This window comes from Schistocerca gregaria, chromosome 2, assembly GCF_023897955.1.
Source record: "Schistocerca gregaria isolate iqSchGreg1 chromosome 2, iqSchGreg1.2, whole genome shotgun sequence".
Lineage (NCBI taxonomy): Eukaryota > Metazoa > Arthropoda > Insecta > Orthoptera > Acrididae > Schistocerca > Schistocerca gregaria.
Window position 1 is genome coordinate 409163493 of NC_064921.1, and position 60948 is coordinate 409224440.

Genomic DNA, 60948 nt, shown 5'->3' on the forward strand with positions numbered 1-60948 from the left:
GGTACAGAAAATGTTCGATTGCTGCCTTGGCCAGCACATTCTTCAGATCTCTCACCAGCTGAAAACGTTTGGCCAATGGTGGCCGAGCAACTGGCTCGCCACAATACGCCAGTCACTACTCTTGATGAACTGTGATATCGTGTTGAAGCTGCATGGGCAGCAGTACCTGTACAAGCCATCCAAGCTCCGTTTGACTCAATGCCCAGGTGCATCAAGGCTGTTATTACGGCCAGAGGTGGTTGTTCTGGGTACTGATTCTCAGGATCTGTGCAACCAAATTGTTTGAAAATATAATCACATGTCAGTTCTAGTGTAACATATTTGTCAAATGAATACCCGTTTATCATCTACATTTCTTCTTGGTGTAGCAATTTTAATGGCCAGTTGTGTAGCTTACTAAAGGATGTTTCTCCCAGTAAGACAAACACTGCATGGTTTCAATGGGCAAAACAAAACAGAAACTTGGAAATGTGTGAACGCAAAATGGGGTGCAGCTCTCATATTTGCACTTAAGCTGATCAGACAGAACATTATGACCACCTACCTACTAGCCAGTATGTCCACCTATAGCAAGGATTACAGTGGCTATGTGTCATGGCATGGAAAAAATGAGGTCTCAATATGTCGCTGGAGGGAGTTGGCACCACATTTGCACTCACAAGCTGCGTAACTCCCGTAAATTCCGGGGATAGGGCGATGAGCTCTGACGCCATGTTCAATCACATCCCAGATGTGTTAGATCAGGCTCAAATCTTGAGAGTTGGGGTAGGGGGTTCTTATCAATTGGAATTCGCCACTGTGTTCTTCCAACCACTCCATCACACTGCTGGCCTTTTGACGACTCATTATATTGTTGAAAATTGCCACTACTTTCGGGAAACATTATCACCATAAAGGGGTGTACGTGGCTTGCAACCAGTTACTATACTCCTTGGCCATCATGATGTCTTGCACGAGTTTCTCTGGACCCATGGATGCCCATGTGAGTCTTCCACAGAGCATAATGGAGCCGCCGCCAGCTTGTCTCTGCCCCGCAGTACAGGCTTCAAGGAGTTGTTCTCTTGGAAGACGACGGATTCGCGCCCTACTATCGGCATGATGAAGAAGGTATCGAGATTCATCTGACTATGCAAAACTCTGCCACTGCGCCCATGTCCAGTGCCGTGATCTCGTTTCAATTGCAGCTGCCGATGTAGTGGTCTTAACACTTGCACATGCATGGGTCGTTGGCTTCGGAGGCCCATAATAATGAGTGTTTGGTGCACAGTGTGTTCACACACACTTGTACTCTGCCCATCATTAAAGTCTGATGTTAGTTCTGTCACAGTTCGTCGCCTCGCCCAGCCTAAAAAGTCTGACATCTGTAATGGGTAGAGGCATCTGTTTTTCGCAAAGCGCGAAATCGCGAAATATTCACGAAATTTTACACATTTTGCTGAAAATGCGAAACTATTTACTTTTAAGCCAAATCACGAAATAATTGACGAAACTTTGCAAAATCTCGTCATTTGAACTTATCTGTGGAAATTCGATTGGACTTAATGGTAATACAATCTGTATATCGATTATACATCATTTCGATATATATAATATATCGAGTATTCCGAGGACATTCTACAATGTTCTGGCGGTGTATTCCGTACTGCGTGTTGGAAATCGTTGTGGATCACCAGTGCTCTGAGTGTGGTATTTTGTGTTTTGTTTTCGTGGCACAGATGCTTAATATGGAAGGGAAAGTTTTCAACCGAGAAAAGGAATTTTCGTCAAAAGGATTTTTTCTTTTGGACAAATGTAGGAAGATGTTGTTGTTGTTGTGATCTTCAGTCCTGAGACTGGTTTGATGCAGCTCTCCATGCTAATCTATCCCGTGCAAGCTCCTTCATCTCCCAGCACCTACTGCAACCAACATCCTTCTGAATCTGTTTAGCTTATTCATCTCTTGGTCTCCCTCTACGATTTTTACCCTCCACGCTCCCCTCCAGTGCTAAATTTGTGATCTCTTGATGCCTCAGGACATGTCCTACCAACCGATCCCTTCTTCTAGTCAAGTTGTGCCAGAAACTTCTCTTCTCCCCAGTTCTATTCAATACCTCCTCATTAGTTACGTGATCTACTCACCTAATCTTCAACATTCTTCTGTAGCACCACATTTCGAAAGCTTCTATTCTCTTCTTGTCCAAACTATTTATTGTCCATGTTTCACTACCATACATGGCTACCCTCCATACAAATACTTTCAGAAACGACTTCCTCACACTTAAATCTATACTCTATGTTAACAAATTTCTCTTCTTCAGAAACGCTTTCCTTGCTATTGCCAGTCTACATTTTATATCCTCTCTACTTCGACCATCATCAGTTATTTTGCTCCCCAAATAGCAAAACTCCTTTACTACTTTAAGTGTCTCATTTCCTAATGTAATTCCCTCAGTATCACCCGACTTAATTCGACTACATTCCATTATCCTTGTTTTGCTTTTGTTGATGTTCATCTTATATCCTCCTTTCAAGACACTGTCCATTCCATTCAACTGCTCTTCCAAGTCCTTTGCTGTCTCTGACAGAATTACAATGTCATCGGCGAACCTCAAAGTTTTTATTTCTTCTCCCTAGATTTTAATACCTACTCCAAATTTATCTTTTGTTTCCTTTACTGCTTGCTCAATATACAGATTGAATAACATCGGGGAGAGACTACAACCCTGTCTCACTCCCTTCCCAACCACTGCTTCCCTTTCATACCCCTCGACTCTTATAAATGCCATCTGGTTTCTGTACAAATGGTAAATAGCCTTTCGCTCCCTATATTTTACCCCTGCCACCTTCAGAATTTGAAAGAGAGTATTCCAGTCAACATTGTCAAAAGCTTTCTCTAAGTCTACAAATGCTAGAAACGTAGGTTTGTTCTTTCTTAATCTTTCTTCTAAGATAAGTCGTAAGGTCTTCCCCGAGGTCGGCTTCTACTAGTTTTTCCATTCGTCTGTAAATAATTCGTGTTAGTATTTTGCAGCTGTGACTTATTAAACTGATACTTCGGTAATTTTCACATCTGTCAACACCTGCTTTCTTTGGGATTGGAATTATTATATTCTTCTTGAAGTCTGAGGGTATTTCGCCTGTCTCATACATCTTGCTCACCAGATGGTAGAGTTTTGTCAGGACTGGCTCTCCCAAGGCTGTCAGTAGTTCTAATGGAATGTTGTCTACTCCCGGGGTCTTGTTTCGACTCAGGTCTTTCAGTGCTCTGTCAAACTCTTCACCCAGTATCGTATGTCCCATTTCATCTTCATCTACATCCTCTTCCATTTCCATAATATTGTCTTCAAATACATCGCCCTTGTATAGACACTCTATATACTCCTTCCATCTTTGTGATTTCCCCTCTTTGCTTTGAACGGGGTTTCCATCCGAGCTCTTGATATTCATACAAGTGGTTCTCTTTTCTCCAAAGGTCTCTTTAATTTTCCTGTAGGCTGTATCTATCTTACCCCTAGTGAGATAAGCCCCTACATCCTTACATTTGTCCTCTAGCCATGCCTGCTTAACCATTTTGCACTTCCTGTTGATCTCATTTTTGGGACGGTCGTATTCCCTTTTGCCTGCTTCATTTACTGCATTTTTATATTTTCTCCTTTCATCAATTAAATTCAATATTTCTTCTGTTACCCAAGAATTTCTACTAGCCCTCGTCTTTTGACCTACTTGATCCTCTGTTGCCTTCACTACTTCGTCCCTCAGAGCTACCCATTCGTCTTCTACTGTATTGTTTCCCCAATTCCTGTCAATTGTTCCCTTATGCTCTCCCTGAAACTCTGTTCAACCTCTGGTTTAGTCAGTTTATCCAGGTCCCATCTCCTTAAATTCCCACCTTTTTGCAATTTCTTCAGTTTTAATCTACAGTTCATAACCAATAGATTGTGGTCAGAGTCCACATCTGCCCCTGGAAATGTCCTACAATTTAAAACCTGGTTCCTAAATCTCTGTCTTACCATTATATAATCTATCTGATACCTTTTAGTATCTCCAGGTTTCTTCCATGTATACAACCTTCTTTTATGTTTCTTGAACCAAGTGTTAGCTATGATTAAGTTATCCTCTGTGCAAAATTCTACCAGACGGCTTCCTCTTTCATTTCTTAGCCCCTATCCATATTCACCTACTACGTTTCCTTCTCTCCCTTTTCCTACTGTCGAATTCCAGTCACCCATGACTATTAAATTTTCGTCTCCCTTCACTACCTGAATAATTCCTTTTATCTCATCATACATTTCTTCAATTTCTTCCTCATCTGCAGAGCTAGTTGGCATATAAACTTGTACTACTGTAGTGGGCATGGGCTTCGTGTCTATTTTGGCCACTATAATGCGTTCTCTATGCTAGAGTAGTAACTTACCCGCACTCCTATCTTTTATTCATTATTAAACCTACTCCTGCATTACCCCTATTTGATTTTGTATTTATAACCCTGTATTCACCTGACCAGAAGTCTTGTTCCTCCTGGCACCGAACTTCACTAATTCCCACTATATCTAACTTTAACCTAGCCATTTCCATTTTTAAATTTTCTTACCTACCTGCCCGATTAAGGGATCTGACATTCCACGCTCCGATCCGTAGAACTCCAGTTTTCTTTCTCCTGATAACGACAACCTCTTGAGTAGTCCCCGCCCGGAGATCCGAATGGGGGAATATTTTACCTTCGGAATATTTTACCCAAGAGGACGCCATCATCATTTAATCATACAGTAAAGCTGCATGCCCTCTGGAATAATTACGGCCGTAGTTTCCCCTTGCTTTCAGTCGTTCGCAGAACCAGCACAGCAAGGCCGTTTTGGTTAGTGTTACAAGGCCAGATCAGTCAATCATCCAGACTGTTGCCCCTGCAACTACTGAAAAGGCTGCTGCCCCTCTTCAGAACCACACGTTTGTCTGGTCTCTCAACAGATACCCCTCCGTTGTGGTTGCACCTACGGTACGGCTATCTGTATCGTTGAGGCACGCAAGCCTCCCCACCAACGGCAAGGTCCATGGTTCATGGGGGGTGTAGGAAGATACTTATGTGCAAATACTGCGATGTGCGTATTGAGTGGCAGAGGAAGGACACGTGCCTGAAACACATTAATAACAGTTCTTCCCATAAGAAGAACAAGGAGAAGGCGCTAACAACTACTGGTATAAAAAGTCAAGCTACGCTCACGGAAGTTACTGCAGCGGGAAAACGAGCAAAAAATGATAAGAAGAATTCCATTGAGGCTAATGTTCCGATGGAAAAAGTTGGTCATCCGAAGCTGAGAGAATGGATGAACAAATATATAGCAGGTTTGTGTAATAATTAATTTACCGTCTGCTAATCGCAGCAAAGATTAGGTAATCTCGATAGCCAGTAAATTTTGTTGGTCAGAATAGGCCTATATTAAAAATAGTTTTTCCTCGAGCACTCTCTTAAAAAAGTTTTATAATTGGGTAATGTGGTAATTTAATTCGTTACTTAGTACTGTAATAGCAGTTCTATTGACATTTTAAGGTGCTGGAGACCTACCATCAGCTGGAAGACTACGATAAGGTTACATGCCTCGAATCATCAAAGAAGAAGAGGAAAGATTAAAAGGAGTCGTGAAAGACGAAAGAGTTTCAATTCTTTGTGATGAAACGACAGACAGAAAAGGGCAGTGTGTTTTCGTGGTTCCGATAAAAGTACTTAGTTGTGGCGATGGTGCAGTTCAGAAATTATTTGTCAGGAGAGTGAAAGTTATTGAAAATGCAAATGCTACAGAATGTGCGCTAGCAATTATGAGTGTAGTACAGAAACTTGAAATTCAGTACAGAAGTATAGTTTCTACAATTTAAGATTCAGCCCGTTATATGGGCAAGTGTATAAAAGCAGTTAGGGTTTTAGTTTCCGAAGGGTTAGTACACACAAAATGCTGGGCTCATAAATTAAATTTGGTTGTCAATGTGTGGGCTGTGGAACGTTGTGATTTGAACCTTTACGTTTTGCAGACAAAACACATCTTCCTTAATATTCGAAAGAGAAAGCATGCATACATTCAGTTCTTAGCTCATAAATGTGTAGGTGTACCCACAAAAGCTAAACTTTTCCCCATTCCTGTCATAACCAGCTGGAACTCGTGGTTTGAAAGTGTCGAGTACCATGGTGAATATCTCTGTGATATAGTAGAATTTATTGAATCTGTTGAAGATGAGAGTGTAGCTGTCAATTATTTTATAGCTTTGACTTCTGCTGAAGCAAAAAAATTCAATGCCTAGCTAATTTTCTTTCTGAGCACTGGCCAAAATGTTGCAATTTGCTGCTGACATTAGAGGGCTCCAAGATAACTTTAATTCATCTTCTGCAATCTAAGCTTGGTGACCTTGCAAAGAGCTTTAAGTTACTAGAGGATGCATTTTTTCCAAGACAACCTCATAAAAACTTCTTAAACTGCCAGAGCATATGCAAGTACATTTAACATCACTCTTCCAGCCTGTAGGTAGAGCAAGTCTTATAAAACTGAACCACTTGATGGAGTGTGATACAGAAAAAATTGTCATTTCTTCTACAGGTAAATTGTTTGATCCGAGAAACATAATAAAAGGCAATATAGACAGTGCTGAAATCCCTCAGCTGACAAAGAAAATTCCCATTCTACAAGAACTTCCGACGTCAGAATTTCTTGTACCATACACATTGTTTAGGAATTTAGCAGCTAGTTCTTGTAGAGAAGGTAAAGATGTTGATGTGATTGGTATTCTTCTTTCCCTGAAAGCAGAGTATGGTCTTTTTTTTTGGAAGTTGCAGTGAAGGCTTTGTGGATCCCAGTCAGTAATGTTGATAGTGAGAGATCATTTTCTAGATATTGCAATATAATGTCTGACAGGAGAACAGCTGCGACTCCCAGTAATATGGAAGTCATGGTGTCCTTGTCTTTCTCGGACTGACTTGTGTGTTGTGTACATAAACTAGGACAGGATAAATGTTTTCCAAACTTTCATGGTTTGGTATTTATGTTTTAATAAGATTTATAGTTTTTATGCTTTTTCAGTTTACGTAAAATAAAAGATTTTTCACTGCAAACGTGCCACAAATGTATTTCCTGTAACTTTTATTGCTGAAAAGAGGAAATAAAGTTTAGCGAAATTATTGACGAAATGAAAAAAAAACTAGCGAAAAATATACCGAAATAACTTTTTTTAAATGACGAAATCGGGCAAAAATTTTCTAGTAATGGGAGGTGACCTCGCAACACCACGACATGGTGGATGTGGTTTCACCTTGGTTTCGCCACATGTTGAAGACACTCACCACAATACCCCTCGAACACCTGGCGAGTCATGTAGTTCTCGAAATGCTCGACCGGAGCCTCTGGGCCATCACCATCTGCCCTTGGCCAAACTCAGATAGACTGCGCACTTTCCTCATTCTACACATGGGCAGCGTGCTCACTGATACAACATCCTCCATGTATTTGTCTGACTAGCCGTCATTCCTCACCCGGTGATGATGCTATCGCTGGACGGGTTTATATCTTTAGCAGGTCGGTGGTCATAATGTTCTGACCAGTCAGTGTATGTAATTTAATTATGTGTTTTTCTGACTACAAATATTTATAAATTGCTTCTTGGAGAAATACTTTATACTAATATGTTTAGACTTTTTAGAATGGCCAATGAGAGAAACGAATGAGGAAAAATAAAGGAAATCCCAAGGTCAGGCCATGACGACCATAGACAGTCGACTGACCGTTGGGTCATGCTCAGCCATTCATTACAGGATATGGTATGGAGGAGCATGGAGTCAGTACAAGACACACGCTGCCATTGCCAACGCTCTGACGTCGCAGCCAGTGCCTCTCAGTTGGGTAGCTCCTCAGCATCAGAAGGCTGCATGCACCCTGGTCCAGTGCTCTCATCAAGTAGCGGGAATTGAACCCGGATCCCCAACATAAGAATCTATCGCACTGACCTCTCAGCTGGGGAGAGGACAACAAGCAAGGAAATAAATAAAACGTGACCCATAAAAATCAAATACAGAACCTGGACAGTAACTCACTAGAGCTGAGTAGTTTGGTGTAATGGAAGACGTCAAGTGCATCAGCAACTCAATGCTGCATATAATTTTAGTGTATGAAGTTTATAGTTCAAGCCAGATGAGACTGTATAATGTTTTGGGTTTTTTTTGTACCATGACATGATTGAACAGGATGTTTATTTCAACATTCCCCTTGACCGAGTGTTGCCATTTCTCCCACAACTACACAATGAATATGCTGCGGACATTCACATCTTCCAAGTCGACAACAGCAGAGTTAACGGAGCTGAGTGCATGCATTCTGGGTCTGATAATCGATCTCGAATTCAATCGCGTCTTTATTGGATCTCAGAGTCATCCAATCTTAAGACCATGGAAAATAGCTGTACTTACGTGGAACAGCGGATGAAACGTAGCAGTCAACATCCATACAATCTGATAGCTCTATGGAATCCAATCAGCAATGAGTAAACTAACTACATGTGTGCCAGCACTCTTGCCACTTTGGTAACACCGACTCCTGCCCGATCACCAAAGTTAAGCAACACTAGGCCTGGTTCATACTTGGATGGGTCGGTATCTGGGCAGAAATCAGTTGCTGTTGACTTAAGTGGCGTCCAACTGAAAGACTTGCACCAGACGGTGGTGTCACACGGCGTCATCATCTTCAACTGCTTATTGGTGGCGTATCTGAAGTAACCTGTTTGCCATCTTCCTCGCAGAACTGAGGCCTTTATTAGGTCTAGAGATGATGGTACCTGGTATTAATTTGATATCTCCTGCCAGTGACTAATATTTTATCCTGTGTGTTATCGTCATCACTGAGACAATCTGAGCAGCCATCTTAAGTTGCTTGCAGATGACGCTGTCGTTTATCGACTAATAAAGTCATTAGAAGATAAAACAAATTGAAAGACGATTCAGAAAAGATATCTGTATCGTGCGGAAACTGGCAGTTGACCCTAAATAACGAAAAGTGTGAAGTCATCCACATGATTGCTAAAAGGAATTCGTAAAACTTCGCTTACATGATAAATCAGTCAAATCTAAAGACCGTAAATTCAACTAAATACGTAGGTATTATAATTACGAACAACTTAAATTGGAAGGAACGCATAGAAAATGTTGTGGGGAAGACTGATCAAAGACTGCGTTTTATTTGCAGGACACTTGAAAAATGTAACAGATCTACTAAGGAGACTGCCTATACTTCGCTTGTCCGTCCTCTTTTAGGATACTGTTGCACGATGTGGGATCCTTACCAGATAAGACTGACAGAGTACATTGAAAAAGTTCAAAGAAGGGCAGCACGTATGTATTATCGCGAAATAGGGGAGAGAGTGTCACTGAAATGATACAGGATTTGGGTTGGACATAATTAAAACAAAGGCGTTTTTCGTTGCGGCAGGATCTTCTCACTGAATTCCGATCACCATCTTTCTCCTCCGAATGCGAACATATTTTGTTGACACCAATCTACAAAGGAAGAAACGATCACCATGATAAAATAAGGGAATTCAGAGCTCGTACTGAAAGATATAGGCGTTCTTTCTTTCCGCGCTCTATAGGAGATTGGAATAATAGAGAATTGTGAAGGTGGTTCGATGAACCCTTTGCCAGGCACTTAAATGTGATTTGCAGAGTATCCATGTAGATGTAGATGTAGATCGCTTCCAGTCCGACACCTTACGTTCAACTGCTACGAAGATGCCATAATTTGTTCTTGGTTACACACTTAGCAGAATTTGACTAAATGCTGTTCTGTACATGAAGATTTTGTGTTGTGGTACTGGGACTGGGTTGAACATGGTTTTGGATGTCGATATTTCTCATTAACAAATAAGTGTCTTTACTTTTTTGTCAAGATTGTTACTTGCGTATCAGAGTTTTGTGCCGTTTTGAAAAATGAAAAAAAAACATTGAATAATATAGACAGAGAAACTTAGACTTTTATAAATCTGACATCGTCAGATTTTCAAGGACATAAAAATTACCAGAATCTTACTAGCATTGAAGTCAGAATTTCTGTAACACATTTTTATTTGTTTAAATATGAGTCTCCAGCACGCTGTCATCAGGATTTGTTAATCAACACATGTAAATACATCTCACCTAATGATACAGCAGGCATATAAGCTTGCACCAAATAAAGGAAATATTTTAGACTCAGAAAGATGTTTAACAATAGAATGTTGTGGACAGACACCAAAAGAGACCTTTTGGAAACAAGTGGACGTTTAAGTTTAGTATGAACGCATTCATGACTTATATTAATTTTTTTACAGTTTCCTTCTGGAACACTTGAAGATTTATATTTGAAACTTGACATGAAAAGGTAAGCATGAATTTGAGTCATAGATGAGGTAAGTGCCTCGGCTCCAGCCCATCTTCAGGACAGATAGGTCACCACCAGCTGTATGAAGCGAGGCAGCAGCAGCTCATAGCCGTCTCACAGTCTTCATAAGATACCTTTCCGTCCTGAAATGCTGCACATTTTGATTTGTTTCCTGGAACACAACAGGTTTGAGATGAAACAAGTTTTGAAATGTTTTGTGAATTAATTGTCTGAAAGTACGAAATAAAATTGACCAATGGAACACTTGGCGCGCCTTTGAATGATGCTCTATCAGATACCAGCTGAAATCTGATGTCGAATTTCGCTCAGTGTTTTCCTTACATCACTTATGCACGATAATCCCTTCTGTTACAGTTAATTATATGCTTTGCAGTAGTAACTATGTTGGTAAAACATTCAACCGCTTGATTATCCATACCAGTAGTATCTCAACTGGTAAAACATTTTACCACTTGATTTCAGACGGCAGTACTCTCTCAAGGACCCACAATAGCAGACCGCACAGTGTACATAATCCACCAATCGACCAGACAACTATTCTCTACTATTCTTTAAAATCTTTAGTTAAACAATGAACTTTAAATTCTCAGTCGGTACCTCATTTGCTGTGCATTTTCCGAGTATCTTTCAAGGAGACGTGAAATGTTTCTCTAATCCACTTTATTTCTTATTTTTAGACAAATCATTCCACACAACGTTAGACGGTATTTTCCAAGTTGTTATTTTCAGTTTTTTTGACGATTAAATATGGCTCCAACGTAACTATTTATCCATAAAATAGCTAGTGCTTCAAGACTTGCACTTCTTTATACTTAATTTACAAGCTATTCATGAAATACTTCAATTTTTCCTCTAATAACTAAGTTTTTCTTCATTAACTTGATTACTTTCAAGCAGTTAAATCTTTTTTTTTTCGAAATTAGACCTCAAGCTGGTCAATTCAATTCTTCATTTGTCCATTTTTCACTCTTCGTTTGGGTATGCAAATGCGGACAAAACATTTTCCTCATGTCATTAATTAATTTTTTCTTATTACCCTAATTATTTTTAAACAATTAAATTATTTTTGCAAATCTAGATCTCACGCTGGTGTATTTGATATCTCATTTGTCCATTTTCCACTCTTCGTTTGCCAACGAAAATTTGGACCAAAAACTATTGTGTAAATTTCCCTCAAATCAGTAATTAAATTTTTCTTAATTATTACAGTTATTTTCAAGCAATTAAATATTTTTCACCAAACTACACCTTATGTGGTCCATTTGATACCTCCCTTGCCCGTTTGACTCTCTTAGTTTGGCTGTGAAAATTCGGACAAAAATTTTCCTTTAAATTACCAATAATGTTTTTCTCAATTAAGCATATTACTCTCTTGAACTTGAATCATTTGGTTGCTAAACTACATTGCACGCTGGTCACTTACATGTCCCATCTGTTTATTTTCCACTCATCGTTTCTCTATGAAAATTCGGACAAAAATCTTTGTGTAATTTCAGTGGAGTCTCGTTTTCGCTCCCTGAAACCTACGACTAAAACATCGGGAAAAAATAGTACCGTGGTCCTCAACATAAGTAATGAAGATTTATAATATAATTTTTTAGTTGACTCAATGAATTTTTTGCGAAATGACTTCACTTTATTTTACTATGTTTCATTTTCAATTCAATTTGCCATTTGAAATCGTTGACTTGCTTGCAGTACAAACTCAGGTTACATCGGGACATCGGGACAAGTACATCCGCGTGCTCTCCCTCACACACACACATACTCATACAATGTGGATATAAAAGTGAGCCACTTTACATTGTATGCTTGATAAAGGCCTCCTCTCGTTTCGACCCCACTAGAAATTCCTTTATCAGAGTTTCCCCTAGCTACACGTTCTACCCACCACCGTTTTCTTCTCACTACGGGCACAATTACACCCTCATCTCCAGTCGCTCTCTCATCCATTTATTAGTTTCCAATATCTTCTGCCAGTTCCCAACGACAATCTTTCCATTTTTCGCTCAGGATCTTGTAGGACACTGCGATTGTAAACGATCAGCGCGTCTCACCAGTTTTGATTTACTACAGTGAGACTTGGATTTCCAGAAATTGAGGATCGAAAGGTTCTGTCACCAGCTTTGGACGAAGACGTGGCACGAGTGACACTATGATCACCTTGACGACACTGCAGTCTGAGGTGAGTCACCCTTTAACGAAGAGAGCGTGAGAAAGTTTCCTGGGACGCTTGACAAAGATGATTTTGGAATGGAGAGGAGAAGTTGCTGGTTATACAGGAAGTGAATAAGGGTGCAAACGCTAAAGGATTCAATTTAAGAACAATTTATTTCCCAGTACTTCAGCCTTATTTGGAGAGGTGTCTTACAGTGGCTTTTAGATCTTTTGCGAATCAATCAGCAGACCTTATCACCCTTTATATTAGTCTTTCCCACCGACTCCCGGTTCCTGAGTTCTACCTTTCAATATCAGAGGAAAGCGTACTGCTTGGAGCTGTTTCTGGAAATATACAGCCAAATACGTTAACCGAAGTGGGAGACAAGTGTGAGGCAGTGCTTGTTCCTGTTTGTTCACCTTGACATTTTAACAAACAAAAATTATCAACTATTACTCGCTGTTACTACACTAGAGACAAACCCCTTTCCCTAGCAGGCAATATACTTATCTGAAATTCAGCAGTACCCCTTTGAGCATGTACAGACTTCTCGTAGGTCAAGTGTCACCCTATAGTGAATGCTCTAGTGAGAGCTTCAGATAACTCGGCTGCTGCACTGCACCTAGCTGCTGTCTGGTAATGACTGCTTCTGACTTAATGGTACTGGCTGTGACTGCCTTGGTCCTGCGTACTGATTTTTTAGCGACTTCTTGTTGCGCTTCTCTGACAGCGTTGCTTTCCCCTGGCACTACCGTAGGTCTTCCTAATAACAGAAATGTTTCCAAAACTTTCCAAAAGTCTCTCTAATATTCTGCCCGTAGGCACGCATTTGCTGTTAATGGGAACGCGGTGGGTATTTTTGGCTGAGATAACGATCTTATCTCAAGGTTACTCGTGAGGACATCCAGTGTCAGGTTACACACTTGGGCATCTCGCTTCCGCCTCTCCGTCTCCCCTGGGGAACTGCCAGGAACTGTTTAACGTCACCCAGGGGAGTCACCAAGGCAATTGTGTCGTATGAGATAAAATTGACAGGAACTCCTGTGCCAATGAGGATCGAGCGCCCCGTCCAACACCTTCATCTTTTATAACTGGAACACTTGGGTGGGAGGCGTTATTCAGTAGCTGGATAACATAGGGAAAGGATTTGCCTATTTGTTAATAACAAACTGTATTAAATCATGTAAATTGAGTTCTATTTGTTAATAAAAATATTACGTGACACTCTCATGGATATTAATAAATGGTTTAAAGCCAACTCACTGACATTAAACTTCGAAAAGACTCACTATATGCAATTCAGAACCTGTAAGAGGTTTCCATCCAGCATATGCATAAAGTATGAAGAAGAGCAGATAGAAGAGGTTTCTGGGATTACAACTTGATAATAAATTCAGTCGGGAGGAGCACAACACAGAACTGCAGAAACGCCTTAACAAATCTGTGTTTGCAGTTCTAGTGTAGCAGATATAGAAGGCATAAAAATGAAAAAGCTTGCATACTTTGCCTACTTTCATTCCATAATGTCATATGGTATAATATTTTGGGGTAACTCTTCAAGTCAAACAAAAGTTTTCAGTGTCCAAAAGCGGGTAATACGTATCATTTGTGGAGTAAATTCACGGACGTCCTGTATAAACCTCTTCAAAGAATTGGGTGTACTAACTACTGCCTATCAGTATATTCACTCCTTAATGAAATTTGTCCTAAATAATATATCTATTTTTCCAACAAACAGCTCAGTTCATACATACAGTACCAGGAACAAAATGATCTGCACAAGGACTTAAAAGCACTTACTTTAGTTCAAAAAGGGGTCCACTACTCAGTTTAAAAGGAGCCTGAAACACTTACTAGTGGCCAACTCCTTCCACTCCATTGACGATTTTTTTAAAGAGAATCAAATGATGTATATATAGTCATGCTATTAGTATTGTTATTTCAGCTTTTTATAAAAAAAAATTGACATGTTCCACATCCACGAGGATCTCCTCAGCACGGATCTATGGAACGAAAAAGTAATCTAATCCAATCTAATCAACTTCGATACAGAGCCCCAACTCAGTCACGCTATATACACTCCTGGAAATGGAGAAAAGAACACACTGACACCGGTGTGTCAGACCCACCATACTTGCTCCGGACACTGCGAGAGGGCTGTACAAGCAATGATCACACGCACGGCACAGCGGACACACCAGGAACCGCGGTGTTGGCCGTCGAATGGCGCTAGCTGCGCAGCATTTGTGCAGCGCCACCGTCAGTGTCAGCCAGTTTGCCATGGCATACGGAGCTCCATCGCAGTCTTTAACACTGGTAGCATGCCGCGACAGCGTGGACGTGAACCGTATGTGCAGTTGACGGACTTTGAGCGAGGGCGTATAGTGGGCATGCGGGAGGCCGGGTGGACGTACCGCCGAATTGCTCAACACGTGGGGCGTGAGGTCTCCACAGTACATCGATGTTGTCGCCAGTGGTCGGCGGAAGGTGCACGTGCCCGTCGACCTGGGAGCGGACGCACGGATGCACGCCAAGACCGTAGGATCGTACGCAGTGCCGTAGGGGACCGCACCGCCACTTCCCAGCAAATTAGGGACACTGTTGCTCCTGGGGTATCGGCGAGGAAAGAGTATCTATCTCATATGACCGAAAGTGTTTCCATTTTTACACAAATGTTATTTTATGTCATCGGTATGAATAATCGTCATCCTATGTTTACCATAAACATACAATAGATGTCACATGACAGGGTGAGGTGGAAAGTATTAAGACAGATCGATGTGAGATGCAGAACACAACATTCCGGGGAGTTAAAGTAGGGGTGGCGTGTAAATAGGCACACGTATTCCCGACAATCATCTGCATCCCTATAGTTTTAACTACTTAACATAGAAATGTGCGTTCCAGAGATTGACATATAATTGCGATGTGACAGATATACAAAATTACTAAGGAAGACAGACTGCCGTGGGATCAACCCATTGCCATATGAAGAATTAGTGTAGATACGGCTGGGTGGAAGCGCGCCCACCAAACTGGACTGATAAAGAGCTACACAAAATACCGAACGGGGTACTGACAGTAGTGTTATCGTCTACTTCTTGGTAGTATTCTACGTTGCTCATCCACACGACTGGCTAAGCAAATTACACTCCTGGAAATTGAAATAAGAACACCGTGAATTCATTGTCCCAGGAAGGGGAAACTTTATTGACACATTCCTGGGGTCAGATACATCACATGATCACACTGACAGAACCACAGGCACATAGACACAGGCAACAGAGCATGCACAATGTCGGCACTAGTACAGTGTATATCCACCTTTCGCAGCAATGCAGGCTGCTATTCTCCCATGGAGACGATCGTAGAGATGCTGGATGTAGCCCTATGGAACGGCTTGCCATGCCATTGCCACGTGGCGCCTCAGTTGGACCAGCGTTCGTGCTGGACGTGCAGACCGCGTGAGACGACGCTTCATCCAGTCCCAAACATGCTCAATGGGGGACAGATCCGGAGATCTTGCTGGCCAGGGTAGTTGACTTACACCTTCTAGAGCACGTTGGGTGGCACGGGATACATGCGGACGTGCATTGTCCTGTTGGAACAGCAAGTTCCCTTGCCGGTCTAGGAATGGTAGAACGATGGGTTCGAAGACGGTTTGGATGTACCGTGCACTATTCAGTGTCCCCTCGACGATCACCAGAGGTGTACGGCCAGTGTAGGAGATCGCTCCCCACACCATGATGCCGGGTGTTGGCCCTGTGTGTCTCGGTCGTATGCAGTCCTGATTGTGGCGCTCACCTGCACGGCGCCAAACACGCATACGACCATCATTGGCACCAAGGCCGAAGCGACTCTCATCGCTGAAGACGACACGTCTCCATTCGTCCCTCCATTCACGCCTGTCGCGACACCACTGGAGGCGGGCTGCACGATGTTGGGGCGTGAGCGGAAGACGGCCTAACGGTGTGCGGGACCGTAGCCCAGCTTCATGGAGACGGTTGCGAATGGTCCTCGCCGATACCCCAGGAGCAACAGTGTCCCTAATTTGCTAGGAAGTGGCGGTGCGGTCCCCTACGGCACTGCGTAGGATCCTACGGCCTTGGCGTGCATCCATGCGTCGCTGGGGTCCGGTCCCAGGTCGACGGGCACGTGCACCTTCCGCCGACCACTGGCGACAACATCGATGTACTGTGGAGACCTCACGCCCCACGTGTTGAGCAATTCGGTGGTACTTCCACCAGGCCTCCCGCATGCCCACTATACGCCCTCGCTCGAAGTCCGTCAACTGCACATACGGTTCACGTCCACGCTGTTGCGGCATGCTACCAGTGTTAAAGACTGCGATGGAGCTCCGTATGCCACGGCAAACTGGCTGACACTGACGGCGGCGGTGCACAAATGCTGCGCAGCTAGCGCCATTCGACGGCCAACACCGCGGTTCCTGGTGTGTCCGCTGTGCCGTGCGTGTGATCATTGCTTGTACAGCCCTCTCGCAGTGTCCGGAGCAAGTATGGTGGGTCTGACACACCGGTGTCAATGTGTTCTTTTTTCCATTTCCAGGAGTGTATTATGGAAAATTCAAGTGACAGTAAGTCTGAGAGTGTGAAGATCAACTGCGCATCCGCTCTAGAGGGTTTGGTTGATTATGATATAGAATAAATTATGCCTTCCCGATAAGCATAAGAGACACTGTTTGCAAAGTAGATCTATTAAAATTATGCAGATCGTTCCACAATTAGTCTTATGTGGGTGACTAATACTAGCTCAGATGGAACTGATCGTGACGATTTCTCTGGTTATGGATCCTAAAATTCGATTACATTTCATATATTTAGCTGGATGTGAATATGTTGTAGAAGACTATAGTTATAATGGATTATTCGGTAATGGTAGGATGCAATACCTCGATACTCCAGTTAAAAAAAAAATACGATCAAAACATGTAATGGTTTAGAAGAAAATGTGCTGTGTACATAGAATTCCATCTGTACATCCAGGTGGCTGTTGATTCGTCATAAGCAAGTTAGTATGGAAAATCCCAGTGAGATTAAATGTGTGAATGTAAAGATCAACTACGCACCTGCTTTAGAGACGCTGGTTGGTTGAGATATAGGATAAATTATGCCTTCGTGATACGTATAGGGGACGTTGTTTGTCGAGCAGATCTGTTAAAATGACCGAGATCGTTCCGTAATTTGTCTACAGGAGGTGAGTAATACTAACTCAGACTGAACTGATCTTGATGTCTTTTCTGATTATCATTCCTGAAATTCGAATGCATCTTATATTTTTAGTGGGATGTGTGCATGTTGCGAAAGACTGTAGTTTTAATGCATTATTTGGTAATGGTGTAATGCAATACCTTGATACTCTTTTTTTTTTAAATGCAGTCACTATGTATAATGGTTTATAAAAAATATTTCACAGCTACGGTCCCAGGTTCTCACCCTGCCTCGGGCATGGATTTGTGTGATGTCTTTAGGTTAGTTAGGTTTAAGTAGTTCTAAGTTCTAGCGGACTGATGACCTCGGATCTTAAGTCTCATAGTGATCAGAGCCAATATTTCACAGTGACAAAGGCATCACCGCTAAGGAGTAGGTCAGCAACCGTATGAAACATATTGGTTGGTCATAGCTGTTTTTTTCTTCTCCGTAGGAAAAAGTGTATGAGGCTGTCTTGCGATATACCGCTCGTAATGTAACACTACATACATTGTTAGAGCGTTCTCTTAACGAGTCCCATCACGATGGCAAACATGACCCAAGTTACAGCATATTTGTCTCATAACGTTTATCTCCTATTACAATAAACTTTAAAAAAAACATCGCTATGCAACTGTTATTCTCAGAAGTATTGGCCTTAAATATTACCTGATTTGTTATTTGACATCGACAATATTGTATTGTCGAAGCTCTAACGACATGTGAGAGGCCGATTCATATTAGAATCTTAACGTCCAACATCTTCTGATATTATTGCAACGAGCAGAAGTATGGAGTGTTTTTTTTGTACTAATATTATTTTTTAAATTGATAAGACTGTATGCAGCAAGGCATAGGCGTGTAATACAAATTAATCTTAGTGTATTTTTATTTCTCTGGCAGTTACATGGCTTCACCAAGAGGCACAGACTGTCAAAATTATCAGTCGACAGTTTCCTCCATAACCTACGGTGCGTGGGCGATTCTCGGCTACTGTTTCAGCTGCCACGACCGAGGCGGTGGTAGTTATAAGACGAAAGCCGTTGAAAATTAGTTTTGGACCGTTACTCTTAGGTTATTTCGCCCATCTCTCTGTTTGTGTATGAGTTTTCCTGTGGTTGCTTGGAGCCAGTGAGATGGTCTCTCTGCGGGATGCGCACACTCTCGTGTTGAACGACAGTATTCCCAGAGCTCTCTGCAGGCTCACACTGGCAATTTAGATCCTCGTCCTCCTTAGATCTGTTGTTGTTGTTGTTGTTGTTGTTGTTGTGGTCTTCAGTCCTGAGACTGGTTTGATGCACCTCTCCATGCTACTCTATCCTGTGCAAGCTTCTTCATCTCCCAGTACCTACTGCAACCTACATCCTTCTGAATCTGCTTAGTGTAGTCATCTCTTGGTCTCCCTCTACGGTTATTACCCTCCACGCTGACCTCCAGTACCAAATTGGTGATCCCTTGATGCCTCAGAACATGTCCTATCCACCGATCCCTTCTTCTGGTCAAGTTGTGCCATAAACTTCTCTTCTTCCCAATCCTGTTCAATACTTCCTCATTATTTATGCGATCTACCCATCTAATCTTCAGCATTCTTCTGTAGCACCACATTTCGAAAGCTTCTATTCTCTTCTTGTCCAAACTATTTATTGTCCATGTTTCACTTCCATACATGGCTACACTCCATACAAATACTTTCAGAAATGACTTCCTGACACTTAAATCTATACTCGATGTTAACAAATTTCTCTTCTTCAGAAACGCTTTCCTTGCCATTGCCATTCTACATTTTATATCCTCTCTACTTCGACCATCATCAGTTATTTTGCTCCCTAAATAGCAAAACTCCTTTACTACTTTAAGTGTCTCATTTCCTAATCTAATTCCCTCAGCATCACCCAACTTGATTCGACTACATTCCATTATCCTCGTTTTGCTTTCGTTGATGTTCATCTTATATACTCCTCTCAAGACACTGTATATTTCATTCAACTGCTCTTCCAAATCCTTTGCTGTCTCTGACAGAATTACAATGTCATCGGCGAACCCCAAAGTTTTTATTTCTTATCCATGGATTTTAATACCTACTCCAAATTTATCTTTTGTTTCCTTTGATGCTTGCTCAATATACAGATTGAATAACATTGCTGAGAGGCTACAACCCTGTCTCTCTCTCTTCCCAACCACTGCTTCCCTTTCATGCCCCTCGACTCCTATAACTGCCATCTGGTTTCTGTACAAATTGTAAATATCCTTTCGCTCCCTGTATTTTACCCCTGTCACCTTTAGAATTTGAAAGAGAGTATTCCAATCAACATTGTCAAAAGCTTTATCGTCTCCAAACGCTAGAAACGTAGGTTTGCCTTTCCTTAATCTTTCTTCTAAGATAAGTCGTAAGGTCAGTATTGCCTCACGTGCTCCAGTATTTCTACGGAATTCAAACTGATCTTCCCCGAGGTCGGCTTCTACTAGTTTTTCCATTCGTCTGTAGAGCTCGTAAATACAAGCAGCACCTCGTTATAAACACGGTGCTGATTGCCGTCTTATGAGGTGTGTGCAACTCGCTTTTCAGGCGCTCGTTGTGCATGTTTTACTTTTTTTATTTTTTTTTTTTTATTTTACACGTCTAGATCCGTACGACCAAGTTCAGGAGCAATCGCCAAGATCATGGAACGTGTCAACAGATGAAATTGCAACATAAAAGTAATAACAGATAAAATAACACGTTTATGAACAAAAAAAGACAAGCCGTAAGTTTATGTAAACGCAGTCAACAATATAACACAGTAATCAGCTTAATTTTTCAAGGAACACCTCGGCAGAGTAGAAGGAGATACCCTTGAGGAAACTCTTCAGTTTCGATTTGAAAGCGCGTGGGTTACACCAAATTGGTAGCTTATTGAAAATTGATGCAGCACCATACTAAAATGGTACAGATGGCTCTAAGCACTATGGGACTTAACTTCTGAGGTCATCAGTCCCCTAGACTTAGAACTACTTAAACCTAACTAATTTAAGGACATCACACATGCCCGAGGCAGGATTCGAACTTGCGACCGTAGTAGCAGTGTGGTTCCGGACTGAAGCGCCTAGAACCGCTCGGTCACAACGGCCGGCCAGCACCATACTGCACAGCTTTCTGCACACGAGTCAAGGAAGTGCGATCCAAATGCAGATGGATTTCTGCCCAGTATTAACTGAGTGAAAGCTGATAATTCCTGGGAATAAGCCGATATTGTTAGTAAGAAACGACAGTAAAGTGTATATATATCTATATAAACGTCAGAATACCCAGACTAATGAACAGCAGATGACATGGGGTTCTCGAACTTACACCACTTTTTGCCTGAACCGCCCGTTTCTTAGCCAAAAATAACCTTTGAGAATGCGAAGAGTTACCCCCAAATATAATACCATATGTAATAAGCAAATGAAAATAAGCAAAGTAGATTGCTTTTCGTGTCGAGCTGTCACTTACTGTAGATACCGTTCGAATAGTAAAAGTGGCAGCATTAAGTCTGTGAACAAGATCCTGATAGTGGGTTTTGCACGACAGTTTACTACCTATCTGAACGCCTAGAAATTTGAACTATTCGGTTTCACAAATCATATGCCGATTCTTTGAAGTTAAAACGTGGAGTTTTGTCGAAGTGTGTGTTAGAAACTGCAAAAACTGAATCTTACTATGGTTTATTGTTAGTTTATTTTCTACAAGCCATGAACCTCACCATTTGAAACAGTGCCAATGTTGCGCACAACATCCTTTATTACCAAGGTAGTGTCATCAGCAAATAGAAATATTTTAGAATAACCTGTAATGTTAGAGAACATATCATTTATATACATAAGAAACAGAAGTGGCCCCCTATTTGACCGTGCCCAACTCAGACCCCACATCATAGCCATCTCAACACTGTGGATAATGACCTGTTGCTTCTGATGTTAAAATAAAAGGTGAACTGATTGTGAGCTACTTCCTGTACTCCATAATGGTCCAACTTGTGGAACAACATTTTGTGATCAACACAATCAAACGCCTTAATTAAATCAAATCAAAAAAGATGCCAAGCGGTTGCAGCCTTTTGTTTAATCCGGCCAGTACCTCAGAGAGAAAAGAGAATATAGCGTTTTCAACTGTTAAACCATTCTAAAACTGCCTGTACATTTGATAGCAAATTTTGTGAAATAAAATGATCATTTGTCGTTACATACAAAGCCTTTTCAATAACAGCAAACGTTGATGACATAGAAATAGGTTTAGAATTGTCTAAATTATCCCTTTCTCCCTTTTTATAAGGCAGATTTACTACTGAGTACTTTAATAGTTCAGGAAACTGACTATTCTTGAACAACAAAAAAATAATTACAAATATGGCTCAGTACAGGGCTAATATGTGCGTCACAGTACTTTCAGTATTCTGCTAGGCACTTCATTATGCCCATGAGAGTCCTTAGTCTTCAGTGATTTAATCATTGACTCAGTCTCTCTCTTGCCAGTATCAAAGAGGTGTATTTCAGACAACGGTCTCGGAAAGGCATCTTCGAAGAGAGTTATATAATGCCCAGTAGAAACTAAGTTTTTATTTAGTTCACCAGCAATGATCACGAAGTGACTGTTAAATACTGTACATGTATGTGACTTATCAGTAACAGAAATATTTTTACCACGACATAACTTCATATCGTCGACCTTGTGCTTCTGACCAGACACTTCTTTCACGACTGACCATATGGTTTTAATTTTATCTTGTGAATTAGCTATTCTATTTCTGTACTACATACTCTTCGCCTTCCTAATAACATTTTAAGCACCCTAAAATACTGTTTGTAATGGACTACTGTAGGCTGATTGTGATACTTCTAACATTTTGATATAATTCCCACTTTGTTCTACAAGATATACTTATCCCACTAGTCAGCCACCCAGGTTGCCATTTACTGCTACTACCCTATTTACAAAGTTGTAATGAAAAAGCAGCTTTCAAAGAGCAAGAGAAATGTTTTAAGGAAAGCATTATATTTGTTATCTGCGTTATCAGCACTACAAACATCCTGCCACTCTTGTTCCTTAACGAGTTTTTTTTCTAAAACTCTCTCTATTGCCGTTGGAGTAGCTTTCCTGCATAGTTTGTAATAGCAGGCCGTTGTGGCGAAGCGGTTTTAGGCGCTTCAGTCTGGAACCTCGCGACCGCTACGGTTGCAGGTTCGAATGCTGCCTCGTGAATGGATGTGTGTGATGTCCTTAGGTCAGTTAGGTTTAAGTTCTAGGGGACTGATGACCTCAGGTGTTAAGTCCCATCGTGCTCAGAGCCATTTGAACTATTTTCTATAATGAAATATAACATTTGTTTGAGTACAAAAACCTTTTAGTGTTAAAATTTGTGCGTCAAGTTCTGAAAGACCACTGACCGTTCTACTGACAGAATGCCTGTCTAGTAAAGAAGAGTGAATAAAAGTATTGTCTATGGCTATGCTACTGTTCCCCTGCACCCTGGTTGAAAAAAAACGCAATATGCAGCATTTTTTAATGAGGTTGGTAATTGGCCTTTGGATGATACACTTATTGACGTAAGGTGCTCAGTCTATAAGGTCGCATTTTATAGCATTGTGATCTCTGCGAGTCTATGACTTTGTATGCAAGAAGTGTTTATTATTTCGGTGCACTGTGACCGTTTCCCAGTCAAGTTTGAGTGTGGCAAAGTGATGTATGATTATTTCAACACCTTTTCTTATTGTGACGTTGCATATTAATACTGTGAGAGTTACATATATGGTAGATCTATCCCACCGTCAACGTGATCATAGAATTGTATTTTTATTGCTAATTCTTTTCCCCAATGTACGCACTTTGTTTCACGTGTTGTGGGTGGACAAGTCTATTGTGGCAGTCCTACTCACTTTTCAGAGATACCCATCATTAACTCTCAGGCAAAAGTTTCAGTTGCAAATACATCAGTGTGTTAGCTGTAGAGCGTGTGTCTTTGGAATTCCATGCATCAGTCGAAATCATGTACTATGTTCTGGTTTTCCCGTAGTTAATATACGAAGCTGACAGTAACGTTGCTTATACTTGTAGCGTTTATTTTATTACGAGTCTTCCTTCCACATAGGAGGCTACCTGACTGAAAACGAGTCATCCACGCTAGTTTGGAAAGCATGAGATTCGGAGAGAGGAGGGGAAGTATGTTTCTGATTGGTACAGACAGAAAGGGCGTTGGAAAATAATGTGCTTGATGCTTAAACTGTTAGCAACGTTTATCTGCAAAGGAGTCCACATATTTCCTCTGGTAACCATGTAAGTATCTGCGAGTTATGACTGGTTTGTCTAGGTGTTACATAGAGCAATTATGGATGAGAAGGAAGGGAGTGCTTGGCGCTTAAAAAATGGTTCAATTGGCTCTGAGCACTATGGAACTTAACATCTAAGGTCATCAGTCCCATAGAACTTAGAACTACTTAAACCAAACTAACCTAAGGACATCACACACAGCCGAGGCAGTATACGAACCTGCAACCGTAGCAGTCGCGCGGTTCCAGACTGAAGCCCCTAGAACCGGTCGGCCACAACGGCCGGCCTTGGCGTTTAAAGTGTTAGCAGTGTTTATATGCAAAGGCGTCGACACATTTTGCTGTGGCGGGATACCCTCTTCCTTGACGACTGAGAATCATTTTTCACAGCTACTAGGTCGGAGATGATTATACACACATTGGTCACATCTCTCTACCATATCTGGCGTGATGGTCTGGCGTAGTATTAGACAGACATTTGGATCTCTCCCGAACGCGACCTGGTGGCCACGATCTTAAGATTACCTCCACACAATATCGGTATTATCTGTTGAATGCAGGGGAGGAGCTCCTCACAATCTAGGTGTGTATTAGTCTTTAATATTCCACGTGCACCTTGGGATCTGTTTGCCGTTATTACTGCGTACAGGAGATCTCTTGGCCATAAATGTTAAGCATTCACCGCAACTTTTATCATCAACTGTTGGTCACTGTGTCCACGATCATCGGCGTTTGCGGCTACACACCCACACGTCGGTGTCTCAGGGGGCTCATCTACCTTCCAGCAGGCGACATAATTTTTCCTGTCTGGAAGTTTGCTACAATTCCAATTTCTTTGGTTAGAGGTATCTGAATTTTACTATGGCGCACATAATCTAGTAACGTATGTGTTATTTCTTATAAAATACCGTTGGCTTATAGAATTCTCTATGACGTCACTATTTTACCAATGCATTCGTTTCTATCACTATGACATAACACACTAGTAATGGAGTGCTGATTTAGCAATGATGCGTAAATCGGGACCACGGCTGATAACATCATAACGTCGACGGTACATCGAGAACAGTCTTATTTTATTGGACTAAACACGTAAAATTGTGAAAAACAAGGTAAAAATACGTAAAATTGAGGAAAATACGTAAGGATGCATGAAACTAAAAATACTTAGCTATTTGCCTTGGCGAGGCCTCTGCTGGCACCAAATAGTATTGTTATTTGTTACAAAGAGTTATGTAATTAATTATAAGCAACTAGAGACAGCCTCTTCCTGTGATACACAGATCGACTTATATAAAATAGATAATTCTGGAAAATACTGGAGAAACTATGAAAAGTATGGAAAAATACATAAAAATGGGAGTTATTACATATCTGCTCCCCCCCCTCCCCCCCCCCCCCCCCATGAACCCTGGACCTTGCCGTTGGTGGGGAGGCTTGCGTGCCTCAACGATACAGATAGCCGTACCGTAGGTGCAACCACAACGGAGAGGTATCTGTTGAGAGGCCAGACAAACGTGTGGTTCCTGAAGAGGGTCAGCAGCCTTTTCAGTAGTTGCAGGGGCAACAGTCTGGTTGATTGACTGATCTGGCCTTGTAACAATAACCAAAACGGCCTTGCTGTGCTGGCACTGCGAACGGCTGAAAGCAAGGGGAAACTACGGCCGTAATTTTTCTCGAGGGCATGCAGCTTTACTGTATGATTAAATGATGATGGCGTCCTCTTGTGTAAAATATTCCGGAGGTAAAATAGTCCCCCATTCGGATCTCCGGGCGGGGACTACTCAAGAGGACGTCGTTACCAGGAGAAAAAAAAAAAAAAAAAAAAAAACTGGCGTTCTACGTATCGTAGCGTGGAATGTCAGAAACCTTAATCGGGCAGGTAGGTTAGAAAATTTAAAAATGGAAATGGATAGGTTAAAGTTAGATATAGTGGGAATTAGTTAAGTTCGGTGGCACGAAGAACAAGACTTTTGGTCAGGTGAATACAGGGTTATAAACACAAAATCAAATAGGGGTAATGCAGGAGTAGGTTTAATAATGAATAGGAAAATAGCAATGTAGGTAAGCTACTACAAACAGCATAGTGAACGCATTATTGTGGCCAAGATAGATACGAAGCCCATACCTACTACAGTAGTACAAGTTTATATGCCAACTAGCCCTGCAGATGACGAATCAATTGAAGAAATGTATGATCAAATAAAAGAAATTATTCAGATAGTGAAGGGTGACGAAAATTTAATAGTCATGGGTGTCTGGAATTCGGTAGTAGGAAAAGAGAGAGAAGGAAACGTAGTAGGTGAATATGGACTGGGGCAAAGAAATGAAAGAGGAAGCCGCCTGGTAGAATTTTGCACAGAGCACAACTTAATCATAGCTAACACTTGAATCAAGAATCACAAAAGAAGGCTGTATACATGGACGAAGCCTGGAGATACTGACAGGTTTCAGATAGATTATATAATGGTAAGACAGAGATTTAGGGACTAGGTTTTAAATTGTAAGACATTTCCTGACGCACATGTGGGCTCTGACCAGAATCTATTGGTTATGACCTGTAGATTAAAACTGAAGAAACAGCAAAAAGGTGGGAATTTGAGGAGATGGAACCCGGATAAACTAATAGAACCAGTGGTTGTACAGAGTTTCAGGGAGAGCATGAGGGAGCTATTGACAGGAATGGGGGAAAGAAATACTGTAGAAGAACAATGGGTAGCTTTGAGGGATGAAGTAGTGAAGGCAGCAGAGGATCAAGTAGGTAAAGAGACGAGGGCTAGTAGAAATCCTTGGGTGACAGAAGAAATATTGAATTTAATTGATGAAAGGAGAAAATATAAAAATGCAGTAAATGAAGCAGGCAAAAAGGAATACAGACGTCTCAAAAATGAGATCGACAGGAAGTGCAAAATGCTAAGCAGAGATGGCTAGAGGACAAATGTAAGGATGTAGAGGCTTATCTCACTAGGGGTAAGATAGATACTGCCTACAGGAAAATTAAAGAGACCTTTGGAGAAAAGAGAACCACTTGTATGAATATCAAGAGCTCAGATGGGAACCCAGTTATAACCAAAGAAGGGAAAGCAGAAAGGTGGAAGGAGTATATAGAGGGTCTATACAGGGGCAATGTTCTTGAGGACAATATTATGGAAATGGAAGAGGACGTAGATGAAGATGAAATGGGAGATACGATACTGCGTTAAGAGTTTGACAGTGCACTGAAAGACCTGAGTCGAAACAAGGCCCTGGGAGTAGACAACATTCCATTAGAACTACTGACAGCCTTGGGAGAGCCAGTGATGACAAAACTCTACTATATGGTGAGCAAGATGTATGAGACAGGCGAAATACCCTCATACTTCAAGAAGAATATAATAATTCCAATGCCAAAGAAAGCAGGTGTTGACAGATGAGAAAATTACCGAACTATCAGTTTAATAAGTCACAGCTGCAAAATACTAACGCGTATTCTTTACAGACGAATGGAAAAAGTAGTTGAAGCCGACTTCGGGGAAGTTCAGTTTGGATTCCGTAGAAATGTTGGAACACGTGGGGCAATACTGACCCAACGACTTATCTTAGAAGCTAGATTAAGGAAGGACAAACCTACGTTTCTAGCGTTTGTTGACTTAGAAAAAGCTTTTGACAATGTTGACTGGAATACTCTCTTCCAAATTCTGAAGGTGGCAGGAGTAAAATACAGGGAGCGAAAGGCTATTTACAATTTGTACAGAGAGCAGATGGCAGTTATAAGAGTTGAGGGGAATGAAAGGGAAGCAGTGGTTGCGAAGGGAGTGAGACAGGGTTGCAGTCTCTCCCCGATGTTATTCAATCTGTATATTGAGCAAGCAGTGAAGGAAACAAAAGAAAAATTCGGAGTAGGTATTAAAATCCATGGAGAAGAAATAAAAACCTTGAGGTTCTCCGATGACATCGTAATTCTGTCAGAGACAGCAAAGGACTTGGAAGAGCAGTTGAACGAAATGGATAGTGTCTTGAAAGGAGGATATAAGATGAACATCAACGAAAGCAAAACGAGGATAATGGAATGTAGTAGAATTAAGTCTGGTGATGCTGAGGGAATTACATTAGGAAATGAGACACTTAAAGTAGTAAAGGAGTTTTGCTATTTGGGGAGCAAAATAACTGATGATGGTCGAAGTAGAGAGGATATAAAATGTAGACTGGCAATAGCAAGGAAAGCGTTTCTGAAGAAGAGAAATTTGTTAACATTGAGTATAGATTTAAGTGTTAGGAAGTCTTTTCTGAAAGTATTTGTATGGAGTGTTGCCATGTATGGAAGTGAAACATGGACGATAAATAGTTTGGACAAGAAGAGAATAGAAGCTTTCGAAATGTGGTGCTACAGAAGAATGCTGAAGATTAGATGGGTAGATCGCATAAATAGTGAGGAAGTATTGAATCGGATTGGGGAGAAGAGAAGTTTGTGGCACAACTTGACTAGAAGAAGGGATCGGTTGGTAGGACATGTTCTGAGGCATCAAGAGATCACCAATTTAGTATTGGAGGGCAGCTTGGAGGGTAAAAGTCGTAGAGGAAGACCAAGAGATGACTACACTAAGCAGATTCAGAAGGATGTAGGTCGCAGTAGGTACTGGGAGATGAAGAAGCTTGCACAGGATAGAGTAGGATGGAGAGCAGCATCAGACCAGTCTCAGGACTGCAGATCAAAACAAAAACAACATATCTGCTGTTGTCACATGATATTGTTATTAACAAACAGAACTCAAGTGACGTGAGTTAATGTGATTTGTTATTAGCAATTAGACAACTCCTCTTCCTATGCTCTCCAGCTCCTGAGTAACTCTTCCCACATAGGTGTCCCAGTTACAAAAGATGTGGAGGGGAAACTCGATCATCTTGGCTCAAGGGGGCAGAGAGTTGCCACCTTTTTATCTCACTTGACACAATTGCCTGGGTGATTCCCCTGAGTGACCCTGATCAGTGGTTCCCCAGGAAAGGTAAGAGGGGGAAGCGAGGTGCCCACTTGTGTAATTCAACAATGGATGTCGTTGAAATAAGATCCTTATCTCACTGTCAGTCAGAATTCCTGCTATTCACCCTCGCACCCGAGGGTGTTGTCCTCTTTAGTTCAAAATGGCTCTGAGCGCTATGGGACTTAACATCTGAGGTCATCAGTCCCCTAGAACTTAGAACTACTTAAACCTAACCAACCTAAGGACATCACACACATCCATGCCCGAGGCAGGATTCGAACCTGCGACCGTAGCGATCTTGTGGTTCCAGACTGAAGCGCCTACAACTTCTCGGCCACCCCGGCAGGCTGTCCTCTTTAGTCCATAGTGCACTGCCGTGGTCTCGGCAGTTTTGTAAACAATTCTTACTTGGTACAGAATGCTGCCTTCCTTCTGGAGTCCTGCCTAGCATTATGCCTTGTGTCCCGTCCGTATATTAAACCTTCTCTCTATTATTCATAGCCACGCCACATTTTATACTACTGGCCATTAAAATTGCTACACCAAGAAGAAATGGAGATGATAAGCTGGTATTCATTGGATAAATATATTTTACTAGATCTGACATGTGATTACATTTTCACGCAATTTGGGTGTATAGATCCTGAGAATCAGTACCTAGAACAACCACCTCTGGCCGTAATAACAGCCTTGATACGCCTTGGCATTGAGTCAAACAGAGCTTGGATGGCGTGTACAGGTACAGCTGCCCATGCAGCTTCAACACAATACCACAGTTCATAAAGAGTAGTGACTGGCACATGGTGACGAGACAGTTGCTAGGCAACCATTGACCAGACGTTTTCAGTTGGTGAGGGATCTGGAGAATGTGCTGGCCAGGGCAGCAGCAGAACATTTTCTGTATCCAGAAACGTCCATACAGGACCTACAACATTCGGTCGTGCATTATCCTGCTGAAATGTAGTGTTTCGCAAGGATCGAATGATGGGTGGAGCTACGGGTCGTAACACATCTGAAATGTTCAATGCGCCGTCACTGTGAACAAGAGGTGACCGAGACGTGTAACCAATGGCTCTCCATACCATCACGCCAGGTGATACGCCAGTATGGCGATGACGAATACACGCTTCCAATGTGCGTTAACCACGATGTCGCCAAACACGGATGCGACCATCATGATGCTGTAAACAGAAACTGGATTCATCAGAAAAAATGACGTTTTGCCATTCGTGCACCTAGCGATACGAGGCCGTTGGGATCCAGCAAGGCGTTCCATATTACTCTCCTGAACCCACCGATTCCATATTCTGCGAACAGTAATTTGATCTCGACCAACGCGAGCACCAATGTCGCGATACGATAAACCGCAATCGCGATAGGCTACAAGCCGACCTTTATCAAAGTCGGAAACGTGATGGTACGCATTTCTCCTCCTTACACGAGGCATCACAACATTTCACCAGGCAACGCCGTTCAACTGCTGTTTGTGTATGAGAAATCGGATGGAAACTTTCCTCATGTCAGCACGTTGTAGGTGTCGCCACCGGCGCCAACTTTGTGTGAATGCTCTGAAAAGCTAATAATTTGCATATCACAGCATCTCCTTCCCGTCGGTTAAATTCCGTGTCTGTAGCGTGTCATCTTCGTGGTGTAGCAATTTTAATGGCCAGTAGTCTATATTACTATAATTTAACAGCCACGACACCTCTTGCATTAATAAAATTTGGTAGCCATGACAATTAGAGAGTTACGACGGCATGCTGAAAAGTAATGCCTCCAAATTTTTTATGCCAGAACTGATAATGTATTTTTTTAAGAAAAACAAACGTTATTAATATTGTACGTTTTTATTCTTCGTGTCTACAAATTTGCGTCCCTCTGCCGCTAGAGGACTGCGAATCGTAGCGTGTAACATGCCGATGTGTAACGTAACTATGTCGGTGCATGAGAAAGAGCATGCGTATTCGAGTTTAGAATTTGAAGAGTTGGTTCACACCTGGAGCACTGCCTCATCCATCATGAAAATGCGAGACTACACTTGAGCGCTGCGCCACCTGCAGAATTCCAACGTCTTGGGATCACTGTCCTCGATCATCTTCCATGCAGCCCCGACTTGGCTCCATCCGATTTTCATCTGTTTCCAAAGCATAAAGAACATCCTCGAGGATTTCCTTTTATGGTGAAGCGGTGTAAGCAGATATGAGGTTGTGTCTCCGTTAACAAATTGATACATTCTACAGTATCAACAATCTTGTCTCTCGTTGGGAGGAATGTATTTGCCACCAGGGTGACTGTCGAGAAATAAATACGTAGACATGAAGAACAAAGATGTAGAATGATAGTAACGTTTGTTTTATTAAAAAAATTTTAAGAGTTTACAAATAAAAAATTCTAAAATATTACTTTTCAGCATGCCCTCGTGTAATGCTGGACTAGGAGAAGAATGTTTTTGATACAATGATGAACCTGATGCTAACACGATACCATCTGAGGTTATGAGTCTGGAAAGCCAGCTACTTCAGTTACTTCAGCTGTGACTTGCTCTGCGCCTGAGAGTCATCAGGTGACTGAAGGACCTCGTGTCCATGTGTGATCTGTTTCACTTTTACTTTGGTATGTGCAAGAAGCCAGAGATTAGGATATGACTTTTGAATTATTCCAGAAATATTTTTTTTTCTTAATCGAATCAAGTTACGTGTAGAGAAACCGTCATGGAACAACAACTACAAAAAGGTCGCCACGTTCCATTACTGAATGTCGATGCGATTACCCTTTAACTGGTCACGTAACAGTTGTTAACCCTTTGAGTATCAGTAGTTTTGCCTGAAACAACCATTTTTCTTTCTTTTTGAAGTACCAGTTACTTTCGTATGAAACCGCCGACGCTACTGCAAGGCAGAGACATTTAATGCTAGACTGAGCTACTTCTGCGGATATAGTGCATTTTAGCTTTCGCTTACAGCAATGAAAGTGTCGGAGCGAGATTGTGCTGTTTTACTGTAGAAGTTGTGACATGTGTTTTTTTTTTATATATGGTGATCATAATAAGAAGACATTGGCAGAGAAAGTAAGCCTGTATATCTTAAGTAAATTTTAATTTGTACTGCTGCTGTTACGCGTTTTCGAATTGAAACCACTGGAGCAATATGTACTTCTGATACAAACTGAGTAAATTTTAGCTTCATTTCTGCTTGTTATTTAGGACCATTATTTGTTTTAGGCATTGTAAGTTCATGAAAGTTTCGAGATTTGGGAGTGTGTCTAGGAAAAATGAGAAATTGCTTTAAAAGATATTTCATGAAACGATAGCTCGTTGAAAAGCGTATGTCCCAGTGGTTCCAAAGTGTAACTAAGACCTAAAATAACTGATTGCTTATTTGTTGCTAATTTCTTCTGGTATTTGTTACGTACCGTGATGATAAAAGTCATATTATTGAAATATTTTAAAATTAACTTTCTTTTTAAATTGATGGGACTAAAAGGGGTAAGGACTTCAGTATACGAAATTCCTGCATAGATTGCATCAACTTACCTTCTTGACTCTTGCCGAAAATCCAGCAGCGTTGTCCCTCTTCGGGCGATCGGAAAATTATGGATGAGTCCAGCACTTCCTGTATCTTTGCCAAGCGAAGAACTGGCTCTCCAGTACAGCACTTGACATGCCAATGCTCGTCCTTTACAGTCACCTTTTTTGCTGAAACAGTATTATTAAACTTTTAAGAAACTTCAACTTGCTGGTATTTCACAGCTTTTGTTAAAAACTATTCATGGGTGCAGCATATATATATATTGCTACACAGAATAAGAAACCACTTCCGACCATTTAAATATCGCTTCCGTGAAAGTGGTATATTAATGCTAGTATGTCAGGGATAAAGGAAAGTCTGACAGTTATTCACTTAAACATTTTCCAAACAAATGTTTGGTGTCAGTGAGCTGTGGATTCCATTTCAGTACAACGAATAATATGCTCTCAATTTCCCATCGCCTTCTTCCTTCCCACTTCCGCTCAACCTTTCCTCCCTCAATCTTCCTACAAAGGACTGCACATTGACCAAAGAACATTCACCAACGAACATTCACCAGCAAATATTACAGTAACGCGACCGAGCTCTACCACGCATTGCAGCTGCAGCGTGTCGTCATTTAGTTCCATTATCTAGGATGGGTATCTAAATTAACCATACATGTATTTAATTATTCATGTACTAGCTCATTATATGACCTTAACCGTTTACTTACTTTTAGGTTAATAAATTCTTATCCCCTATCTCCCAAGGAGCAGCGAAATGTCATGGGAATGGTCACCACTCAACCATCGACCTGCCGTCCGCTAGGTACGGCTCAAATACCAATAATTTTCAGCTGTTTCCCAGTTGAGCACCTTACTACACAGTCAGATAGTAAGCGATATGCGTACCAAATTTACGTGCAATTGCTGCAGGCCTTGTTACCGCTTTCTCATCCCCACATATGGGATGCTGATAGGATTGTCCTTTCTTAATTTTAAAGTATTGTGCGCTATTTCGGGCAACAGTTCTCTTTACTTTATCAGAACAATAAACTACATGAAAATATCTTTTTTCTTCAAGGATTCATTTTTTTGTAAAACATTAAAAGACCACAAAGTTGATTATCATTTTTGGACGTAACAGATTGAACTTTTAACTGAGTACTCGTGTTTATACACTACCTAACCACAAATGTCAGAGTTTCAATCTAGAAAGAGTGCGAAACGATTAATTTCATATTCTTTGCACCTAATTAGCACCGCAAATGAGTCTGCTAGACTGTGTGAGGCAAAAAACATTTCTTAGTACTGCTCGTTACATATTAGCGCAAGACGTAACATTTCGTTTTCTAACAGATGACAGCTGCCTACCTCATCGGTCTAACACAGGAAACGTTAGCGACAGCCCCGGACATTTGCACAAGCCCCGCCCATTTACCCCCCTAACGTTACGTGTCTAATACACAGTCCACCAGAAAAAGGTATTCAATCTTTGACAGGATCTTTCGAGATATCGATATTGTCGCTAGATTTGAGTTACAAGTGCGTTGTAGTATGGATTTCGACTCAACACATGTTAGTATTTTCATCTGGGTATTGAGAAAACAAGATGGCTGGAGCACGCTTGACATTCGAGCAACGAAAACCTATTATGAAGTGGTTTTCCAAGTTCGATAATGCCGTTGAAGTGCAAAGTTAGTGGAGACGGGAGTTTGAAAAGAACCGCCAACCCGCCTAACAATTAAACGCATCATTGACAAGTTTGAACTGCATGGAACGATTTGTGATATTCACAATGGATGATCAGGAAGACAGCGTACAGCTACAAGTCCTGCTTCGTCGGATCTCGTGTTGCAAACTTTGTTAATTCTCCACAGAAGTCTGCTATGAAAATTGCACGTGAAGTGTGGGTTAGCAGTACAAGTGTACGAAGAATTCTGAAAGCTGCAAAGAAGTTTACATTCCAGGATTACTGCACACGGTTAATGACGGTCGTCATCGCCGAATGCAATTTTTCAAATGGTATCAGCAAATGGTAACTAATGACGAACAATTTGTGATGAAGGTAGTGTGAAGTGACGAGGCACAATTTAAACTTAATGGAACCGTGAATCTGCATAACAGTGTACACTGGGCACCGGAAAACCCGCATATTTGTGCGGGTAAAGCGGTCAATCTACCAGGGGTTCATGTGTGGTGCGGATCATCATCTATGAGCTTAGACGGACCCTTTTTCTTTGATACTACTGTCACTGGAGAAGTATACCTGGAAATGTTACGCACATCAATTTTGCCAGGTATACGCGCGCTTTATGGAGCTAATGAAGAGGTCTTCTACCAACAGGACGGGGCGCCACCACACTACCACCTACCCGTATGAGTTTTCCTGGACGTCAATTTTCCGGGGCTTTGGATTGGACGAAGAGGGCCCAATAAGCTCGCCAGGTCTATCACCTATGGACTTCTACTTGTGGGGAACTGTGAAAGATAACGTCTATCGACGTAAGCCATGCACGCTGCAGGAACTTCGCCAGGAGATTACAGCTACATGTGCAGCGATCTCCATTGTAACACTGACTGAAGTAGTTGCGTCGTTTTCTTATATGTGTAGCCGACAACGATGAACGTTTTGAACATGTAAAGTAATCATGTGCCAAACTGAAGATTTACAACATGTGTGATCAATTATTAAATGTAAAATAAACACATAAGCAATACTTTTCGTTTCTTAAAGTGCGTATACATTTTTCTGGCGGACTCTGCAGCTCTGGCACTATTGTAGCGTGACAAACCCTTGTGTTTTGTGTTTGTTTGTTTGGTGCGAGACTGACTGAGTACAATAAAGTACGGTTCTTTAGTTTTACAGCTTATGTAACAGTGAATAGAAAAGAAAAAAGATAAAAGAAGCTTTAGAAAACTCGGTACTCCCAGTACGCCTAAAAAACGTGGTCACAGTCGTGAAGTAGATGAAACAGATACTGAATAATTCACCCTAAAAAATGCACCAAAAAGACTGATACATCGATGCAGATGACAACACGATTTCAGAAGTATGAAAGTCAATGGATTATAGAACACAGTACTTGGTCAATTTCTATTAGCTTTTCAGAGCATTCACACAAAGTTGGCGCCGGCGGCGACACCTACAACGTGCTGACATGAGGAAAGTTTGCAACCGATTTCTCGCACACAAACGGCAGTTGACCGGCGTTGCCTGGTAAAACGTTGTTGTGATGCCTCGTGTAAGGAGGAGAAATGCGTACCATCACGTTTCCGACTTTGATAAAGGTCGGATTGTAGCATATCGCGATTGCGGTTTATCGTATCGCGACATTGCTGCTCGCGATGGTCGAGATCCAATGACTGTTAGTAGAATATGGAATTGGTGGCTTCAGGAGGGTAACACGGAACGCCATGCTGGATCCCAACGGCCTCGTATCACTAGCAGTCGAGATGACAGGCATCTTATCCACACGACTGTAACGGATCGTGCAGCCACGTCTCGATCCCTAAGTGAACAGATGGGGACGTTTGCAAGTCAACAACCATCTGCAGGAACAGTTCGACGACGTTTGCAGCAGCATGGACTATCAGCTCGGAGACCATAGCTGCGGTTACCCTTGACGCTGCATCACAGACACGAGCGCCTCCGATAGTGTTCTCAACGATGAACCTGGGTGCACGAATGGCAAAACGTCATTTTTTCGGATGAATCCAGGTTCTGTGGTTCATCATCATTGTCGCATCTGTGTTTGGCGACATTGCGGTGAACGCACATTGGAAGGGTGTATTAATTATCGCCATACTGGCTTATCACCCGGCGTGATGGTAAGTGGTGCCACTGGTTACACGTCTCGGGCACCTCTTGTTCGCATTGACCGCACTTTGAACAGTGGGCGTTACATTTCACATGTGTTACGACCCGTGGCTCTCCCTACATTCGATCCCTGCGAAACCCTACATTTCAGCAGGATAATGCACGACCGCATGTTACAGGTCATGTACGGGCCTTTCCGGATACAGAAAATGTTCGACTGCTGCCCTGGCCAGCACATTCCCCAGATCTCTCACCAACTGAAAACGTCTGGTCAATGGTGGCCTAGCAACTGTCTCGTCACCATGCGCCAGTTACTACTCTTTATGAACTGTGGTATTGCGTTGAAGCTGCATGGGCAGCTATACCTGTACACGCCATCCAAGCTCTGTTTGACTCAATGCCAAGGCGTATCAAGGCTGTTATTACGGCCAGAGGTGATTGTTATTGGTACTGACTTCTCAGGATCTATGCACCCAAACTGCGTGAAAATGTAATCATATGTCAGCTCTAGTATAATATATTTGTCCAATGAATATCCGTTTATCATCTGCATTTCTTCTTGGTGTAGCAATTTGAATGGCCTGTAGTGTAATAACGCGTGGATCTAATTTAAGGGAAAATACAACGTACGTGGAGTTAAATTTACAACTGCTTCAGCTGGAACAGGACACATGAAAATCTTTTGCGCACACATATGTTGCGTATACATGCGCTTACGTTCTGTTTGGTTATGATGGTAGGGTGGATTGCTGGCTGGTTATAAATTTCTGAACTCTGCTTTGCTTCCACATCTAAAAGTTCATCTTGCGGTGATCAACAAAAAGTTACTGCAGCTGAACCAGCATTAACATATCACACTGTAAAACATAATGTATCCTACAACAGTATGGACTGTGTTGTAAAACTGAATAAAATTATTTATCTCTTATTCTCTACAGCTAAAAGTACTCTTCTGGCTAGAAACAAGATGCAACGCCTAGTTATAAAAGTGTTGGGGCCATCTGCTATTAAAAATGCAGTAGAAGATCTAGACACAGACAACGGATTTTACTGTATAAAAACTGGTACTTCTAACAAGAAAAACGTGAAACTCTTTCCTTTAGTGCTACAATATTGTACAGCCAAAAAAGTTATTCAAAATGAGTTCATAGATATTTATGAAAATACCGATGATTTCAAGCAATTTAAAAGTCAATGGAAAGACAAATTGTTTCCATAATGTATATGAGGTAAGTGCCGAGAACACAAATGCTTTGGAGTTAAGCATTCCTTGTTTACAAATGTGAGAGATTTGGTACCAATATTGACTGTTGTTGTTGTTGTCTTCAGTCCTGAGACTGGTTTGATGCAGCTCTCCATGCTACTCTATCCTGTGCAAGCTTCTTCATCTCCCAGTACCTATTGCAACCTACATCCTTCTGAATCTGCTTAGTGTATTCATCTCTCGGTCTCCCTCTACGATTTTTACCCTCCACGCTGCCCTATAACGCTAAATTTGTGATCCCTTGATGCCTCAAAACATGTCCTACCAACCGATCCCTTCTTCTAGTCAAGTTGTGCCACAAACTTCTTTTCTCCCCAATCCTATTCAATACCTCCTCATTAGTTACGTGATCTATCCACCTTATCTTCAGTATTCTTCTGTAGCATCACATTTCGAAAGCTTCTATTCTCTTCTTGTCCAAACTAGTTATTGTCCATGTTTCACTTCCATACATGGCTACACTCCAAACAAATACTTTCAGAAACGACTTCCTGATACATAAATCTATATTCGATGTTAACAAATTTCTCTTCTTCAGAAACGCTTTCCTTGCCATTGCCAGTCTACATTTTATGTCCTCTCTACTTCGACCATCATCAGTTATTTTACTTCCTAAATAGCAAAACTCCTTTACTACTTGAAGTGTCTCATTTCCTAATCTAATTCCCTCAGCATCACCCGATTTAATTTGACTACATTCCATTATCCTCTTTTTGCTTTTGTTGATGTTCATCTTATATCCTCCTTTCAAGACACTCTCCATTCCGTTCAACTGCTCTTCCAAGTCCTTTGCCGTCTCTGACAGAATTACAATGTCATCGGCGAACCTCAAAGTTTTTACTTCGTCTCCATGAATTTTAATACCTACTCCAAATTTTTCTTTTGTTTCCTTTACTGCTTGCTAAATATACAGATTGAATAACATCGGGGAGAGGCTACAACCCTGTCTTACTCCTTTCCCAACCACTGCTTTCCTTTCATGTCCCTCGACTTTTATGACTGCCGTCTGGTTTCTGTACAAATTGTAAATAGCCTTTCGCTCCCTGTATTTTACCCCTGCCACCTTTAGAATTTGAAAAAGAGTATTCCAGTCAACATTGTCAAAAGCTTTCTCTAAGTCTACAAATGCTAGAAACGTAGGTTTGCCTTTTCTTTATCTTTCTTCTAAGATAAGTCGTAAGGTCAGTATTGTCTCACGTGTTCCAACATTTCGACGGAATCCAAACTGATCCTCCCCGAGGTCCGCATCTACCAGTTTTTCCATTCGTCTGTAAAGAATTCGCGTTAGTATTTTGCAGCTGTGACTTATTAAACTGATAGTTCGGTAATTTTCACATCTGTCAGCACCTGCTTTCTTTGGGATTGGAATTATTATATTCTTCTTGAAGTCTGAGGGTATTTCGCCTGTCTCGTACATCTTGCTCACCAGCTGGTAGAGTTTTGTCATGACTGGCTCTCCCAAGGCCGTCAGTAGTTCTAATGGAATGTTGTCTACTCCGGGGGCCTTGTTTCGACTCAGGTCTTTCAGTGCTCTGTCAAACTCTTCACGCAGTATCGTATCTCCCATTTCGTCTTCATCTACATCCTCTTCCATTTCCATAATATTGTCCTCAAGTACATCACCCTTGTATAAACCTTCTATATACTCCTTCCACCTTTCTGCCTTCCCTTCTTTGCTTAGAACTGGGTTGCCATCTGAGCTCTTGATATTCATACACGTGGTTCTCTTCTCTCCAAAGGTCTCTTTAATTTTACTGTAGGCAGTATCTATCTTACCCCTAGTGAGATAAGCTTCTACATCCTTACATTTGTCCTCTAGCCATCCCTGTTTAGCCATTTTGCACTTCCTGTCGATCTCATTTTTGAGAACAGGCAAAATACGGCGCTGCGGTATATAAGAAAACAGGTGTGTGTCGCAGTCGATAGATCGATTACTACTGTTACACTGGCAGGTTATCAACATTTAAATGAGTTTCAACATGGTGTTATAGTCAGCGCAAGGGCGATGACACACATCATCTTCAAGGTAGCGGTCAAGTTGGGACTTTCCCGTACGACCACTTCACGAGTGTACTGTGAACATCAGGAATCCGCTAAAACATCAAATCTCCGACATCGCTGCGGCCGGAAAAAGCTCCTGCAAGAATGGGACAAACGATGACTGATGACAATCGTTCAGCGTGACAGAAGTGCAATTCTCCTGAAAATTACTGCAGATTTCAATGTTGGGCCATAAACAAGTGTCAACGTGCGAACCATTCAACGAAACATCATCGGATTGGGCTTTCGGAGCCGTAGGCCCACTCGTGTACTCTTGATGACTGCACAACACACAACTTTACACCTCACCTGGGCCCGTCAACACCGACGTTGGACTGTTGATTACTGGAAACATGTTGCCTGGTCGGACGAGTCTCGTTTCAAATTGTATCTAGTGGATGGACGTGTACAAGTATGGAGACAACCTCATGAATCCATGAATCCTCCATACCAGGAGGGAACTTTTCAGGCTGCTGAGGTCCTGTCATGGTGAGGGGCGTGTGCAGTTGGCGTGACATGTAACCCCTGATACGGCTAGATACGACTCTGACAGGTGACACTTACGTAAGTATTCTTGTTCATTGTGCATTCCGACGGGATTATGCAATTCCAGCGGGACAATGCGACACCCCACACGTCCAGGATTGGTACAGAGTGGCTCTAGGAACACTCTTCTGAGTTTAAGTTTCCGGTGGCCACCAAACTCCCCAGAAATAAACATTATTGGGCATATCTGGTATGCCTTGCAACTTGCTGTTCGGAAGAGATCTCCACCGCGTCGTAGTCTTACGAATTTATGTACCGCACTGCATGATTCATGGTGTCAGTTCCCTGGAGCACTACTTCAGACATTAGTCGAGTCAATGCCACGTCGTGTTGCGGCACTTCTGCGTGCTCAAGGGTATTTAGACCGGTGTACAAGTTTCTTTAGCTCTTCGGTGTATGTGAGTAATATACTGAATCTTAGAAAACTAACTAATAACAAACAGCCTAACAGTTATGTTGTGGAGGACAATGAAGGAGCAGTCGTCGCCTTTGCGCCCATGACGGTATGGTGAAGTTTTTTTCGTTAAGGACACTATCAATTTCAGATGGCAAACAGCTCTGTGACCATATGCTACTGATACATCAATCTGACACTGTATTATCAGACTTCCTTCCAAGTCAGCTCCTAACTCGTAGAACTCTATCAATAACGATTCTCCACCTGCCAAGGTCCGAGAAGCGGACCGCAAGTTTTGCAGAGCCCAGAGTCTTGCCTTTCCGGTATAGGCACTTACACTACAGTGGACACCGAGATTTCGTTACATGTGACAGTCAGTGTAGCCATGTAGGTTCTAAATGGTCAGTTTGCATCCATATTTACATATTAATGTACGGCATAATATGAACGTAGAAGACTCATTCAACGTCATTATGACGGACGGATAGATCGTGCGAATGACCCCTGGAACACGAAACTAGCAAACAACTGACTAACAACTAACTCTAGAATGAATGTAACATATTCATTTTGTGTGGTCTGTACTGTGTGTGGAATACAGAATTAGTTAACATGTCATCCTGTTCTGTGAACTCTTCGTGCTTGTCATTCATCCTTAGATCAGGAACCAAGCCTATACCAAGAAAGAACCTGAAAAATATGGCACGATATTTCTATGCAGTGCTTCAGACAAATCTGCGATCCTACGTTCCCTGTCTCATTGTAACCTGTTATTCTATGAGCCTACTTTTTCGTTTAAAACTTGTCATTAACTCAAAAGGTGATGGGTTTTTGCAGACGCAGTCTACTTCTAATAAAATTGTTTCTGCCATTACTGATGCAATATGCAACAGAGACGAGTTTTAAGTAAATTTAAAGGTTGCTGCACAGTCTGTATTTGTTAAGACATAAAAAGTTCAAACGACAAAAGTCATTACACTCTGTTCTATAAGCCAGTTTATAAGACGTCGTGGTCTCCTGACCTTCATTGCTTACATATTCCCTCCTCACAATCATATTCCGCACATCAAGACGCTTCATTCGAACCCAAACTCGATAAGATAAAGTCAATGTTGTATGAATCCATGTAAACGATAAGCAAATAATTAGTAAATCGCAAGTGCTCACCAAGATTGAAATACTCGAGGCTGGCGTACTCACACACATTCAAGACACGACAATCGCAGGGGCTTTTGGTTTGGGAGAGGCAAACCGCATGCTGCGGGGCCGGTCCCTTCAGAGGATGAGTCAACCTATCTTCGTCGGTCGGCGACCACCAGTAGAGCAGACAGCGTTTGCCAAGTGAAAGGAAGAACGACCCAGTGTTAGACTTAAAAGCAAATTCCGCTACATTGTGTGGGAGAGCCCAGCCTATGTATTCTTTACAAATATAGCACGCAGTTTCTGAGGTTTTCACAGGGAGACAGCAAACGCCAAACGCCGATGCTACAGATTACCGGATTGGTCGCCTTAAACGAAACATCATTCTCCCGCTTTAGAAGAGCAATGCTGATTATCAGACGATATTCCTGACGCCTTGAGCTGAAGGAGTAGTGGAAGAGACCGAAAGATATACTCCTTCACGTCTGTCGTGGAGAGGGGCCGTTCTGTTGTCGCTCTTGGAGTGAGAACACGTAACGAGAGCGTGTGCGCTCAAACGTGTACTCAAAGAGCGAGGAACAAGTCTCTCTTCAGTACTTCACTGGGAGAGCACCTCTGTCAAGAGCGAGTCGGAGTGCGACTCTATATTGTGTCCTTGCGATTAAGTGTTGTTCACTGTGTTAGTTGCCAAACTTACTGTGCGGTGTGAACAGACAGAGTTATAGTTAAATGCCGCAAGCAAATTTTTGAGTGGCAGCACGGTGGACTGGTTATCTGACTGGTGTACCACGCCAATAGTTAGACTAGGGGCGAATAGGAGTCCTTGACTTCATCAAGGCGTAGGGAGAGTTGGGTTGGCGAAGGTCAATCCAGGTAGGACGAGAGTTATCTTATTTGTCAGCAGCGAGTGGCACAGATAGCAGTCATCGCAGCTTATGGTATTGTGCGCTACAGCTATTGCGAGTCCCATATTTCCTCCACAACAGTACACTTCACTGCATTTTGCGCGCAACAGCCTGGACCATACCTAGCAACATTCTAATGGATAATTATTCAAGTTGAGTAGGCGCAGCTCTCAGCCATTCTGCCAAGTCAATAACAATCTTAAACTTTGTATAGAAATTTCGTTAGTGAATCTTGTCCTTAAGAGGTAACTTCAGAAAAGAACCCGGAAATAACTTGTTCAGTTCATAACTAAAAGTGCCATTGTGATTTCTCAGAATTTTTGCAAAATAAATAATAATTTTCGTTAGTTTCATGATTTTCTTACACTAACTAGCACTATTCCAGTACCCAAGTATCCCACTAGTTACATAAGAAATTTTGTGAATTTTGTGTCATTTTCTTACAGCGGACGACTCCAGAAGATATTTATTGCTGAAAGTTTTTCAGGCATTTCTCTTTAGAATATCAGGAGCGTCTGTCTGACTTCTGTAATAGTGATGAGGTGGAATTTGCATCTTGCAGGAGCCACAGGGTAAAGGGTACACCTCAGATTAATCCGTTGCACACAATGACAGAATAGCACCCACACGCTCGCAAGTTTGGAGTTCTTTTGTAAATGAATCTACAAATGCAGTATTCCAGAGTCAATGGAATACATACTAAAATTATTCATTTACATAGACAAAGAATCGACCTAGAGCAAGAATCCGAAACGTAAGCTGAAATGAAAGGTATTTGTTTGCATAGATACACAGAGTGGCCAGAAAAAGGCTAAAAAGCTTGCAAGCGTGTTTCAGGATATGTTATGCCGAGCAATAATCGTTAAGAAAAAAAAAATTCGGTACCTTGCACTGTTTCCGAGTTAATTAGCATTGAAGTTACTCAGTCAGGCTATTGCACGCGCAGATTCAAGCTGTCCGCCAAACGGGTTCTTTGGGTTTGGTTTCCTAAAACCGAACAAGTGAGCGATACAAAAATTGGACGTGGCACGGTAGTAAGTATAGAATTCGGATAAAGGCTGAGCAGTCTCGTGTGTTATCATCAACGCTCTGACAACAACTGACACTAATTGTTTAAGGTGGGCCACTTGAATTTGCTCCCGCATGGGTCTGATTGGCTAAATTCAGTGCTAATCAACTCGGAAACTATGCAACACATCGAAATTTTTTCTTAACAGTCATTCCTTGCAAGCTTTTCAGACTGGTTCTGACCACCTTGTAGAATCGCTCTGACTCAAGAACCCACAAATTATTGTAGATATGTAAGTCACTTAACTGTGTGCTAAAATCATCATGATCAACCGCAAGTAACAAAGACACTGCATAACGCAGGATCATTTGAGGAGGTAGGAAAAAGAGAATTAATTATCCGTGACAGGTAAGGAACCGCGTTCGAATTTCAGCCGGGATACTGTTTTAATCAGTGAGAGATTCGTTATGGAAAGAAATGCTTTACACGAAATGAGACGTTTTATATTGTTGCAGTTATCACACACTGTAGAAGTAGATTCGACATAATGCATGAAGTTTTTATAAGAATGCCGTAAGGAATCCCTCGTATCTTTGCTCAAGAAAATATCTCGACAGCCTGTTAGAACAGTCTATGGAGACGAAGGAAAACCGATTTAAAGGGTACTATTGACATCAGGATTTTAATCTGACTCCTTCTGTGCTATTTTGCGCCACTGCCGTAAAATTAACGTAAAAAGACCTATACTAAAGAAAAGAAATGCTGCATTACTCAACGAACGAAGACCACCGGGTTGAGTTGGTACCATGTGCAACACCAGGCTAACGTATGGCTCAGGGGAACAGCTCCAGGACAAATCATCCATGTTGAAATCCGCTGCCTTATAATCCCTCCATGTGTATGCCGCCTGCAACACAAGGAGGCACGCTGTAGAAAAGAAAGCAGGCAACACTGGGAACCAGTCACAAATATCAGACGATTGCTGTTCTGACGGGAGTGAAATGATCTGTTTCATACTTACCAAGGGTCGAATATTTCTGATGGGAATAAAGGCCAGTTGCAACACTTTCAGATCGACCCTTTATCAGCGCTGAATTTCTAAAATGTCAGGCGTTGGAACGCACTTCTTCAACCATACAACAATCCCTGCCTCCTCCCTCCTCTGTCATAAATCGCAAGTTGCGATTTTTGAAAACTTGTGGTAAAACTTGCTATGATAAGTTATTGTTTACAAAATACCGTTCTGAAGCTCAAGTTTTTGAAATATAATTTCTTATAATCACAGCAACAAAATTACAAGACTTAATATAAGTAATAGGTAACACACACACACACACACACACACGCGAGCGCGCTGTACCTCACCCCATGCCCTTGCTAATCGCATCACATTGGTCATGAATTGTGACGTTCACTCTTGCCGGCGCAGCGGCGAATTGCACTTACATTGGGATTTAGTACACCTGTACTATTTTAAATTCCCGTGCCGTCTTGTTCCAGCCCGTTTCGGCAGAAATTTAGACCTACCCTGTTGATGTTTTTCTACTTGTCGTCTAAAGTACACAGTCCCACATAACCAGTTTGATAAATTTCCTCTACTAGAAAAAATTTACCTATAGGATTATCTACTTTCTCCTTCATTTATATTAAAACTTCTTCTGCACGTAGGTTACACGAGTCAGCACCAAAGACATTGCGAAAATATGTTTAGGGACAGGTGAGACTTACTGTCCTTTCCAGTCGTCTGTCTAGCGAAGAACAAAATGTAGGCCTGCCTAACAGGATTCGTGAAGATATCGTTGCCTCTCTTTAAGTTGCCTCTCTTTCAAAGCTTGTCGTTCAAGTCCCTAAGCATCCCCATTATACTTCTGAACGAACTGCACTGGCCTACTGCGATTCCAGCAACGTGTCTCAGAATTGGTTCAGTTGTATGTGCTTGACAAGGACCATAAAGCATCACTCTGAAATTGCTGTCTTGTGTGCGGTTTCTTTTCCTGTTCTACGAAAGATTGTCAAAAACTTCCACACAAACCTGAGTCTTCCGTTAGCCTTCCAGCTACGAGGAGTCGTTATAACGTTTTAATTATCACCTCTTTTAATTATCACCTCGAGAAAACCAATTTGCGCCCGTGAAATTCGGCGATGCTGTTGATTGTTACATATTTTTCGAAACGTAGGGCGACTTGACGAAGGTCTCGGTTCTGGAAGTCTGCTTCCTGAATAACCAAATTTTCGTCATTCTATAAATACTTGCCATGGGATTATTTTTTCACGCGGGGAATGAAGAAAACGTCGTCGGGTGCCATACCAGAATAATACGTGGTACGGGGCAGAATTTCATTGCCCAAAGAAGGAGTATATGTGACTGTGTCTTAAGCAGTATGAGGTGAGGCGTTGTCGTTGAGCAAAAACACCGCTTGTACAGTCTACGCCGACGCTTCTTCTGGATGATCTCCCGTATCTTGGCCAGAAGATTTCAGCTGTATGCTCCTCTTCCGTTTTGCCACTTACGGACATAACCTATTAATACGACACTACAGAAGTGCGAAAAAACACTCAGTACTCGATGGTGGTTCGGTTCTTGGCGAAAGTGGATCAAAATTTTTCAGTTCATTGAAAATATCTGGTCAGAGCTGCTGAAAGACTGTAACTTGTAGTGATTAAAATTAATGAACTCTGGCATACAGCTGGGGCAGGATAGAGTGACATACCCGTATCTGTCATCTAAGCTTAGTTTGACTTGATGTTCAGCCGGTTTACAGCCGTTGTCGTCATAGGTGGTACCTCCGTGTAATAAATTTCGCATTCTATGTACCCCCAAATCAGCAATAAATTTAATAACTTGTTGTTCCCGCTGTGCTGTATACACACAATAAATAAAATTTCGTTATTTGCTAACTGTCCTGTTGTTACAGTTTTAATGGGCAGCAGTGCAGGCAGTAAATACTCACCCGCCTTGCAGTGTTGGGTTCCGCGAAGCATTTCAGTCTGATGTTGACGGATCCATAGTCAACTGCTTGAAGGGATTCTAATGACACCATCTCTGCTAGTATGATCAGCATAAGAGCCTTGCTGAAACGAGATTTCTCATGAATTATAGCGATTTTACGTCATCACAATTACAGCAACATTTTCAGTTTGAGAATGAAAATACTATTTGGCAATGTTGATAGAAACAGCAGAACTGAATTTTGCTGTGCCTCAAGTCGTTAATTATGCATGAAATCGCTGTTACTCATGTTATGCGAAATCTGTTAAAAATTAATATTAAAAAATTAAAAACTGAGAGCGACATCTCTACAGGAACAATCTGCAGTAACACTAGCACGTGTGCTGTGGTACGTGTTTATTCCAAAATTCTGTTAGTCGATCGCCACCTCCCCCCATCTCTCTATACACCTGTTCCTCTCCCCCCCCCCCCCCAATATGTGTATATTTCCTACTCGTTCCTCCTCCTTCTCCTGTTGACCTTCTCCACCTCCCACTCGCTGTCCTTTCCCTTTCGCCCTTATCTCCGTCGATCTGTTCTTGCCCCCACCCTGTCCTTCTGTCCATCTGCTCCTCCACACTCCCTCCGTCCACATGCTCCCCCCTCCCCCCCCACTCTGTTCATCTGCTCCTTTCCCCTGTGTCCATCCCCTCCTCATCCTCTATCTTCTGTTTATCCCCTTTAAGTCCATGTCTACCTCCAACCTCTCTCTGCCCACTTCCTCCTACTCCTTCTCTCTTCACATTTTCACCGTCACCCCAACAGGAGCTTGATGGTTTTTACCCCCACAATATTTACTTTGAGATAGAAAGTAATACGTGAACAAAGTTTCGTCGAAAACGATACAGGAGTCCAGAAGGTGCTTTTTACCTGTGGCTTTGCACACGTACTAACAGTCACATATTATGTTTCATATACATTTAACAGATTTCACACAGTATTCGTACAAAATTTGACCAGTATCTCGTGCGAATTAGCACCCTGCGGTTTCGTTTTCACGCATCGCAGTGTTTGTGATGTCACATCTCGTGAACTGTGTGTAGTACAACGATATATTTTCGCAAATATATTCAGTGGTATATGTAAATACTGTCTGCATAATGTGCTGCACATAGAGTTAGTAGTAAAGGAGTAACATATTTAAAAGTCATATCTGGTGTGGCAGTTTTACTGTGTGAACAGCGAAAATATGTAGTAAGAGAGAAACGTTTCTCCTTTCATCATGTTGAAGGGGAATCATCAAGAAAAAGTATCGTAAGGATTGAAATTACTTGTAAAGTTTTTTGGCGGTCGCTAAGTGCTCTCATTCTCAAATACTGGATGAATGAAGTCTGGCTATTTGCGCGTCGTGAGCTACACTTCTTTTTTACCCCCATCCTTTACTGAGGTAGGTTGTTCTTACACACAGTGGTTCTTTCCAGACAATAAGTGATAACGTGTACCATGGCTGGTAGAAATCGATCCAGTGGTTTAGGAGGAGATGGGGAACAGACATACTTCCATCCAGTTTCATAATATGTATGGTTTAAACTTTATGAAAGAAACTAGTAAGCAGAAGATAATAGTCAATCGATTGTTAGTCAAACGATTTTCATTTGTTACTAATGAAGCATGCTCTACAAAAGGAAAAATTGCAAAGTGTCTGGATTGCCAATAATATTAACGACATGACTGTCGAATGAAAAGTAAAGTTGCAATTGTGGAAGAATATAAAACTGGCTCCAGAAACTCTATGGGAAATTCAGAGACATAAAATAATATGCGCTTTGGCCAATGATTCGAACTGGTGTAACCTACAGTCGATAACGCTGGTCAACAACCGTTCTGGTAAAAAGAATGTGAATGCTATTTTTCGCTCATTTGTGGATCCTCAGTTCAAAACTAAAATTAGTTTCTGGCTATCGGGCTTAATTTTCTTCTGACCCTCTTCCATCTTGTCTAATGAAACCCTTGGAAACGCTGCAATATGGTTATTATTCAGTGGCGTCACTTAAATATTCTGCGGATTGGTTTATATTTTATTGTTTTATCAGACTATTCTGACCCACCACAGCCACGGCACCAGCCGTCGCATCTGTCTCAGTTAAGAGGTACCTACAATTTGTTAACGGATCTAAATGTGTGAATGTCGGCCTGGCGCCAGATAGTGACAGACGTGTTAACTGAAGTGGAGGATGTCCAACGGCTCGGTACGGAGTGCTGTATTATGACATACATTGTGAGGAAGATGGTGACTGAATAAGACCCGTGACTTACTCTTATTGACGTCTATACGTTTGGAAGAAAGGTATCCACAGTCGATATGTTTGCAGAAGCAATGCTGTAAATAACTTTAGGAGGACACACATATACTCGTACATTAAATATGCAAGTTTCGTCAATTTTCGTGAACTATTCAGAGTGTTAGTGGCCACGACAGGCAGATTTTGTCCCTGGTACACATACAACTGCAAACTATGACTTTACAGGCTATTTAGACAAGTATAGTGGAAGTATGAGACAGTTAGAACAATGTATAAATGCCTGTAGTCCTCTACTGCCAAAGTCTATAACAATTGATCCCATAAACAGATAATCTGTAGAAGTCGTATATGCAGATGGTATACACATGTACGTCGTTGCTCCTGTAGGGTTGAATGTGATTCATGCTGAATTTAAGGCCTGTAAAAGTCTATTATTTGCACAGTATTGTAGAACTGAATGAACGAAATGTATATATAAAAATATCTACAACAAAATTTATCATATTTCCCCCAACCCCATTCTATCAATGAAGTGTTTTATAGTTCACTGAAATTGTCCAAAGAAGAAGCACATTAAAAAAGTCACACAGACTATAGCTACATTCCAAATATCATTGTATCCATCATCGCTACCTAGGCTGGGCACAGTGAACAGAGATCATCAAGGGCCTGTGCATCAAGCAGTACTCTGATTCATTATACCATAGCATAGGACTACTGTCAACCTGCTGCTGTAGCTAATGCCACCTGGGGGGATAGGTGGGTTAACAGCAAAGCCATATCCCTCCAAGCCTTATGTAACCAGTCTTGACTGCCTGACAGTCAGCCTCATCAGCCTGCTCAACAGTCCACCCCACCAACCCCCATGACCACCCCTGGACCATCGCATCGTGATGGTCGCCACACTCCATCCCACAGCTGCGCATGTTGGGTGAGGTCACAGCAACAGCAGCCAAGTCCTTAGGAGCAGAAGGGCTCTAGATGCTTGCCCACACACAAGCAGATGAGGAGGAGATAATAGTAGCTCCAGTTCCTTCGTCCATAAGCAGTCAGTGCCCAAATGTGAAATAAAAGTTAATAAAATCCTATAGCTGCTATAGCTCTAAGGGTAGATGCTTTATTCATAAAAAAATCTGACCAACTTTCTTAGATGTTGTGACTATACACATAAAAATTGTATACATAGATTATTTATGGGAAGCAGTTGATAGTTTATTCATTCATTCAGTTGTGTCAGAAATTTCGAACAGTAAGAGTGTCAAAACGCATAGCAAGACAGCTTTCACCTGAGGAGATGCCGCCCAACATGAAATTAACGTTATTTAACCTTACTTATACGCTTATCATCAACGCCAGCATACACATCAGTGTGGGAGTGATGATAGATCGTGAGTTTCATCCAATGGTGGTTTCCTAAAATCCAGAATATGGATATAGCAAAGTCGCGTTATCTGTAAATGAGTAGATACATCTATGAAACACATCAATGCAGATTACCTTCTTGTTCCACAGAAATACCTACTCTGCATCAGTGATTATGGCTGATATATGATCGCAGCAACAGTCTTCTCACCAAAAATTAAACTGCATAGTGAGAGAGAGTGAACTGAGCTACAAGAGGATACTTTTAAAAGTCTAATGTACACCAGTTACACGGTCCAATGTGCTCTAGACCGTCGATTAATCGGCAACTGCATGTCCATCGATTGTAGGAGCAAATATGAAGCCATCTCTTGGAGTTAGCATGCATAATTTCTCATCCACCAGAAGAAATCATCGCTGAACTTTATGATTCATTTTGTAAGATCAGTACAGGTTCATATGTGTGAACCAACTGTGCCAGATGTAGGCATAGAACTACATTCGTATTTAAGTATGTTCACATATTTTGCTGTATTAAATTATTTGTAAATACTAGCACACTAGTGAAAATGTATAGTTATCACTGTGGCTGAGTGGAGAAACTCCACTCGCTACAAGGGCCTCGTAGTATCTGTTTCTGCAATGATACTGAAAACAACAAGAGGAATAGATCTCTACTTTCCAACAATATAAGTACTATAATTATCAGACCATCTGACTGCAGAAAGACCAGTGTCGTTCCTTCATTGTCAACACATCCTGAGGGGTCTGCTTTGAGCATGATTGTGTATTCTCAGAAACATTATTTCAGCTCAAATACCGACTATTACAGGAGATTTTGCATGACCTAGATGAAGTAGCCTACCAGAAATTCCTACTTCAAGATCGCAATTTTTCTTTGCTGATTACCGGTTTCGGCTCATTACCAAGCCATCAGGTCAAACTAAAATGTTGTTCAGTGTGTGACACTCATTACATATCGTTGTCTGTCACACAGACACTTCCTGGTTCCCATTACAAATGATAGAAATGACATCTTGTTTACATCCACACATGGAAGTTGCAACTATCATAACTGTGAATCGTTTGTACGTGTCTGTAGAAAAATGGGCACTGTAACAATATTTGATTAGTGATTAACACTGTTGAGTTACACCACAAACAAAAATTTTTACTTTAGGGCGACTTAGCTCTAGAAATACGATGATGTGTAATGAGTGTCACAAACTGAACGAAATTTTAGACTGATATGAAGATGGCCGGTAATTTTTATCCAAACATGTTTAAGTCAACAGATCGCATTTCTCCCCACACTGACAATGTCAAACAATAATATAAATTTCAGACCTCTCCGCATAGTCTCATGAAACAAGGTCATATGACACTACTGATGGTGTTCCATCTGTCGAATGGGGTCGTTAAGCTCAGCAGCCCCCCACCATGCTATTCAAGAGGAGTGGACCGTGTACCCGCATCAGGCTTCACTATCTCCCTCCTCTGATCATCGTCGTACGACACAAACACGACACTACCTACGCATCCATTAACTCAGCTACACTCTATGTACTGCATCTCCACAAGGAAAGAGGCCAATGTGCGCGAACGAAGCATACCCTTTCCGACACATGGCTGAACTCACCCCATGGGACATTCCAGCCAATAATGCGATACGATTTTTACGTTTTGACTGACGTGTTTAAGTACTTGTTGTCAGCCTAGATGGCTTCCATGTGGAGGTCGCGGGTTCGGTTCCCGGTACTGCCAAGGGATTTTTCCTCGGTAGGAGGACTGGTACAGGATGCACTCAGCCTCGTGATGCCAGCTGAGGAGCTATTTGATCGAGTAGTAGCCGCTCCATGATCTGGAATGCCTACAAAACGGCCAGGAGAGCAGTGTGCTTATCACGTGCCCCTCCATACCTACGCAAGACAGAGGATGACAAAACGGGTAGGCATCCCTTGGGCCTTCACGGCCTGGCGAGGATCTCGTTGATACATTTATTTCTTAGGATATTTTGCAATATCATTTAATTGGAGACGGAAGGCAAGTGGGGCTTCAAAAACTCGATTCTTGGATTTTAGCATATTTGAAATGCCTGGTATATCCTGCGTGAAACAGTTTTGTTTCACATAAATACGACAGTTTTTTCGTGGGATATGATGGTTTTCCTGACGCTCTGTGCAATCTGGGGACGGTGACAGCAAGGCTTATGGCTGGGTATGTGCAGAAGAATCCTATGGTCCTAATGTCACAATTTCCAAATTAGTGTGTTTTGGGCATGTCCAGAAGAGAATGGGGTCCAGCTGAGAAGATTATTGAAAGTAAAGTCAAAAACAGTATTGGAAGATGGCAATAAGATAGGTGGTAAAGGTCGCCTGGCAAATGTTGAAATATCGATTACAGGATTATTATGACTTGGCCATAAGAAGAAATGTAGGGAATTTTGAAAACATGAAAAAAGCTGTATGGGCTATCTTTTTCCACAAGCTTTCCACAAATGAAAATCCAGTGCACGGTCTTTGCCCGAATGTTCCTGACACTTGGTGGAAGTACAGGAGAAGTGCCAGATGTGACAACAAACATTCTTTACCTGCATCAAGAAGGAATTAAATTAAACTCATATTGAAGAAATGTCTTCATGAGAAAACCCAAAATTTAAATGAATATGTGAATTCAGTCATTTGGAACGGGTTGCCGAAAACTGTATTTTTTCAGCTTACAACCCTAAAATTTGGTGTATATGATGCACTTTTATGCTTCAGTGATGGTGTAATTAGAAAACTGGATGTTTTGGAATTATTGGGAATGAGATCTAGTGGATATACTGCAAAATCCTTGGTGCAAATAGCTAAAGAGATAATCCGTAATGCAGGTATTGCTAATTTAAAATGCACAAAAGAAGGCAGACAGAAAAGAAGAGGGACCAAGAGAAGAAAAGATCAGTATGATTCAGATGATGCTCAGTGTGGTGCAGGAAAATATTAGTGGCAAGTAATTCTCATCAATAACTAACTAGAATTGCATATTAAACTTTAAACGGGTTTTTCTCAAAACTACATTTTTTTTACTTTCAGGTACCATTATTTGATAAACTAATGGGGCTAGGAACATGAAATTTGGTTAATTTGTACTGCACATCGTAATAAGTTATTACAAGTAAACTGACAACCACCAAACAATCAGTAACTGTGCTATAATAATTAATGTACAAAAACAGTTAAATTTTACTAGTGAAAGAATAAGATTTTTTCCTTCAAAACCGTAAGAGGTATTATGTTCATTTACTTGTACGTTGAGGCATATATGTTATATATACGCAGTAAAAATTTCATTGTTTTATCACTTATAGTTTTTTTGAAAAATGTACCTATTCAAAGTGTAAAATAGCATTGGCAGAATTGGGATAAAAATTGCCTTCCGTCTCCCCTTAAAGCGAAATGATAAGAGCTATACAATTTACAATTCATAGTAGACAATATAATGCTGCTATGTAGCTTCCTTCATCACGAACTTCTAAATTTGTTAATATGTAAGAATCAACACTGTGACAGTGTTCTTAAATATAACACCATGTAGTTTCCTTTGATATTTACCTGAGTTTCATTGACCACAACGAAGCGCCCATGTTGCAGAGGTGCTCCTTAACTACCTGTCACGATACGAATGGCAGTACTGTCGATGCCAATGCAGTCGGCCATGTCTGGGGGATCAGGGAGGATTAACCTAAGCGCCTCAGCTGGCATTTGTTGTTTACCTGCAGGCTATTGCACATAGTGGTTACGTAAAGGTATTGGTAAAAGGACGACGCATTTCTGTTTCTAAAGCCTACTAAAGTGAGAAACAGCGCATGTTTATCAAACGAAAGCTGAAGAACTACAGAAGGTCATTTCAAAACTTAAAAGCAACAAAGCGTCCGAAGAGAACCAAATAGTGGCCGAAATATGGAAAAAGGCTGACAAAAATGCATGTACATCGTGTGTTTTCGATAAAATCTGCAAAGAAGAAGAGATCCTCACAGAATGGAGAACAGCTCTCATTCATCCTATCCACAAGAAAGGTTTAAAGACAGACCCCAACAATTACAGAGGAATATCACTGCTGGATATAACATACAAGATTCTTTCTAAAGTCCTTTTGAACAGGGCAGGGCTGCAATTGGACCTGCAAATTTGGGAATACTAGGGAGGTTTTAGAAAGATTAGATCATGTTCGGAACGAATACTAAACCTCAAAAACATCATGGCATACCAAAAATGAAGGGCAAAGACATACGTAATCTCCTCCATTGATTTCAAAAAGCATACGGTTCGATTGATAGAGAATCTCTATTATCAGGCCTGGAAGAAATGGGTTTGGATAAGAAAACAACTAATATTATGAAAGCGACCCTTACAAATACATTTTCGAAAGTTAAATTTATGGGCGAATTATCGGAACTCTTTGAAATAAAAACAGGAGTGCGACAGGGGAATGGGCTCTCACCATTAATGGTCAGTTGTGCGCTTGAGAATGGAACACAAATATTAAGAGTGGTATAAGATTGGGTTGCAAAATGAAAGAACCTTAAAGAAAAAATTGCACTGCTTTTGCAGATGATATGGCCCTGTATGCTGAAACAATGGAAGAAGCACGGGAGCAAATCCTTGAACTAAAGAAACAAGCACCTAAAATAGGTCTGCCCATCTCCTTTGAAAAAACTGAGATCTTGACAAACATCAAGCACTCATGTAAATACATCAAAGTTCAAGAACAAAAGAATTCAAATATCTCGGAGAATGGATTAGTTGGAATGCTGCGGAAGGCAAAGCAATGGAATCCAGAAAAGACAAACTTGAATTGGCCTTCCAACTAATAAAAAATACATACAACAAAAACTCCATTTCATGGTGGTCCAAAATAACATATTACAAGACAGTGATTAAGCCAAAAGCACTGTATGGAGCAGAAACACTAAAGATGAATTTCAAAGGCCAGATGGAGAAACCTGAGCTTAAGGAAAGAAAAATGTTACGAAAAATCGTAGGACCAAAATTTAAAGACGATAAGATTACATACATCAAAAATGAAACTCTCTACTAGAAAACTGAAAAACTTTCAGATACTCTGAGAAAAAGGAGAATAAGTTTTTATAGTCGTCTTCTCAGAATGAATTCCAACAGATTATCTAAACAAATCTTCGACTTTTTCTGTAACCGCAAAACGAAACCCAATTGGTTTAAAGAAACTGAGAAAGACCTAGCAGAATGAAAGATTTCAGAAAATTCCTTTATCGATCGAACAGCCAAATTAATTACTAAAGATGAAAACATAAGGTTCCAAGACAAATCTACACAAAAGTCCAAACCCTTCATCACGGAAGAACAGAGGAAAAGAAGATCAGAAAGAATAAAGCAATACTGAGCTCTAAAGGAAAAAACTACGCACAATGAAATGGTTGAACCAGCGTAGCCGGCGTGGGTGGCCGAGCTGTTCTAGGCGCTACAGTCTGGAACCGCGCGAACGCTACTGTCGCAGGTTCGAATCCTGCCTTGGGCATGGATGTGTGTGATGTCCTTCGGTTAGTTAGGTTTAGGTCGTTATAAGTCCTAGGAGACTGATGAGCTCAGAAGTTAAGTCCCATAGTGCTCAGAGCCATTTGAATCATTTGATCCAGCGTACCCCAAAGAGGGTAAAACGACGGAAGAAAGAAGAAGAACGCTGATTACAGATGAGCGACTGTATCCGTTCTCAAGAAAATTTGAAAATGATTCACTGTAAAATCAATAATGGTAACGACGTCTTATAATACCATGTAGGCTTTGTGCAAATAAACTAAATTGGTCTCTTGGTGTACGCGGGTAACACGGTAAATGGAAGATAATCTTTGTCCTTTGGCCTTTCTGATAGCTTGAACAATGCTGGCGACGTTTTAAATAATACTGCCTGTGTAGGAATGGCAACCCACTCTTTCTCAAGAGCCGAAACCAGAGAAGATAGAGATGTTGGACGCTGCAGCCTAGAGCGAAGTCGACGATCTATCTCATCCCAAAGGTGTTCCAGTGGATTCAAGTCGCGATTCTGAGCAGGCCAGTCCATTCAGGAATCTCATTGTCCACAAACCATTGCCACACAGATACTACTTTATGGTGGGGTGCATTGTCATGTTTGCGCAATACACAAAGCTGTAAAATGTGTTCAAATGCTTTCGCATTTAGCCTTTTCTTGACTTCTGCTTCTACATGAACACTCTGCAATTCACACATTAATGCCTCGCAGAAGGTTATTCGAACCACCTTCAGATTCTTTCTCTACCATTCGCGTCTCGAACTGGGCGTAGGAAAAATGAGTACTGAAATCTTTCTGTACGAGCTCTGATTCCTTTTATTTTATTATGATGATCATTCCTCAGTGTGCAGACGGGCGCCAACAAAATATCTTCACGCTCTGAAGAGAAAGTTGGTGATTGAAATTTCGTGGAATGATTGCGCCGCAACGAAAAAGTCTTTGTTTTAATGATTGCCTCCCCAATTCGTTTATCATATGCGTGACACTCTCTCCCCTAGTTCGTGATAACACAAGATGAACTGTCCTTCTTTGAATTTTTTCGATGACCTCCATCAATATTACCTGGTAAGGGTCCCACACGGCATATTAATACTGTAGACAGAGAACAGGCAAATGTAGTGTAGGAGTCTCTTTAGTAAACCTGTTGCATCTTACAAGTGTTCTGCTGATAAGGTGCAATCTTTAGGTAGCCTTCCCCACAACAGTATCTATGTGATCATTCTAATCTAAGTTGGTCGTAATAGCAATTCTTAGGCAATTATTTGAATTGGCAGCCTTAAAATATGTTGACTTATCGTGTAACTGAAACTTAACGGATTTTTTTTCGTTTTGATCTTCCATTTTTCCTTATTCAGAGACAGTTGCTACTTTCGCACCATAAACGAAAGTTGGAACTCTAATAGTCGCAACTATTTATTTACAGCTCGTACAAAATAGATACGCGTTTCAAAGTTTTACTGGTCTTCAAAGTAGTCACCAGCGTTATGTATAACCTGTTGCTAGCGATGTGGAAGTCGTAGGATACTCTTAGCAATGCCAGTTGTGTTGACAGTTCGAGCGGCGCAGTCTATTGCCCGGCGAATTTGTAGCAGTTCTGAAGCGAATGCCGTGAAGTGTTTCCTTCAGTTTAGAAATCGAGCTGAACTTACGAGGGCTTAAGTCAGGGGAGTGCAGTAGGTGGTGTAGCACTTATCAGCCCCATCAGTCAAACAAATCAGTAACAGCTTGCACTGTACGTGCCTGAGCATTGTCCTGCAAAATGATGATCAAGTCGTGCAGAAAGTGTCATCACTTCTGTCCCTATGTTGCTCGTTTTTGGAACACAAGCTACGACCAGCTTAGAGACAGAAGTGATGGCACTTTCTGCAGGACCTGGCCATCATTTTGCAGGACAATGCTCAAGCACGTACAGTGCAAGCTGTTACTGATTTGTTTAACTGATAAGGCTGCTAAGCGCTACACCACCTACTGCACTCCCCTGACTTAAGCCCTCGTGAGTCCAACTCGATTTATAAACTAAAGGAAACACTTCACGGCCTACTACAAATTCGTCGGGCAATAGACCGCGCCGCTCGAACTGTCAACACAACTGGCACTGCTAAGAGTGTGCTACGACTTCCACATCGATGACAACGGGTTGTACACAATGCCGGTGTCTACTTTGAAGGTCAGTAAAACTTTGAAATACGTATCTATTTTGTACGAGCTGTAAATACATAGTTGCTTATATTAAAGTTCCAATCCTCGTAGATATAGTATCTTATTCATTTTGGAAATGGTTTTGATCTTCTGATAACTTTACTAGATGGTAAATGAAAGCATTATCCGTAAACAATCTAAGAGGGCTGCTCAAATTGTTTCCCATCTATTTTATATAGTTTAGGAAAGACAACAGCCTGTGACACTTCCTTGGGGAATGTTATATATTACTTCCGTTTTACTCTATGATTTTCCGTCGATTACTACGTACTGTGACCTTTCTGACAGGTAATCGCCAATCCAGTCCCTCAACTGAAGCGATACTCCATAGGCACGCAATTTGATTAGAAGTCTTTTGCAAGGAACAGTATCAAAAGCCTTCTGGAAATCTGTACATACGAAGTCAGTTTTGTGATTCGTGCCATTGCGTTTCACAAGAACAATATTTTCTGAATCAGTGCTATGTGACAATAGACCGTTAACTTCGAAGTAACTGACACGGTTCAAACACAGTACATTTTCCAGAATCCTACTATAAATCGACGTCAGCGATATGGGCCTATAATTCATCAGATTATCCCCATTTCCTTTGTTGAGTATTGGCGTGACGTGCGCAACTTTCCAGTCTTTAGGTACAGATCCTTCGCAAAGGGAGTGGTTGTACATGATTGCAAAGCATCGGGCTATTATATCAGCACATTCTCTTCTGAAAGGAGCCAAATTGATATACAATCTGGGCCGGAAGTTTTACCTTTCTTAAGGGATTTAAGATGCTTCGCTAGACCTACTACTACTTCTAAGTTACTCATGCTGTTGTTGGTTCTAATTGTGGAACATTTACTTCGTCTTCTTTGGTGAGTGAAATCCGGAACACTGTGTTAAATGACTTGATTTTAGTGGAGCTGACACCGGTAATATTACCAATGCCAGGTAAGTTTCGAGCTTCAGTAAAAAATCGCCAGTCTTAGAGATATTGTGTTCTTTTAAATTTGGTATGCTTTTTCGGTTACTTGCAATAGTGTTATGGACTGTTTTGTGTATCTTGATGGATTAGTACCATCTTTTATTAGTTTATTCAGTGTAACTCTTCCCACTTTCTGTTTCTTTTAATGTAAGCCATATATGGTCTACAATTACATAGTTATCTTTTTTTTTTAATACACATATTTTACGTTTACTTTTGGCGGATTTGGATGTTGCAGTGATCGGTGGTTACTAATCCCTGTAACAGTCCCTATTTGCTCAGTATTATTTATTACTACTAGGTTAAGTATGTTTTCGCAACCACTTACACTTCGAGTGGCCTTATAAACTAATTGCTCAAAATGATTTTCGGAGAAAGCAATTAATACCACTTCTGACGATGTTTTGTACCTGTCATTGGCTTTACACGTGTGTTTTCGCTAACATATAGAGTGCAGATTGATGTCACCACGAACTATAATTACATGACTGGCGTACCTATTTGAAGAGATACGTTTTCTTGGAACCGTTTAGCAATTGAATCACCTGAGTCAGGGGTTGGTAAAAGGAACTAATTACTATTACATTTAGGTTGTCAAGAATGACCTCTACCCACGCTAATTCACAGGAACTATCTACTTAATTTCGCTACAAGATAAACTACATACAGCAACAAACACCCCACCGCCAGCTGTATTTGCCCTCTCCTTTTGAACACTATTAAGTCCTTTGACAATATTTCAGCTGAACTTACCTTCAGTTTTAGCCAGCTGTTGGTACCTGTAACGATTTGAGCTTCACTGGTTTCCATTAGCGCTTGGAGCTCTGGTTCATTCCCTACACAGCTAAAACAATTGAAAGCTACAATACTGACTATTGCTCTGTCTACCCTCTTCATTTGTTCATCGTGCACCCTTTGAGACAGAAACCCTTTCAATATCTTCCCGAGACCTTCTAACCGGAAAACTGCCCATTTAATTCCACAGTGCCACTGTTACCCTTGAAACCACCAGCTGTGTGTAATGGGCCCCTGAACTATTTAAGCAGAATCTGAAACCCCAACAGCTTAAGGAGTAAGTCGAGAAATCTGCAACCTACGCGGTCGCAGCACCGTCTGAGCCGCTGATTTAGACCCTCCACTCAGCTCTGTACCAAAGGTCTGTAGTCGACCTGTCAACGGTGTTACAGATGGTGATCTCTGCCTTCACCTCGCAACCAAGACTGGCAATCGTTACCACACAGTTAGCCGCCCAAAAGCGGAGACAGTCGTCTTCGGTCTGGAATCTTATTTATGTGTCCCGCTTCGAACAGAGACCTGATGACCAGCGAATGTGTGTCTGGAGACGCTTGGGACTATGGTGGGAAACCAACCTAGCCATCGCTCTCCATGTGGCCTGATATTCAGGACTGATTGCCTGGGGTTCCGTTTCATTTCATGGCAGGACCCTTTTGGCTGTCATCCGTGCACAGTGGTACGCCGACTATATTCAACAGCCCGTTTTATTGCCCTTCATGGCAAGCCATTCTGAGCTTACGTTTCGGCCGGATAATCCCGCCTGCACACGGCGGGGGTTTCTCCTGCTTGTCTTCGTGCTCGCCGAATCCTACCTTTGCTGGAAATGTCACTGAAACTCTCCCGAATTGAGAGCGTATGGAGCATCATGGGCAGTGCCCTCCAACAATCTCTAGATTTTAACGATCCAACGCGCTAAGTGGACAGAATTTGGCACGATATCCCATAGGAGGTCATCCAGCAACACTATCAATCAATACTGTTTGGCCTGATCTAGAGCTTTGTTCTCAAGAAGCAAAAGAAATATATTCTGCAGCCAAAATATTCCTCGCGAGGGAACAGCACCCATACTGATATCTAACAATTCTCATTTATTTTTCAGTCTAGGTTGCACATTTTTTATTACTTGACATGTTTCCATCTCTCTAGATCATCTTCAGATCTAAAACAAAATGAAACTAACTAGTACTTCATACCGTGGTAAATAATTGTACATAAATGTAGAATTTACCTGTATAG

General features: G+C 41.5%; 1 protein-coding gene across 2 annotated transcripts; it reads right to left on the reverse strand.

Annotated features, from left to right (window-relative positions):
* Nucleotides 1-10036: 10036 nt before the first annotated feature.
* On the reverse strand, nucleotides 10037-53899 carry LOC126336168 (uncharacterized). 2 transcript variants are annotated; one of them, XM_049999662.1, is made up of 5 exons: nucleotides 53804-53899; nucleotides 46568-46688; nucleotides 44388-44523; nucleotides 32520-32681; nucleotides 10037-10533 (listed from the first exon to the last, which is right to left on the reverse strand). In XM_049999662.1, the coding sequence occupies exons 1-5, from the start codon at nucleotides 53833-53835 to the stop codon at nucleotides 10430-10432; spliced, it is 555 nt and encodes a 184-aa protein (XP_049855619.1). In that variant the 5' UTR covers nucleotides 53836-53899; the 3' UTR covers nucleotides 10037-10429. The 2 variants fall into 2 exon arrangements, with proteins under 2 accessions (XP_049855619.1, XP_049855620.1); XM_049999663.1 differs by having other exon boundaries at nucleotides 46568-46684; nucleotides 53804-53891.
* Nucleotides 53900-60948: the final 7049 nt, after the last annotated feature.

Excerpts from the sequence above, each read along its gene's own strand:
- LOC126336168 (XM_049999662.1), bottom strand. The coding sequence starts at position 53,835 with ATGGGCGCTTCGTTGTGGTCAATGAAACTCAG. Across the intron at positions 32,682-44,387 it reads CGGTGGTCTTCGTTCGTTGA|CAAAAAAGGTGACTGTAAAG; the intron begins GTAATGCAGCAT and ends ATACTGTTTCAG. Across the intron at positions 10,534-32,519 it reads TTTCGGCAAGAGTCAAGAAG|GAAACAAATCAAAATGTGCA; the intron begins GTAAGTTGATGC and ends GTTGTGTTCCAG.